At 42.2% G+C, this 59,687-nt stretch overlaps 2 protein-coding genes across 5 annotated transcripts; both read left to right on the top strand.

Moving 5' to 3' along the window:
- The first annotated feature begins 31,346 nt into the window (after window positions 1-31,346).
- LOC135516663 (probable flap endonuclease 1 homolog) lies at window positions 31,347-39,017 on the top strand. 2 transcript variants are annotated; one of them, XM_064940947.1, is made up of 11 exons: window positions 31,347-31,539; window positions 31,872-31,947; window positions 32,264-32,366; window positions 33,992-34,046; window positions 34,136-34,197; window positions 34,328-34,464; window positions 36,368-36,428; window positions 36,671-36,802; window positions 37,090-37,235; window positions 37,716-37,860; window positions 38,299-39,017. In XM_064940947.1, exons 1-11 carry the CDS (start codon window positions 31,458-31,460, stop codon window positions 38,353-38,355), a joined length of 1,056 nt encoding a protein of 351 aa, XP_064797019.1. In that variant the 5' UTR covers window positions 31,347-31,457; the 3' UTR covers window positions 38,356-39,017. The 2 variants fall into 2 exon arrangements, with proteins under 2 accessions (XP_064797019.1, XP_064797020.1); XM_064940948.1 differs by lacking the exons at window positions 31,347-31,539; window positions 31,872-31,947 and adding an exon at window positions 31,959-32,140.
- An 83-nt stretch (window positions 39,018-39,100) lies between these two features.
- Window positions 39,101-50,749, top strand: LOC135516632 (arf-GAP domain and FG repeat-containing protein 1-like). 3 transcript variants are annotated; one of them, XR_010451974.1, is made up of 12 exons: window positions 39,101-39,424; window positions 41,468-41,561; window positions 41,926-42,041; window positions 42,330-42,471; window positions 45,956-46,112; window positions 46,465-46,572; window positions 46,731-46,875; window positions 47,012-47,097; window positions 47,191-47,259; window positions 47,574-47,735; window positions 49,096-49,219; window positions 49,519-50,749. XR_010451974.1 is itself a non-coding variant. In XM_064940945.1 (12 exons), exons 1-12 carry the CDS (start codon window positions 39,258-39,260, stop codon window positions 49,576-49,578), a joined length of 1,404 nt encoding a protein of 467 aa, XP_064797017.1. In that variant the 5' UTR covers window positions 39,102-39,257; the 3' UTR covers window positions 49,579-50,749. The 3 variants fall into 3 exon arrangements, 2 of the variants coding, with proteins under 2 accessions (XP_064797018.1, XP_064797017.1); XM_064940945.1 differs by having other exon boundaries at window positions 39,102-39,424; window positions 49,122-49,219; XM_064940946.1 differs by lacking the exon at window positions 46,465-46,572 and having other exon boundaries at window positions 49,122-49,219.
- Window positions 50,750-59,687: the final 8,938 nt, after the last annotated feature.

The raw sequence follows: 59,687 nt of genomic DNA, 5'->3' as shown, positions 1-59,687 counted from the left end.
CCAGAATCTCTATGTTATCCAAGGGTTTTGCAAATGTAACCTCAGATGCACCACCGAAAGCATCCTCTCGGGCTATATCACAGCCTGGTACGGAAACTGCACTGCCCTCAGCAGCAAGATTCTCCAGAAGGTGGTGCGGTCTGCACAACGCATCACCGGTGGAAAACTACCTACCCTCCTTGACACCGACAGAACCCAATGTCACAGGAAGGCCAAAAAGATCATCAAGGACATAAACCACCTGAGCCACTGCCTGTTCACACCGTTACCATCCAGAAGGCGTGGTCAGTACAGGTGCATTAAAGCTGGAACCGAGAGACTGAAAAACAGCTTCCATCTCAAGGCCATCAGACTGCTAAACAGCAATCACTAACTCAGAAGGCTGCTGCCTACATTGAGACCCAATCACTGGCCACTTTAATAAATGGATCACTAGCCACTTTGTACATGCCACTCTAAATAATGCAACTTTAATAATGTTTACATATCTTACATTACTGTTGAAGGAATTTAATTCCTCTGTTTTAATTCCCAATTAAAATGAAACACTCTGTCAATTCATAAGAATTTGTAATTCCCTTATTTTATAGGAATTGACAGAGCCCGGTCTTAAAAGTCAAGTAACAGCCTTTAATCAAGAGAGTACTTCCACAATACAGGTTACCACAGGTTATCAACTGAAAATGACTTCCTTAGTTCCAGCCCCAATCCGTGCCATATCCATTCCAGTACAAAGGCTGTCTCTCCAGCCTTCCCACATCCGTCTCCCTACCAATTTAATATAATTTACGAGTCAAGGTTTTCTTGTGTAGATAAGCACTCGAGCCAGTCTGATTAATTTGTACCAAGGAACAGACAGTCATTGTTCTAACTTTTGCCCACGTTCACACACACATTATTTTCAGTACTGGGATCAAGAAAGAAAACTCATACATATACAGTGACAGTTAGTATTCTGATTACTACATGTACAGTAACATAATAGTATTCGGATTAGTCAGTCCTGATTGAAATGTATACATAATTAGTCATCATTGATAAAAATTCCCTTAACAATTGCTCATATCACATGTACATACTGTATTTTATACCATCTATTGCACCTTGCCTACACCGCTCAGCCATCGCTCATCCATATACTTACATGTACATATTCTCATTCACCCCTTTAGATTTGTGCGTATTAGGTAGTTGTTGGAGAATTGTTAGATTACTTGTTAGATATTACTGCACTGTCGGAACTAAAAGCATAAGCATTTCGCTACACTCACATTAACATCTGCTAATCATGTGTATGGGACAAATACAATTTGATTTGATTTGGCTATTTCAGCCACAGCCGTTGATGACAATTGTATAAAATCAAGCACCCAGCCATGCAATCTCCATAGACAAACATTAGCAGTAGAATGGCCTGAAGACTGAAGAGCTCAGTAACTTTCAACGTGGCACCGTGATGAATCACGCTTCAACAACTCATCTGGCAGTCCGACGGACAAATCTGGGTTTGGCGGCTGCCAGGAGAAGACTCGCTGCCCGTAAGCATTGTGCAAACTGTAAAGTTTGATGGAGGAGGAATAATGGTCTGGGTCTGTTTTTCATGGTTCGGGCTAGGGCCCTTAATTTCTGTGAAGGAAAATCTTAACGCTACAGCATACAATGACATTCTAGACGATTCTGTGATTCCAACTTTGTGGCAACAGTTTGAGGAAGGCCCTTTCGGTGTGGAAGAACTTGATGGGCCTGCACAGAGCTCTGACCCTATAACCATCAAACACCTTCGGGATGAATTTGTCATGTCTTGTTATGTCTGTTCCTGTCCTTTCTCTTCACTCTGTCTCTCTCTGCTGGTCTTTTTAGGTTACCTTCTCTGTCTCTCATTCTTCAGCTGTTCTACATCTCCCCTAACTAGCTCATTCACTCTTTCACACCTGTTCTCTCTTCCCCCTCTGATTAGGTCTCTATTTCTCTCTCTGTTCCTGCTACTTTCAGTGTCTGATTCTTGTTTGTGTTTTTGATGCCAGAAGCAAGCTGTCGTCTCGTTTTGCTTCCACCTTGTCCTATCCTGTCGGAGTCTGCCTGGCAGGTGCATCCTGCACTATACTACGTTCTTTTTGTTCCATTGTCAACGTTGGAAGAGGATTTATGCCATTCCTGTTTTTCATTAAAGAACTCTGTTTTCTGTTAAAACCGCTTTTGGGTCTTCACTCAAGTACATAACAGAAGAATCAGACCAAGAATGGACCCAGCGGCTCCGGACCCTTTTCACTCCGCCGTCGAGATCCAGGGAGCGATGCTAGGCAGACACGAGGAGGAATTGTCTGCTGCTCGACATGCCGTTGAGACCCTGGCCGTCCAAGTCTCTGACCTCACAAGACAGGTTCACCAACTCCACCTCGATCCACCGCCCACTTCCAGGGTTTCCGAGTCTCCGGAGCCCAGGATCAACAACCCGCCCTGTTACTCAGGGGAGCCCACTGAGTGCCGCTCATTCCTCACTCAGTGTGATGTGGTGTTCTCTCTCCAGCCCAACACTTACTCCAGGAGCGCAGCCCGCATCGCCTACGTCATTTCTCTCCTCACCGGACGGGCGCGTGAGTGGGGCACGGCAATCTGGGAGGCGAGGGCTGAGTGTATTAACCAGTTTCAGGACTTTAAGGAGGAGATGATACGGGTTTTTGACCGTTCTGTTTTTGGGGAGGAGGCTTCCAGGGCCCTGTCTTCCCTATGTCAGGGGAATCGATCCATAACGGATTATTCTATTGAGTTTCGCACTCTCGCTGCCTCTAGTGACTGGAACGAGCCGGCTTTGCTCGCTCGTTTTCTGGAGGGTCTCCTCGTCGAGGTTAAGGATGAGATCCTCTCCAGGGAGGTTCCTTCCAGTCTGGACTCCTTAATAGCTCTCGCTATTCGCATAGAGCGACGGTTTGATCTTCGTCGCCGAGCACGTGGAAAGGAGTTCGCGTTCTCCGTTGCTCCCCTCTCCACATCACTGCCACCTGCCGCATCACTGCCACCCTCCCCCGCCGGCTCGGATGCTGAGCCTATGCAGCTGGGGGTATCCGCATCTCGGCCAAGGAGAAGGAACGGAGAATCACCAATCGCCTCTGTCTCTACTGCGGCTCCGCTGGTCATTTTGTCACCTCATGTCCAGTAAAAGCCAGAGCTCATCAGTAAGAGGAGGGCTACTGGTGAGCGCAACTACTCAGGCCTCTCCTTCTGGATCACGCACTACCTTTCCGGTCCATCTCCGCTGGCCCGGTTCATCTGCTTCCTGCAGTGCCTTGATAGACTCTGGGGCGGAGGGCTGTTTTATGGACGAGACCTGGGCTCGGGAACATGACATTCCTCTCAGACAGTTAGGGGAGCCAACGGCCTTGTTCGCTTTAGATGGTAGTTCTCTCCCCAAGATTCAGCGTGAGACGCTGCCTTTAACCCTCACTGTCTCTGGTAATCATAGCGAAACCATTTCTTTTTTAATTTTTCGTTCACCTTTTACACCTGTTGTTTTGGGTCATCCCTGGCTAGTGCGCCATAACCCTTCTATTAATTGGTCTAGTAATACTATCCTATCCTGGAATGTTTCTTGTCATGTGACCTGTTTAATGTCTGCTATCCCTCCTGTTTCCTCTGTCTCTTCTTCACAGGAGGAGCCTGGCGATTTGACAGGGGTGCCGGAGGAGTATCACGATCTGCGCACGGTGTTCAGTCGTTCCAAGGCCACTTCTCTCCCTCCACACCGGTCGTATGACTGTAGTATTGATCTCCTTCCGGGAACTACTCCCCCCCGGGGTAGATTATACTCTCTGTCGGCTCCCGAACGTAAGGCTCTCGAGGATTATTTGTCGGTTTCGCTCGACGCCGGTACCATAGTCTCCTCCTCCTCTCCCGCCGGAGCGGGGGTTTTTTTTGTTCAGAAGAAGGACGGGTCCCTGCGCCCATGCGTGGATTATCGAGGGCTGAATGACATAACAGTTAAGAATCGTTATCCGCTTCCTCTTATGTCTTCAGCCTTCGAGATCCTGCAGGGAGCCAGGTTTTTCACCAAATTGGACCTTCGTAACGCCTACCATCTCGTGCGCATCAGGGAGGGGGACGAGTGGAAGACGGCGTTTAACACTCCGTTAGGGCACTTTGAATACCGGGTTCTTCCTTTCAGCCTCGTTAACGCTCCAGCTGTCTTTCAGGCACTAGTTAACGACGTCCTGAGAGACATGCTGAACATTTTTGTTTTCGTTTACATGGACGATATCCTGATTTTTTCACCGTCTCTCTCGATTCATGTTCAGCACGTGCGACGCGTCCTCCAGCGCCTTTTGGAGAACTGTCTTTATGTGAAGGCTGAGAAGTGCACTTTTCATGCCGCCTCTGTCCCTTTTCTCGGTTCCGTTATTTCCGCTGAGGGCATTAAGATGGATCCCGCTAAGGTCCAGGCTGTCATTGATTGGCCCGTTCCTAAGTCACGCGTCGAGCTGCAGCGCTTTCTGGGCTTCGCTAATTTCTATCGTCGTTTCATCCGTAATTTCGGTCAGGTGGCAGCTCCCCTCACAGCCCTTACTTCTGTTAAGACATGCTTTAAGTGGTCCGTTTCCGCCCAGGGAGCTTTTGATCTTCTTAAGAATCGTTTTACATCCGCACCTATTCTTGTTACACCTGACATCTCTAGTCAGTTTGTTGTTGAGGTTGACGCGTCAGAGGTGGGCGTGGGAGCCATTCTTTCTCAGCGCTCTCTCTCTGACGGCAAGGTCCATCCTTGCGCGTTTTTCTCTCATCGCTTATCGCCGTCAGAACGTAACTATGATGTTGGTAATCGCGAACTGCTCGCCATCCGCTTAGCCCTAGGCGAATGGCGACAGTGGTTGGAGGGGGCGACCGTTCCTTTTGTCGTTTGGACTGACCATAGGAACCTTGAGTACATCCGTTCAGCCAAACGACTTAATGCGCGTCAGGCTCGTTGGGCTCTGTTTTTCGCTCGTTTCGAGTTTGTTATTTCTTATCGTCCGGGCTCAAAGAACACCAAGCCTGATGCTTTATCTCGTCTCTTCAGTTCTTCTGAGGTCTCCACCGACCCCGGGGATTCTCCCTGAAGGGCGTGTTGTCGGGTTGACTGTCTGGGGAATTGAGAGGCAGGTAAAGCAAGCACTCGCTCACACTCCGTCGCCGCGAGCTTGTCCTAGGTACCTTCTGTTCGTTCCCGTTCCTACTCGTCCGGCCGTTCTTCAGTGGGCCCACTCTGCCAAGTTAGCCGGCCACCCCGGCGTTCGGGGTACGCTCGCTTCCATTCGCCAGCGTTTCTGGTGGCCCACTCGGGAACGTGACGCGTCGATTTGTCGCCGCTTGTTCGGTCTGCGCGCAGACTAAATCTGGGAACTCTCCTCCTGCCGGCCGTCTCAGACCGCTTCCCATTCCCTCTCGACCGTGGTCTCACATCGCTTTAGATTTCATCACCGGACTGCCTTCATCAGCGGGGAAGACAGTTATTCTTACGGTTGTCGATAGAGTCTCTAAGGCGGCTCATTTCATTCCTCTCGCTAAGCTCCCTTCTGCTAAGGAGACGGCTCAGATCATTATCGAGAATGTTTTCCGAATTCATGGCCTTCCGTCTGACGTCGTTTCCGACAGAGGCCCGCAGTTCACGTCTCAATTTTGGAGGGAGTTTTGCCGTTTGATTGGGGCTTCCGTCAGTCTCTCGTCCGGCTTTCATCCCCAGTCTAATGGTCAAGCCGAACGGGCCAATCAGACTGTTGGTCGCATTTTACGCAGTCTTTCTTTTCGTAACCCTGCGTCTTGGTCAGAACAGCTCCCCTGGGCAGAGTACGCCCACAACTCGCTTCCCTCGTCTGCTACCGGTCTATCTCCTTTTCAGAGTAGCCTCGGGTACCAGCCTCCGCTGTTCTCATCTCAGCTCGCCGAGTCCTGCGTCCCCTCCGCTCAGGCTTTTGTCCAGCGTTGCGAGCGCACCTGGAAGGGGGTCAGGTCGGCACTTTGCCGTAATAGGGCGCAGACTGTGAGGGCCGCTAATAAGCGTAGGACCAAGAGTCCTAGATATTGTTGCGGTCAGAGAGTATGGCTCTCCACTCAGAACCTTCCCCTTAAGACAGCTTCTCGCAAGTTGGCCCCGCGGTTCATTGGTCCGTTCCGTATTTCCCAGGTCATTAATCCTGTCGCAGTGCGACTTCTTCTCCCGCTATCTTCGTCGCGTTCACCCGGTCTTCCATGTCTCCTGTGTTAAGCCCGTTCTTCGCGCCCCCGCTCGTCCCTCCCCCCATCCTTGTCGAGGGCGCACCCATCTACAGGGTTCGTAAGATTTTGGACATGCGCCCTCGGGGCCGTGGTCATCAGTACCTAGTGGATTGGGAGGGGTACGGTCCTGAGGAGAGGAGTTGGGTTCCCTCTCGGGACGTGCTGGACCGTTCGCTGATCGATGATTTCCTCCGTTGCCGCCAGGTTTCCTCCTCGAGTGCGCCAGGAGGCGCTCGGTGAGTGGGGGGGGGTACTGTCATGTCTTGTTATGTCTGTTCCTGTCCTTTCTCTTCACTCTGTCTCTCTCTGCTGGTCTTTTTAGGTTACCTTCTCTGTCTCTCATTCTTCAGCTGTTCTACATCTCCCCTAACTAGCTCATTCACTCTTTCACACCTGTTCTCTCTTCCCCCTCTGATTAGGTCTCTATTTCTCTCTCTGTTCCTGCTACTTTCAGTGTCTGATTCTTGTTTGTGTTTTTGATGCCAGAAGCAAGCTGTCGTCTCGTTTGCTTCCACCTTGTCCTATCCTGTCGGAGTCTGCCTGGCAGGTGCATCTTGCACTATACTACGTTCTTTTTGTTCCATTGTCAACGTTGGAAGAGGATTTATGCCATTCCTGTTTTTCATTAAAGAACTCTGTTTTCTGTTAAAACCGCTTTTGGGTCTTCACTCAAGTACATAACAGAATTGGAACAACGACTGCGAGCCAGGCCTAATCGCCCAACATCAGTGCCCGACCTTACTAATGCTGAATGGAAGCAAGTCCCCGCAGCAATGTTCCAACATCAAGTGGAAAGCTTTCCCAGAAGAGTGGAGGCTGTTATAGCAGCAGTGGGGGACAAACTACATATTAATGCCAATGATTTTGGAATGAGTTGTTCAATGAGCAGGGGTCCACATACATTTGGCCGTGTAGTGTATAATATTGTAAAGAAGTATGGGCTGTAGCATTTACTTTCAAATTGTTTGAATAGACAATCAATCTTGCAGAATGCGTAGCCAGTGTTTTGCACTCGCAATAGGTGGCATGCATTTTTTGTTTGAAAAAGTCACTGCAAAAGATGAAAACATTCTACCCACACCGCTATAGAAATGTGATTAAAATTAGAGTTTGCGCTTTCTTTTGGAAACTGTCATGGACCCAGTTCTAACATTTCCAAATCATACAACAAATGAGGACATTTTTGCTACAATAATTGGTGAATGGAGGGCATTTTCCAGGTGGGGTTGTAGCACTCGTTCACATATAGTATGGCTCTTATTTATCAATGAAAACAATGTTGACTCAATGTTGAAAATCATGGAAAATCAATGCTGTTTGCGACAGTTTGACAAATGCCAAAAATTTGTTGCGCACGCAAATTCTAGAGTCCTATAATCCCCCCCCCCCTAGCAGAGGGGAGGAAAGAATCCTTGTAAATGTCAGTGCACAGTAGTGGGTAAGAGATTAGCTAGTATTAGGATTGTGAGTTAGTTACAAGTTATAAATATAATAAATCTATTAATAAGATAAATTGTATGTAAGTCAGCAGTTGAGAGTTAGGTTTGTTTATTGCAGAACTCTCCTCGAAAGTAAATAGGAAAACAGTGTGTAGGTATGGTTCAGTACCCAAAAGGAAAGTGCCTGTAAGTAGCCTACTAAGAAAGCAGTACAATTCAAGGGCCAAGTCCTTTTCATGTTTTTTTGCAGATGACATTGACAAATCCTGTGTTGAAAGAGTAACCAATCACAAACTATGGCTCCAGACTGTTATTACTACCAGTGAATATCATGTGCTTGTTATTTTAGATGGCTAATCCAGCACTGTAATTGTACTTCAATGGCACTTCCATCAGGAGAGCTAGTATTGAGTAACAGTATCAATCAAGAACTTTCAATTGAATCACAAGTGCTCTCTGTCACAAGGTACAGTATGCCGTAACCAGATATGAGTTAAATGACATTGACCTCAAAATAATTGACCACACGTCAAATCTCACGACTAAATATCCAGTTACTACCAGCTTGTTTGACTTTTTTTTTTTTACTGGTAAAATGCACTGTAAAGGAAGTGTCAACCATGTTAATAATAATAGTGCCTTCCGTGGGCAATGTGGTTAACTGGACAGACACAAAGTCAGCCGACAGCCGTCACTTCAGAGGACAAAAGAAGAGGCCCATCTGACCTCTGCCCCCCCAGCCTGTGTGTTCAGCACTTCAAAGGAACATATTACTCCCTGACAGAGGTCCGTACACACAGACTAAAGAGAACAGAGTCTGTTTGTGTAACTCATCAGGCTGTATTAGTGTAACTAAACTGACTCTGGGGGGGTTAAAAGAGAACTATTTCCAATGAAGGGTTTTGGTCAATGTAACTGCAACTGAGGTAGGCTATTCTAATTCTGTAGTACCCAACCCCAGGAATAGAGGTGGAATAGTTCTCCTTTAAGGATGTGCATGTACTTACTGTACTTACTGTAGTGTGGATTTAAGTGATGGGAGGTAAGCATACATTATTGATTTGGGTCATTGATTTACAGTAGACTAATCAGGGATTTCCCCATATTGAATTTACTGTACTCTAGTGTTTTTACAGTTCAGCCAAGCACGTAATAACGTAAACGAAATATTGATCTGCTACTGTAATTGGCAAATGATGTGGCTATAGGACAATTGGCCAATCAATCAAAAACAATTAAGAAGGCAAAATCGTTAGGAACAGTCATCAACTTGCATGTACATTTAACGTACTATACAAGACAATTAAATCACGAGAGGAAAGCTATTTTCCGTAGCTTCACAATAAAGTTCCACAAACAGTTTCAATAGTGTCTTTGTGTTTAGGAGACGGCAGTATGTCTGTCTCGTATTAAAGTAGGTTGTCTGTCTGGTTTTCACTCCACATATAGGGACTGTTGGATGAGGATGAGGGCAGTGAGACGGTCGTGTTGAAGATGTCAGACTCTCATTAAAGTTTCAGGGCAGCTTACTTCCACCCCTGTAGGCTCCCTTGTAAAGTGAAGCGCAAGCTTCCCACTCTGGCCAGAAGTGCACGGACACCTGGCATACCGGAACACACACACACACTGAAGTGAAGTGTAAGCTTCCCGCTCTGGCCAGCAGCACACAGACACCAGACATACCACACACATATATACATATATATACATATACATACATATATATACATATATATATACACATATATATACATACATATACATATATATATATATACAGTGCCTTGCGAAAGTATTCGGCCCCCTTGAACTTTGCGACCTTTTGCCACATTTCAGGCTTCAAACATAAAGATATAAAACTGTATTTTTTTGTGAAGAATCAACAACAAGTGGGACACAATCATGAAGTGGAACGACATTTATTGGATATTTCAAACTTTTTTAACAAATCAAAAACTGAAAAATTAGGCGTGCAAAATTATTCAGCCCCTTTACCCTCAGTGCAGCAAACTCTCTCCAGAAGTTCAGTGAGGATCTCTGAATGATCCAACGTTGACCTAAATGACTAATGATGATAAATACAATCCACCTGTGTGTAATCAAGTCTCCGTATAAATGCACCTGCACTGTGATAGTCTCAGAGGTCCGTTAAAAGCGCAGAGAGCATCATGAAGAACAAGGAGCACACCAGGCAGGTCCGAGATACTGTTGTGAAGAAGTTTAAAGCCAGATTTGGATACAAAAAGATTTCCCAAGCTTTAAACATCCCAAGGAGCACTGTGCAAGCGATAATATTGAAATGGAAGGAGTATCAGACCTCTGCAAATCTACCAAGTGTCACGCCCTGGTCTAAGTATTTTGTGTTTTTCTTCGTGTATTGGGTCAGACCAGGGTGTGGCATGGAGTTTTTGTATTGTGGTGTGTTTTGTTTTGGTGTGTATGTATTTGGGATTGTAGCTAGTGGGGTTATCTAGCAAAGTCTATGGCTGTCTGGAGTGGTTCTCAATCAGAGGCAGGTGCTTATCGTTGTCTCTGATTGGAAACCATATTTAGGCAGCCATATTCTTTGAGTTTGTCGTGGGTGATTGTCCTGAGTGTCTTGATGTCCTTAGTCTGTGTTAGTTTGCACCAGTTAAGGCTGTTTCGGTTTTCACTACGTTTATTGTTTTGTAGAGTTTGTGTTTTGGATTCGTGTTACGTTGTGTAAATAAACATGGATCACAATATACGCGCTGCAGTTTGGTCCGACTCCTTCACCATTAGAAAACTGTGATACCAAGACCTGGCCGTCCCTCTAAACTTTCAGCTCATACAAGGAGAAGACTGATCAGAGATGCAGCCAAGAGGCCCATGATCACTCTGGATGAACTGCAGAGATCTACAGCTGAGGTGGGAGACTCTGTCCATAGGACAACAATCAGTCGTATATTGCACAAATCTGGCCTTTATGGAAGTGGCAAGAAAGCCATTTCTTAAAGATATCCATAAAAAGTGTCGTTTAAAGTTTGCCACAAGCCACCTGGGAGACACACCAAACACGTGGAAGAAGGTGCTCTGGTCAGATGAAACCAAAATTGAACTTTTTGGCAACAATGCAAAACCTTATGTTTGGCGTAAAAGCAACACAGCTCATCACAATGAACACACCATCCCCACTGTCAAGCATGGTGGTGGCAGCATCATGGTTTGGGCCTGCTTTTCTTCAGCAGGGACAGGGAAGATGGTTAAAATTGATGGGAAGATGGATGGAGCCAAATACAGGACCATTCTGGAAGAAAACATGATGGAGTCTGCAAAAGACCTGAGACTGGGACGGAGATTTGTCTTCCAACAAGACAATGATCCAAAACATACAGCAAAATCTACAATAGAATGGTTCAAAATAAACATATCCAGGTGTTAGAATGGCCAAATCAAAGTCCAGACCTGAATCCAATCAAGAATCTGTGGAAAGAACTGAAAACTGCTGTTCACAAATGCTCTCCATCCAACCTCACTGAGCTCGAGCTGTTTTGCAAGGAGGAATGGGAAAAAATGTCAGTCTCTCGATGTGCAAAACTGATAGACATACCCCAAGCGACTTACAGCTGTAATCGCAGCAAAAGGTGGCGCTACAAAGTATTAACTTAAGGGGGCTGAATAATTTTGCACGCCCAATTTTAAGTTTTTGATTTGTTAAAAAAGTTTGAAATATCCAATAAATGTCGTTCCACTTCATGATTGTGTCCCACTTGTTGTTGATGCTTCACAAAACAAATACAGTTTTATGTCTTTATGTTTGAAGCCTGAAATGTGGCAAAAGGTCGCAAAGTTCAAGGGGACCGAATATTTTCGCAAGGCACTGTATATACATGCCGGAACACATGCACGGCACAAATACAGGAACATGAACACACACAAAACCACATACTGGTAAACACATACACGCACACAGGCATACACAAAAACACACCCACACATGCACACACACTTTTCCATTCATTCACATAGGCACAAAGTTGACCTCATTCTCACACACATGCAGCGCATGCACACACCCATATAGTCAAATCATTACCGTACTGCTAGCATAGGCAGTTATTGTAAACCATTAGAGCAGGGCAGTCCATTAGGCAGTCAATCTCATCGATACATTAATACTGTTGTAGGTCTACGTCGTATCTTTGTCTATTTATGCTGTTGCATCACACCCCCCTCAAAAAGATATGGTGCATTCCACTGGCTTCTATCACTCTAAAGGTCCTCAGCATTTAACATGCTTAACACCCCAGCCATCCTACAATCTAAACTTGATGCCCTCAATCTCACACAAATTATCAATGAACCTACCAGGTACCTCCCCAAAGCCTTAAACACGGGCACCCTCATAGATATCATCCTAACCAACTTGCCCTCTAAATACACCTCTGCTGTCTTCAACCAAGATCTCAGCGATCACTGCCTCATTGCCTGCATCCGTAATGGGTCAGCGGTCAAACGACCCCCACTCATCACTCTCCTTCCAGACCCATATCAAATATCTCCAATCCAAAGTTAAATCTAGAATCGGCTTCCTATTTCGTAACAAAGCATCCTTCACTCATGCTGCCAAACATACCCTTGTAAAACTGACCATCCTACCAATCCTCGACTTTGGCGATGTCATTTACAAAATAGCCTCCAATACCCTACTCAACAAATTGGATGCAGTCTATCACAGTGCAATCCGTTTTGTCACCAAAGCCCCATATACTACCCACCATTGCGACCTGTACGCTCTCGTTGGCTGGCCCTCGCTTCATACTCGTCGCCAAACCCACTGGCTCCATGTCATCTACAAGACCCTGCTAGGTAAAGTCCCCCCTTATCTCAGCTCGCTGGTCACCATAGCATCTCCCACCTGTAGCACACGCTCCAGCAGGTATATCTCTCGAGTCACCCCCAAAACCAATTCTTTCTTTGGCCGCCTCTCCTTCCAGTTCTCTGCTGCCAATGACTGGAACGAACTACAAAAAGCACTGAAACTGGAAACATTTATCTCCCTCACTAGCTTTAAGCACCTACTGTCAGAGCAGCTCAACGATTACTGCACCTGTACATAGCCCACCTATATTTTAGCCCAAACAACTACCTCTTTCCCTACTGTATTTAATTTATTTTGCTCCTTTGCACCCCATTATTTTTATTTCTACTTTGCACATTCTTCCAGTGCAAATCTACCATTCCAGTGTTTTACTTGCTATATTGTATTTACATTGCCACCATGGCCTTTTTCTCCCTTATCTCACCGCATTTGCTCACATCGTATATAGACTTGTTTATACTGTATTATTGACTGTATGTTTGTTTTGCTCCATGTGTAACTCTGTGTCGTTGTATGTGTCGAACTGCTTTGCTTTATCTTGGCCAGGTCGCAATTGTAAATGAGAACTTGTTCTCAACTTGCCTACCTGGTTAAATAAAGGTGAAATAAATAAAAAATGTGTCTTTATGTTACAATACAGCATGTACCATTTACACAACCTTTTGAACAATATGGCAAAATGTATCAGGGATCAAGGTTAGACCCAACGACAGGTCAAGGCAGTCAGAGGTCAATAATCCAGAGGTGAGACAAAGGTACAGGACGGCAGGCAGGCTCAGGGTAGTCAGAGGTCAATAATCCAGAGGTGAGACAAAGGTACAGGACGGCAGGCAGGCTCAGGGTAGTCAGAGGTCAATAATCCAGAGGTGAGACAAAGGTACAGGACGGCAGGCAGGCTCAGGGTAGTCAGAGGTCAATAATCCAGAGGTGAGACAAAGGTACAAGACAGCAGGCAGGCTCAGGACGGGCAGAGTGGTCTGGCAGGCAGGTACAAGGCCCAGGACTGACAAGGGTCAAAAACCAGGAGGATGAGGAAAAAGAGCGGAAGTGAAAAAGACAGGCGCTGACAGGACGAACACTGGTAAGCTTGACAAACAAGATGAACTGGCAACAGACAAACAGAAAACACAGGTATAAGTACACAGAGGATAATGGGGAAGATGGGCGACACCTGGAAGGGGGTGGGGTCAAGCACAAAGACAGGTGAAACAGATCAGGGTGTGACAAAAATGTACATTTCCACTCAAATAGACATGCCTAAAACTAATAAATCTTCATGAAATGGCCATAAACAATCATTAGAAACTCATCTTTCTGATAAAAATAGATAAGTTGCTGAGGTGTACAAATATTATGAAAATAATAAGAAAAAAACCATCCTATTCAACAAAAGTTGGGAAAAAAAAGGGAATAGGGTTTGAAATTAATTAAATGCTTTCTAAATGTAGTAACAATCAATCAACAAACAATCCCCATTTCATACAACTGATGACATAGTGGTGACCAAAAGAAAGTGGTCGTGTTTCAATTCTACTAAGTTATTTCGTATTTTTTCATGTTGAGAGCTGAAAATCCGCCTGAGAATATCATAGCGAGATGAAACTGCAACTGCTGGATTCGACAAAAAGTCATTCAAAACCGGCCCAGAACTGCTTAAAGTAGGGGACTTAATTAAAGACATGCTCGGGTACTTTGGAGACTAGTAAGTCTTTTTTTAACCTCCAGCTTTGGGCTGGATTTGTCAATGTGTAGTTCATTCATGCATAATCTGTGAGCAGAATTACTGTCTTACCTCAATTAGCCACTAAATCCATAGTCTGAAAGTGACTGTTTTTTGGAAGCTGTGTGGTGCCATTTTCCCAACATTATGAGTTTCAGCCCCCTAGCAATTTGAGTTTCAGCCAATAAGCTTCAGCACCTTGCCGTTTGAGTGACAGCTAGCAAACGCACACACGGCAGAGAGAGAGAGAGAGAGCAATGACGTAGTGCACATATCTGCACATTTGAGACGTAGAGATATAGAATCTTCATTTGATCACTATTTTGTTGATGATAATTTTCCTGCACGGCAGTGTTGTATTCAAGGTTTAAAAAGCCTACCAAAGCTTATAATTTCCATTTGATACATTTTATGTTAGGGCAAATCATGTCTGAAATTCTAAAACCCTACAATAAATTGTCATTAGTTATAATACACACAATAATTCAATTTTTTTTCTGCTGTATCAAACTGGCTCAAATTAAGATCCCACAACTGTAGTATGCAATTTTTGGGGACCACTTTTAGCTCATGGGCGCTACTTTCAAAACTACTGGCAAAAAATATATACAAACGTACCGGAGAATCTCTTTAACGTCTAAGAGCAGTTAGCCCACTCATTTAGAGATCCCTCGCCCCCAGAGATGTCAGGCAGAGACACGAACACAAAGACAACCCCCACTTCTCGTTAGCCAAGATGAAGAGGTGAAAATGGGGGTCTGAGGAGTGTAATCCCTCAAACAGGCGGCTGGGGGCTTGAATCCGGGGGTTTAACCTCCCATAAGTCCTTAAATCCCCAGTTTAGACGTCCAAAACTGATGGGATGAAGCCCCATGCATGGCTGCAGACAGGCTGGACCCAGACAGAAGACCCTCCTCATCCCTGAGTGTTCAACGGATGGACACGCCGGAGGGGAACAGTGGTTACGGAGCTGACCAGGAGATACAATGTGGTTACGGTGATGACTGTACAGGTTAACTAGCTATTCATAGACCACAACCTTGTGGTTATCATGCATTTTTTTTCTCAGTCGTTTTTCAATGTGCTTACGGTGTCATAAAAAGCCCATTAGAAGAAAAATCCTGTTTCTTAAAAAGCAAACACAAAACATTTGTGACCCTATAGGTCCACTAAAACGAAGATTGCTAACTGACTTACCAACAAAGTATTCTGTGTCAGTCAAACTACAGTTGTTAAGCTTGTGTTCTGGCTTTCTGTCCCCAAAGCTCTCTCTCCATGCCAACCCCTTCCTGATGTCATGCCTGTAGCACCTGGAACTGGGACATCCTACTGTAGCCAGACAACTGGCTACAGAGGGAGCAAATAGGAATCAAAGGCAGCCATTGATATCTTTAATAAAGTGCACACCACCTAGTACTGTCACCTCTGTAACCTCAGTGCATTTACACAAATATCCAATGACTCCTATGCTTAACATACTGTCTCACAACTGCCCATATAGGGCAGTTGTGAGACAGTGATTAGGCTTATATATACATACCAAGGTGACCCATCATTCATTTTAAGCACCACACTTTTGGGTTAAAAAATAATCTCAATGAGTTAATAAAGCTGCATCCAAACATGGTCTCTTTTTTTGCTTTCTTGAGTAAGGCAGGTGTTTCAACCTAGCTCAGTGCTTTCTGGGGTGTTGGGGCGAGCCAGCAGAAAATATAGAGCGTTGAGCCTGATTGGCTCAGTTTTCTGCCACTCATGGGACAGTACGTAATCCCCATTTCTAAGGTTAGAGCTCGAAAATGTTAGCCCCTTGGGTTTTTTATTTTTTATTTTATTTATTTAACCTTTATTTAACCAGGTAGGCTAGTTGAGAACAAGTTCTCATTTACAACTGCAACCTGGCCAAGATAAAGCATAGCAGTGTGAACAGACAACAACACAGTGTTACACATGGAGTAAACAATAAACAAGTCAATAACACAGTAGAAAAAAAGGGAAAAAAATACTATATACATTGTGTGCAAAAGGCATGAGGAGGTAGGCGAATAATTACAATTTAGCAGATTCACACTGGAGTGATAAATGATCAGATGGTCATGTGCAGGTAGAGATACTGGTGTGCAAAAGAGCAGAAATGTAAATAAATAAAAACAGTATGGGGATGAGGTAGGTAAATTGGGTGGGCTATTTACCAATGGACTATGTACAGCTGCAGCAATCGGTTAGCTGCTCAGATAGCAGATGTTTAAAGTTGGTGAGGGAGATAAAAGTCTCCAACTTCAACGATTTTTGCAATTCGTTCCAGTCACAGGCAGCAGAGAACTGGAAGGAAAGGCGGCCAAATGAGGTGTTGGCTTTAGGGATGATCAGTGAGATACACCTGCTGGAGCGCGTGCTACGGGTGGGTGTTGCCATCGTGACCAGTGAACTGAGATTTGGCGGAGCTTTACCTAGCATGGACTTGTAGATGACCTGGAGCCAGTTGGCCTGGCAACGAATATGTAGCGAGGGCCAGCCGACTAGAGCATACAGGTCGCAGTTGTGGGTGGTATAAGATGCTTTAGTAACAAAACGGATGGCACTGTGATAAACTGCATCCAGTTTGCTGAATAGAGTATTGGAAGTATTGGTATTTTGTAGATGACATCGCCAAAGTCGATGTCAGTTTTACTAGGGTAAGTTTGGCGGCGTGAGTGAAGGAGGCTTTGTTGCGAAATAGAAATCCGATTCTAGATTTGATTTTGGATTGGAGATGTTTTATATGAGTCTGGAAGGAGAGTTTACAGTCTAGCCAGACACCTAGGTACTTATAGATGTCCACGTATTCTAGGTTGGAACCATCCAGGGTGGTGATGCTAGTTGTGGGTGCAGGCAGGGAACGGTTGAAAAGCATGCATTTGGTTTTACTAGCGTTTAAGAGCAGTTGGAGGCCACGGAAGGAGTGTTGTATGGCATTGAAGCTCGTTTGGAGGTTAGATAGCACAGTGTCCAAGGAAGGGCCAGAGGTATACAGAATGGTGTCGTCTGCGTAGAGGTGGATCAGGGAATCGCCCGCAGCAAGAGCAACATCATTGATATATACAGACAAAAGAGTCGGCCCGAGAATTTAACCCTGTGGCACCCCCATAGAGACTGCCAGAGGCCCGGACAACATGCCCTCCGATTTGACACACTGAACTTTGTCTGCAAAGTAGTTGGTGAACCAGGCAAGGCAGTCATTAGAAAAACAGAGGCTACTGAGTCTGCCGATAAGAATATGGTGATTGACAGAGTCGAAAGCCTTGGCCAGGTTGATGAAGACGGCTGCACAGTACTGTCTTTTATCGATGGCGGTTATGATATAGTTTAGGTTGGAGTAGCCAGGAGGAAGGCATGGCCAGCCGTTGAGAAATGCTTGTTGAAGTTTTCGATTATCATGGATTTATCGGTGGTGACCGTGTTACCTAGCCTCAGTGCAGTGGGCAGCTGGAAGGAGGTGCTCTTGTTCTCCATGGACTTTACAGTGTCCCAGAATATTTGGGAGTTAGAGCTATAGGATTCAAATTGAGTGAATTGATACAAATGGTGTCCAGGGCACAGCTGGGAGCTGAGGGGGGTCGGTAGCAGTGAGAGACTTATTTCTGGAGAGATTCATTTTTAAAAAGAGAAGTTTGAACTGTTTGGGTATGGACCTGGAAAGTATGACATTACTTTGTAGGCTATCTCTGCAGTAGACTGCAACTCCTCCCCCTTTGGCAGTTCTATCTTGACGGAAAATGTTATAGTTGGGTATTGGGTTTTGGGTATTGGGTATTGTAGTTGGGTAATCTCAGAATTTTTGGTGGCCTTCCTAAGCTAGGATTCAGACACAGCAAGGACATCAGGGTGGCAGAGTGTGCTAAAGCAGTGAGTAAAACAAACTTAGGGAGGAGGCTTTATTTATTTACTTTTCTGCTCTTTTGCACACCAATATCTCTACCTGTACATGACCATCTGATCATTTATCACTCCAGTGCTAATCTGCAAAATTGTAATTATATGCCTACCTCCTCATGCCTTTTGCACACAATGTATATAGACTCCCTTTTTTTCTACTGTGTTATTGACTTGTTAATTGTTTACTCCATGTGTAACTCTGTGTTGTCTGTTTACACTGCTATGCTTTATCTTGGCCAGGTCGCAGTTGCAAATGAGAACTTGTTCTCAACTAGCCTACCTGGTTAAATAAAGGTGAAATAAAATAAAAAATAAAAAAAATATTAGAAGTTCCCATCCAAGAATGCTCAAGGTCATTGGCCACAGATAGAATGCCATCAAATCATGTTATAGCTACAGTAGCTTTTATTGGACTGATCAAGTCAACGTCTTACTTTCAAAGTCTAAGCTAGCAGTCATCATCAGTTATCATCAAGTCAACAATCTACTGGCAAATCCTTTTAAATCCTTGTCATATGAAGAGAAATAATTAAGAGAAATTATAGATAAAACATATCGGTGTTCATCGGCCATTGTACATTAGGATTACACAATAATCAGTTGGAAATTGCAAATTCAACAATGAGTCATTTGGAAGGAATCAGTGGCTAAATGCAAGCGTTGCAAAGAAACCCCTACGTTAGCCTGCTATTCAATGGAGTGGCTGTGTTTTTTCCCCCAGAGTTCCCACCATAAATCCAGAGAATGCCAGACTTTGATGATAAAGTTCGATGACAAAATTTCACAAGGTGAGTCCAAAGATGTCTTGTATGCTGCTGCATAAATTATGTAATATGCTGGGGAGAAATGTATAAGAAAGTAATACGAAGTAATGTTGTGTGGTAAGCTGTTAGTAGCCCATGTGTATCACCCCAATAATTTGGTCTATTTTCACCAAAGCGGTATTGTAAACACATAACGTTAGTAGTTGTGGTGCTTGGCTTGCAAGTGCAAATTCAGCACACACAACATTCACAACATTCTAATAGAATTGTGTTATTTGACGAGTCAAATTTAAAAAAAAAAAATTAAACGCAAAGACCCGAATGTTATGTGACGTGTATTTGTTTTTAAACAAAAAGAACCAAAGGCGTTCCCTGTCACGCCCTGACCTTAGTATTCTTTGTTTTCTTTATTATTTTGGTTAGGTCAGGGTGTGACATGGGTGATGTGTTTTTGTACTGTCTAGGGGTTTTGTATGTCTATGGTTGTCTAGATTGGTTCTCAATTAGAGGCAGCTGTTTATCGTTGTCTCTGATTAGGAACCATATTTAGGCAGCCATCTTCTTTGGGTATTTCGTGGGTTATTGTCTATGTGTTAGTTGCCTGTGTCAGCACTATATTTAGCTTCACGTTTGTTTTTGTTGTTTTTGTATAGTTTGTTAAGTGTTCTTCGCCTTTATTAACCTCTCGATAGTACCCATCCCGGATCCGGGATCGTGAATACAGCCTCAAGCTCATTACCATAACGCAACGTTAACTATTCATGAAAATTGAAAATGAAATGAAATAAATATGCTAGCTCTCAAGCTTAGCCTTTTCTTAACAACACTGTCATCTCAGATTTTCAAAATATGCTTTTCAACCATAGCAAAACAAGCATTTGTGTAAGAGTATTGATAGCTAGCGTAGCATTTAGCAGGCATTTAGCGGGCAAAATGGGAGGCAGAACCAATGGAAGAAATTAGTTCTGAATCTCTACAATTATATAATGAAATCACAAGGTAAATTATCAAATCCTACTGCGATTTTACTACATATTAAAAACTACACGTTTTACACTTCACTAGAATTGTCTACTTGGAGGGCTGTTAGATTGTCGCTCCGTTTTGTACATCACATTTGGCTTCCAAAAAAAAACGAAATTCAGTCATCAAAACGCCAAACTTTTTTCCAAATTAACTTCATAATATTGACTGAAACATGGCAAACGTTGTTTAGAATCAATCCTCAAGGTGTTTTTCACATATCTCTTCGTTGATATATCGTTCGTGGAAGTCTGCTTTCTCCTCTGAAATCACATGGAAGAATACTTGCAGCTGAAGATTACGCACCAATTTCAACGCAGGACACCGGGCGGACACCTGGTAAATGTGGTCTCTTATGGTCAATCTTCCAATGATATGCCTACAAATACGTCACAATGCTGCAGACACCTTGGGGAAACAGCAGAAAGTGTAGGCTCGTTCAGGGCGCATTCACAGCCATATAAGGAGACATTGGAAAACAGCGCCTCAAAAAATTTGCTCATTTCCTGTTTGAAGTTTCATCTTGTTTTCGCCTGTAGCATCAGTTCTGTGGCACTCACAGATAATATCTTTGCACTTTTGGAAACGTCAGAGTGTTTTCTTTCCAAAGCTGTCAATTATATGCATAGTCGAGCATCTTTTCGTGACAAAATATCTTGTTTAAAATGGGAACGTTTTTTCATCCAAAAATGAAATACTGCCCCTAGAGTTCCAAGAGGTTTTAAAAACATGTATACATATCACGCTGCCCCTTGGTCTCCTCCATTCAACGAACGTGACACAGCCTAATAATTTGGTATACTTTCACCTCTTAATTACGCCTACTGTTTAACTTGGTGGTGCACAAATAGCCTATAACCTATTTTAGAAAAATGTAATCAGCGAATATTGTATGAGCTTTCATTGTCTGTTTATGTTCCCCATTTATTTATCCCATGGTTCTGACTGGTACAGGGAGTACACTGTAAAAATGGACAATGTTCTGAGTTCTGTCGCCGTACATTTCAAAAGTGCAGAACAAACAGTTATGTTGACTCTATCCGTCGTCGCTTGCTCATTAATGTCTGAATCGAAATTACGGTTTGCCTCTTATCCGCTTGCTGTCCCCTTATGCCATAATTTGTACATATCAGTTGTCAGTCTTGAAGGAGTTCCCACATATGCTGAGCACTTGTTGGCTGCTTTTCATTCACTCTGCAGTCCAACTCAACCAAAACCATCTCAATTGGGTTGAGGTTGTGTGATTGTGAAGGCCAGGTCATCTGATGCAGCACTCCATCACTCTCCTTGGTTCAATAGCCCTTACACAGCCTGGAGGTGTGTATTGCTGCAGAATGCTGTGGTAACCATGCTGGTTAAGTGTGCCTTGAATTCTAAATCAATCACAGACATTGTCACCAGCAAAGCACCACCACACCATCACACCTCCTCCTCCATGCTTCAGGGTGAGAACCACACATGCAGAGATCATCCGTTCACCTACTCTGTGTCTCACAAAGACATGGCGGTTGGAACCAAAAATCTCACATTTTGACTCATCAGACCAATGGACAGATTTCCACCATTGCTTGTTTTCCTTGGCACAAGCAAGTCTCTTCTTATTGGTGTCCATTAGTAGTAGTTTATTTTCAGCAATTCTACCACGCAGTCTATTCTGAACAGTTGATGTTGAGATGTGTCTGTTACTTGAACTCTGTGAAGCGTTTATTTGGGCTGCAATCTGAGGTGCAGTTAACTCTAATGAGCTCTAATGAACTTACATTCCTGTGGCGGTACTCGTGCCAGTTTCATCATAGCGCTTGATGGCTTTTGCGACTGCACTTGAAGAAATGTTCAAAGTTCTTGAAATTTTCCATATTGTCTTAAAATAATGCCAGACTCTCGTTTCTCTTTACTTATTTGAGCCGTTTTGCCATATGGACTTGGTATTTTACCAAATAGGGCTGTCTTCTGTATACCACCACTGCATTGTTACAACACAACTGATTGGCTCAAGAAGGAAAGAAATTCCACAAATTAACTTCCAGGTGACTGCCTCATGAAGCTGACAGAGAATGCCAAGAGTGTGCAAAGCTGTCATCATGGCAAAGGGTTGGCTACTTGGAAGAATCTCAAAACACTTTGATTTCTACATGATTCCATATGTGTTATTTCATAGTTTTGATGTCTTCACTATTATTCTACAATGTAGAAAATAGTAAAATGAAAGAAAAACCTTGAATGAGTAGGTGTGTCCAAACTTTTGACTGGTACACACACACACACACACACACACACACACACACACACACACACACACACACACACACACACACACACACACACACACACACACACACACACACACACACACACACACACACACACACACACACACACAAGACCCAAATGCAGACTGTAAGTAACAATGTTAATTAGAGCAACAGGGGCAGGCAAACGACAGGTCAAGGCAGGCCGAGGTCAATAATCCAGAGTAATGGTCAACGGGACAGGACAGCAGACAGGCTCAGAACAGGCAAGGGTCAAAACCAGGAGGGTGAAAAAAGCAAGACTGCGGAAAGCAGGAGCTGAGACAAACCACTGGTTGACTTGACAAACGAGACGAACTGTCAACAGACAAACAGAGAACACGTGTATAAGTACACAGGAGCTAATGGGGAAGATGAGCAACACCTGGAGGGGGGTTGAGACAATCACAAGGACAGGTGAAACAGATCAGGGTGTGACACGTGCCTTACTTTAAAAACGTCTTTCACTCCATCAGAACAGTGTTTGTAAATAATGTAATTGTTACCAAGTACTGTAAAGCCTAAAAAATAAAAATATAATATTGATATCAGAGATGGTCATGGATGGACATTTCTTTAGCCTCATCCCTTAGCTCTTTACCAAAACAGTAGCGAGGAGACCACTTTGTCATTGTTTGAACTACAGATTGCTCATTTAAATCGCTAATATTTCTAACAGAAAATACAGAAAACAATGAATGAGACTGATATAATGTCAGTGTTTTCATTGATTTAAAATGGATTTGACATCCTGCTTATAACCAGCGTATCCCATTTGTCCTAAGGGGTAGTTACAACCAAGGTTGGAGACTATTGGTAACTATTGGTGATATAACACTGACGCTCGACATTTTAAGATGACTTCACAGTTGTCACAGAGAGAGAACCCAACAAACAAGATCATGGATAAAATGCAATCAGCAGTTGCAGCAACTCACTGGAAGCTTTAAAGCAAGTCTTTACATTTAAATACATTAATTGTGTTTAATAGAGACAGTTGTGGTTGAACAACGAAGCAGTGTAGCCTGATCCTCGAACATTCAGATGGTTCTTCTTCATTCAGAACAATTTAATATAAAGAGTTGCCTGTTTATTCACTCTGTTTATTCACTCACGCTTGTGGTGAGTTTATGTTATATCTGCCTATAAAACCAATACTACATGGGATACTAATTGAATGCCACACAGTGATTCATGTTGGGGCGGCAGGGTAGCCTAGTGGTTAGGGCGTTGTACTAGTAACCGGGAGGTTGCGAGTTCAAACCCCCGACCTGACAAGGTACAAATCTGTCGTTCTGCCCCTGAACAGGCAGTTAACCCATTGTTCCCAGGCCGTCATTGAAAATAAGAATGTGTTCTTAACTGACTTGCCTGGTTAAATAAAGGTTAAAATTAAATGTTTATTAAAGACGTAACAATAAGGGTCATGGTAACGAAGCATGAGGTTTTACAAAGCGAGCTGTGTGCTCTTTCCCCATAGGAGCCAGTTTTCCCACAGTTAATATGAGCTGGTTTCCAGTGTTGAACTAGTTTAACAGAATCAGTGTTTTGTAAATGAAAAGAAAGTCTGGTAATATTATTCCTGAACATGTTGGGTGTGTTTTGTTTTCTCACAGATATTCTGATCAAAGGAGTTTGCAAGTGGCGGTGGTGAGACGGCAAGGAGAAAAGAGAAGAAGAGAAGAGGAAGAGCGGCAAAGGCACAAGTCAATAAGGAGATGAGATGGCGGGTTGAACAAGACTGCTTGTATAACAGGTGATCAATGAAGGGAGAGAGTGGTAGGAGGGTGGAGAAGGAGAGGGGAGAAGCGGTGGTCTGTTGGAGTGGTGAGGAGCATGAAGATCTGCTCCGCGAGCAAAAAGGGTGGAGGAGGTGGTGGGAAGAGAAAGAAGAAGAAAATAGAAAGAAATTAAAGATCAAATGAGATTGAGCACAATGAAGGAAGAGACACCAACTATCCAGGAGGCTATGGAGAGAGAGAGAGAGAGAGATTAGTGATTCTATCAATGTGATACAGAAAGAGAACGAGGGGAGGATAAAGGGGGAGAGAAAGATGGAAAGAATGACGGAGGAAGAGGGACAGAAAAAGAAAGAACAGCAGAGGAGGAAGCAACAAAGGAGCATAAAAGAGAGTGGGAAATCCACTGGAACAACAGAGAAAAATAGATGGAGTTTGAGGCCCAATGGGGAAAGTTGAATAGATTGACAGAGAAACAACAGAATAATAAAGAGACTTAAGTGTGAAAAGCCAGAGAGACAATTGATTGAACTCAGGCCTGCAATGACTGACAGAGAGAGCGAGAGGGCGACAGAGACCAGGTAAGGAAGACATTTTTGTTGTGTTGTTTTAAAAATATATATTATAAGTAATCGTAGAAATGAATTGTATTCCTTTTGATTATTATTTACAAACATAATTTTACTTTCAGTTCGAGGGTGGTTGGATATCGGAGAACAGCTTGAAAAAAACTGAAAAAGCAAAGGAAGTTGGGGGGAAATGGAGAGACAAAGAAAGAGGGTAAGTCAAACTAGATAATTGTATAAATAATATTGAGGATGTCTTATGGTGATTACAAAGTATAATGTTCAAATTCCCAAGCCCACACTGTAGTTCCATACACTGTAAACCCCAAGACATTTTTAACTCAAATACTTCTGGTAAAGTTGAACTGAAAGTAAATAAAAAGTCATTATTGCTCAAAATGTTTGTGGTCCTGACTCAAAACTACACTGACCAAAAATATAAATGCAACATGTAAAGTGTTGGTCCCATGTTTCCATGATCGCATACTTATTCCAGATGCACAAAAAGCTTATTTTTTCTCAAATGTTGTACACAAATTTGTTTGCATCCCTGTTAGTGAGAAATTTCTCCTTTCCCAAGATAATCCACCCAGCTGACAGGTGTGGCATATCAAGGAGCTGATTAAACAGCATGATCATTACACAAGTGCACCTTGTGCTGGGGACAATAAAAGGCCACTCTAGGGAATATGCAACTGTCCACCAGAGCTATTGCCAGAGAATTCCATGTTAATTTCTCTTGGAAGTACCATAAGCCACATCCAACTTCGTTTTAGAGAATTTGGAAGTACATCCAACCGGCCTCAACCGCAGACCACGTGTAACCTTGCCAGCCCAGGACCTCCACATCCCGCTTCTTCATCTGAGAGACCAGCCACCCGGATAGCTGATGACACTCTGGGTTTGCACAAGCAAAGAATTTCTGCATAAACTGTTTTGAACTCAAGGAAGCTCCTCTGCATGCTCGTGGTTCTCACCAGGGTCTTGACTAGACTGAAGTTTGGCATCGTGACCGACTTCAATAGAAAAATACTCCCCTTCGAAGGCCACTGACACGCTGGAGAAGTGTACCCTTCATGGATGAATCCTGGTTTCAACTGTACCGGGCAGAATGGCATTGTGTGGGCGAGCAGATTGCTGATGTTAACGTTGTGAACAGAGTGCCCCATGGTGGCGGAGGGGTGATGGTATGGGCAGGCATAAACTACGGACAACGGACACAATTGCATTTTATCGATGGCACAGAGATGGGAGGGCTTGGCACAGAGATAACGTGACGAGATCCTGAGGCCCATTGTTGTGCCATTCATCCGTGACCATCAGGTCATATTTCAGCATGAGAAATGCACATCTGTACACAATTCCTGGCAGCTGAAAATGTCCCAGTTCTTCCATAGCCTGCATACTTACCAGACATATCACCCATTGAGCATGTTTGGAATGCTCTGGATTGATATCCAGCAACTTTGCACAGCCATTGAAGAGGACAACATTCTACAGGCCACAATTAACAACTGATCATCTCTATGCAAAGGAGATGTTTCGAGCTGAACGAGAGAAATTGTGATCCCAACAGATACTGACTGGATGTCTGATCCACCCTACTACCTTTTCTTACCTTTTTATTTGTGACCAACAGATACATATCTGTATTCCAAGTCATGTGAAATTCATAGATAATTTAATTTTTGTATTTTTATTTAACCATTATTTAACTAGGCAAGTCAGTTGAGAATAAATTCTTATTTTACAATGAAGGCCTACTCTGGCCAAACCCTCCCCTCTAACCCAGACGACGCTGGGCCAATTGTGCACCGCCCTATGGGATTAGAGCCTAATTCATTTATTACTTGACTGATTTTCTTAAATGAACTGTAACTCAGTAAAATCTTTGAAATTGTTGCGTTTATATTTTTGTTCAGTGTAAATGAGAAGTCACACCAACTCTATTTTTGTAAGTTATGATAACAAATGAACTGGTTTTAATATCTGTGTTTTTGCATGTACGTTGAGTGACTGATTGATTAATCTTGTGGTACAAAAAGCTAAATAACATACATTTCTCTAACCTAATCCAATCTTTTTTTCTTTCTCCCCATTTCCGTGGTATCCAATTGTTAGTAGTTACTATCTTGTCTCATGGCTACACCTCCCGTACGGGCTCGCGAGAGACGAAGGTCGAAAGCCATGCGTCCTCCGAAACACAACCCAACCAAGCTTCTTAACACAGCGCGCATCCAAACCGGAAGCCAGCCGCACCGATGTGTCGGAGGAAACACTGTGCACCTGGCGACCTGGTTAGCGTGCACTTGTGCCCGGCCTGCCACAGGAGTCGCTAGTGCATGATGAGACAAGGATATCCCTACCGGGCCAAGCCCTCCCTAGCCCGGACGACGCTAGGCCAATTGTGCGTCGCCCCACTGACTCCCGGTCGCGGCCGCTGGGCGCGAACCCAGAGTCTCTGGTGGCACAGCTAGCACTGCGCCCCTAATCCAATCTTTTAGTTAGAATTTTTGCACCCAAGAAACAAAGAGATCTTCTGTTGGATCTGACAATTAATCTTGATGGTTGTACAGTCATCTCAAATAAAACTGTGAAGGACCTCGTTGTTACTCTGGACACTGAGCTCTCTTTTGACGAACATATCAAGAATCTTTTAAGGACAGCTTTTTTCGATTTTGGTAACATTGCAAAAATCAGAAACTTTCTGTCCAAAAATGATGCAGAAAAATGTATCCATGCTTTTGTCACTTATTGATTAGACTACTTCAATGCTCTACTTTCCAGCAACTGGATAAAGCACAAAATAAACTGCTAGAATCTTGACTAGAACCCCAAAATGTACCACATTACTCCAGTGCTAGCCTCTCTACATTGGCTTCCTGTTAAGGCTAGTGCTGATTTCAAGGTTTTACTGCTAACCTACAAAGCATTACATGGGCTTGCTCCTTCCAATCTTTGCATGGTAGCCATGCTGGTTAAGTGTGCCTTGAATTCTTAATCAATCACAGACAGTGTCACCAGCAAAGCACCCCCACACCATCACACCTCCTCCTCCATACTTCACGGTGGGAACCACACATGCAGAGATCATCCGTTCACCTACTCTGCATCTCACAAAGACAAGGCGGTTGGAACTGAAAACCTCAAATGTGGAATAATCAGACAAAGGACAGATTTCCATCGGTCTAATGTCCATTGCTTGTGTTTCTTGAACCAAGCAAGTCTCTTCTTTTTATTGGTGTCCTAAAGTAGTGGTTTCTTTGCAGCAATTCGACCATGAAGGCCTGATTCATGCAGTCTCCTCTGAACAGTTCATGTTGAGATTTATCTGTAACATGAACTCTGTGAAGCATTTATTTGGGCTTCAATCTGATGTGCAGTTAACTCTAATGAACTTATCCTCTGCAGCAGAGGTCACCGGGTCTCTCTTTCCTGTGGCGGTCCTCATGAGAGACAGTTTCATCCTAGCGCTTGATGGTTTGTGCAACTGCAGTTGAAGAAACTTTCAAAGTTCTTGAAATGTTCCTGATTGACTGACCTTCATGTCTTAAAACCTCTTAAGGCTTGGTGGGACTCTAGCTCCCCATCTCGACAACATCTGGGGAAATTGCAGAGCACAAAATTCAAAAAACAAAAATCGTAATATTAAACATTCATGAAAATACAAGTGTCATACATCATTTAAAAGCTTACCTTCTTGTTAATCCAGCTGCTTTGTCAGATTTCAAAAAGGCTTTACGGCGAAAGCATACCATGCGATTATCTGAGGACAGCGCCCCACATACAAGAGCATTAAAAACATTTTCCAAACCAGCAGAGGTATCACAAAAGTCAGAAATAGCAATAACATAAATCACTTACATTTGAAAATCTTCCTCTGTTTGCAATGGTCTCAGCTACACAACAAATGGTTGTTTTGTTCGATAAAGTCCTTCTTTATATCCCAAAAAAGTCAGTTTAGTTGGCACGTTTGATTCAGCAATCCACCCGTTCCACTAATTCAACATGCATACAAAGGAATCCCAAAAGATACCAATAAACTTTGTTCAAACAAGTCAAACAACATTTCTAATCAATCCTCAGGTACCCTAATATGTAAATAAACGATAAATAACAGAGATAAAATACCGGAGATAAATAACGATGTGTGTGCCCTCATACACGCACGCCACAAGACTCCAGTCAAAATGAGAGCCACCTTGAAAAACTACTAATTCATTTTTCAAAAATCAAGCCTGAAACACTTTCTAAAGACTGTTGACATCTAGTGGAAGCCATACGAACTGCAATATGGGAGGATTTCCTTTGAATTTCCCATAGACAAGCATTTCAATGGGTGACCTCAAAAACAAAATTCTGGATGCATTCTCCTCGGGTTTTCGCCTGCCATATCAGTTCTGTTAAACTCACAGACATTATTTCAACAGTTTCAGAAACTTCACATTGTTTCCTATCCAATACTACCAATTATATGCATGACCTAGCTGGGCCTGAGTAACAGGCAGTTTACTTTGGGCACGTCAGTCATCCGAACTTCCGAATACTGCCTCTTAGCCTTTTTAAAGTAATGATGGACTGTCGTTTCTCTTTGCTTATTTGAGGTATTCTTGCCATAATATGGAATTTGTCTTTAACCAAATAGGGATTTCTTCTGTATACCACCCCTACCTTGTCACAACACAACTGATTGGCTCAAACGCAATAATAAGGAAATAAATTCCACATATTAACTTTTAACAAGGCACACCTGTTAATTGAAATACATTCCAGGTGACTACCTCTTGAAGCTGGATGAGAGAAAGCCAAGAGTGTGCAAAGTTGTCATAAAGGCAAAGAGTGGCTACTTTGAAGAATCTCAAATATAAAATATATTTTGATTTGTTTAACACTTTTTTGGTTACAACATGATTCCATATTTGTTATTTCATAGTTTTTATGTCTTCACTACTATTCTACAATGTAGAAAATAGTAAAAATAAAGAAAAACCCCTGAATGAGTAGGTGCTTCCAAACTTTTGTCTGGTACTGTTTATCAAATCAAATCAAAGTGTATGTCTCATGCGCCGAATACAACAGGTGTAGAACTTACAGTGAAATGCTTATTTACAAGCCCTAACCAACTATGTAATTTAAAAAATTTAAATTAAATTTAAAAAATACTTGAAAAAAAATAAGAATAAGAAATGAACGTAACAAATAATTAAAGGGAAGCAGTAAAATAACAATAGTGAGGCTATATACATAGGGTACCTGTTCAGAGTCAATGTGCTGGGGCACAGGTTAGTCGAGGTAATTGAGGTAATATGTACATGTAAGTAGAGTTATTAAAATTACTATGCATAGATAATAACAGAGTAAAAAAAAAATGGCCATTAAAAGAACATAAAATTGATCAGAAATACAGGGTAGACATTGTTAATGTTGTAAATGACAGATTTTTAACAGAATATCTATATAGGCGTAAGGAGACCCATTATCAGTTCCAATGGCACGTTGTTTTAGCTAATCCAAGTTTATCATTTTAAAAGGCTAACTGATCATTTGAAAACCCTTTTGCAATTATGATAGCACAGCTGAAAACTGTTGTGCTAATTAAAGAAGCAATACACCTGGCCTTCTTTAGACAAGTTGAGTATCTGGAGCATCAGCATTTGTGGGTTTGATTACAGGCTCAAAATGGCCAGAACTTTCTTCTGAAACTATTCAGTCTATTCTTGTTCTGAAAAATGAAGTCTATTCCTTCCAAGCAATTGCCAAGAAACTGAAGAACTCATTCAACGCTGTGTGACATTGGAACATAGGAGTGATGGTTGCTGATAATGGGTCTCTGTACGCCTATGTAGATATTCCATTAAAAAAATCTGCCGTTTTTACAATAGTAATTTACAACATTAACAATGTCTACACTGTATTTCTGATCAATTTGATGTTATTTTAATTGACAAAAAAAAAAGCTTTTCTTTCAAAAAGGACATTTCTAAGTGACCCTAAACTTTTCAAGTTCATGAGGAAATCAGGAAATTGAAATAAATTTATTAGGCCCTACTATGAATTTCACATGACTGGGAACACAGATAAGCATCCCTTGGTCACAGATTCCTTCAAAAAAAAAGAGTCTCATAATGGGCCTCAGGTTCTCGTCACATTATTTCTGTCCATTCAAATTGCCATCGATAAAATGCAATTGTGTTCGTTGTCCCGACTGCCACCATAGGGCACTTTGTTCACAACATTGACATCAGCAAACCGCTCACCCACACGACACCATACACGTGGTCTGCGGTTGTGAGGCCGGTTGGACGTACTGCTAAATTCTCCACATTGGGGGTGGCTTGTGTCTGGTGGACATTTATGCAGTCAGCATGCCAATTGCATGCTCCCTCAAAACTTGAGACATTTGTGGCATTGTGATGTGTGACAAAACAGCACATTTTAGAGTGGCCTTTTGTTGTCCCCAGGACAAGGTGCACCTGCGTAATATCATGCTGTTTTATCAGCTTCTTAATATGCCAGAACTGTCAGGTGGATGGATTCGTGTGGCAAAGGAGAAATGCTCACTAGCAGGGATGTAAACATATTTGGGCACAACATTTGAGAGAAATAAGCTTTTTGTGCATATGGAACATTTCTGGGATCATATATTTCGTATCAGGAAAGATGGGACCATACTTTACATGTTGCGTTTATATTTTTGTTCACTGTATATCAATGGATTGTTTGTAAATTGTTTACTGTAAGAAATTATGGGTGGCCTTATAAGGTATCGTCTCTTACTGTGCTCTCTCCATTTGTTTGATCCCTCCTGCCCCTATTGGTCGATTCGTGTAGCAACAACAAAGCAGGTTTCCGGGTGCACAGCATCACCAAAACTGTGTATCTAATTTGTTTGCTTTATAACTAACTGTCAGACAAGCACAATGGGTATTACAAAACTGGCAGATTTGATTCGTAGCGATGCACCTGGTGCCATTTCTTACAAAGAGATCTGCGACTACACAGGTAAGTGTGCATGCTTGGAACTACGTAAGGCTAACGTTAGCTAGCTAGCATGCAGTTTGCTACTAGTATCAACATTGACCTCCTTCATATGCTCTTTATCTCATCCTAGCATGTATAATGTTATGGAGCATCAGTGTGCCCCACCCAATAATTGACATGACGTCTCCCCAACATTGACTCTACCAGACAGGGCAGGCATTATTCACGTTATCAAAATAGCTTGGTCAAGTTTAATCCAGTACTAGATATGGGCACAGTTGGATGTTTCCTACTCATTGAGTTCACTCAAAGATTTTACAAATGCAGTCATTTGTTTTGTCTCAAAATTTTAGGAAAGGTCATTGCGTTGGACACCTCCATTGTTCTGAACCAGTTCCGCACTGCAGTACCAAATCTTCGGTTACTGGGGTGAGCTGTCATTTCTAACTTCTAAATTGAGAAGAATACCCAAACGTTGGCATTGTTGACAGCACCTCAAATGTGGCTTCTTCCTCCTTCATCGGCAGTGATCTAAAATCACAGGATAGGGGAAAGCATATGGTGAATGTCTACCAGTTATTTACTGTCATCTGTCCAATTATTTCCAGCCAGTGCAGATGAAGTAAGTAGCTGGAGGAAGAGAGGGAGTCACTTTAGACTATTGGGATGTGTAGACCTGTGTAAACTATCTGAATTCTGGGCCATGTTTCTGTTTCTAACCCATGTTCCCATCCTTTCACTCTAGTCCCTTGACAGGTTTGTTCTTTCGAACGTTAACCTTCCTGGAGCATGACATCAAACCATTGTTTGTGTTCGATGGGAAGCCTCCTGGAGAGAAAAGGGCTGTGGTTAGTGGTGCTCTTAGAATTACAGCTGAGACCATGGCTACCTATGGTGCCTTCAGAAAGTATTCACACCCCTTGACTTTTTCCCCATTTTGTTGTTAGAGCCTGAATTCAAAATTGATTAAATTGAGAGTTGTTTGTCACTGGCCTACACACAATACCCCACAATGTCAAGGTGGAATTATGTTTTAAAAAAATCGTTTTTTTCCAAATTAATAAAAAATGAAAGCTGAAATGTCTTGAGTCAAGTATTAAACCCCTTTGTTATGACAAGCCTAAATAAGTTTAGGAGTAAAAATGTGTTTTACAAGTCACATAATAAGTTACATGGACTCACTGTGTACAATAATAGTCATTAAACAATCTGGTTAAACACTATCTCATCTCTGTACCCCACACGTACAATTATCTGTAAGGTCCCTCAGTCGAGCAGTGAATTTAAAACACAGATTCGACCACAAAGACCAGAGAGGTTTTCCAATGCCTGGCAAAGAAGGGCAGCTGTTGGTAGAGGGGGGGGGGGGGAAGACATTGGATATCAAGACATTGGATATCAATTACAGCATGGCAAAGTTAATAATTACACTTTGGATGGTGTATTAATACACCCAGTCACTGCAAAGATACAGGTATCCTTCCTAGCTCAGTTGCCAGAAACAATGAGATCAATGGTGACTTTTAAACAGTTACAGAGTTTAATGGCTGTGTTTGAAGAAAACTTAGGATGGATCAACAACATTGTAGTTACTCTAAAATACTAGCATAATTGTCCGAGTGGGAAGCTCTGAATAAAAATATTCCAAAATATGCATCCTGTTTACGACAAGGCACTAAAGTAATGCTGCAAAAACCTTGGTGAAAGCAATTCACATTTTGTCCTGAATACAAAGTGTTGTGTTTGGGGCAAATCCAATACAGCACATTACTGAGTACCACTCTCCAAATTTTCAAGCATAATGGTGGCTGCATCATGTTATGGGTATGTTTGTAATCGTTAAGGACTGGGGAGTTTTTCAGGATAAAAAAACAAACAGAATGGAGCTAAGCACAGGCAACATCCTGGAGGAAAACCTGGTTCAGTCTGCTTTCCACCAGACACTAGGAGATGAATTCGCCTTTCAGCAGGAAAATAACCTACAACACCAGGCCAAATCTACACTGGAACTGCTTACCAAGAAGACCGTTAATGTTACTGAGTGACCGAGTTACAGTTTTGACTTAAATCTACTTAAATCTATGGCACGACCTGAAAAAGGTTGTCTAACAATAATTAACAACCCATTTGATAGAGCTTGAAGAATTTTGAAAATAATAATGGCAAATGTTGTACAATTCAGGTTTGGAAAGTTCTGAGACTTAACCAGAAAGACTCACAGTTGTAATCACTGGTAAAGGTGCTTCTACAGAGTATTGTGTCGAGATGGGCGAGGAAAAAATCGAATCAATTTCAGTCTGTGACAACAAAATGTGGAATAAGTCAAGGGCTATGAATACTTTCTGAATGCACTGTACCTCACAAAATGATACCCTCACAGGTAGTGCACTACACTAAATAGGGAATAGGGTACAATTTGCTACAGTCCATGTCAATATGATTTAATTTAATTGTATTCTCTGTTTTCTTTCAGTTGGAGAAGAGGGCACAGGCTGCAGGCTGGAGCTCCCCCAGTCATTCAGGAGCAGGTAAGAGAAACATTGGAATTCAATCAGAGCGCATACTAGTTTTCCATCTTCCTGTATTTTACTTTTGACCTCTCTGTGGGCACCTGTAGTGTCCCCTCAGACACAGGACTGTCTCCACCTTCTGAAGCTTATGGGTGTGCCCATCATCCAGGTCAGTGAGCGAGTGCTCTATGTAGCATGCTAACCCTGAACACATACCCTAATTATACCAAGTTGTCTTGAACAAAAACCAACCACCATAACATATGAACCCTCTCCTTCCACTCTCTCGCTCTCTCCAGGCTCCAGGAGATGGCGAGGCACTATGTGCCCACCTGGTGAAACAGGGCACAGTAGACGCGGTAGCATCAGAAGACATGGACACTTTGCCCTTTGGTGGAAACATCCTGATCCGCCAGCTCAATGCCAAGAAAAACAGGTGAGAGTGCACCTTTGAGTCCATAACCATGTCTATACAGCCTGGTTTCATAGACTAGACATAATATAGTAAAAGTACTTCAGGGACACTCAAATTAGTATGATATGTTTTGTATTTATTTTACCTTTTTTTTAACTAAGCAAGTAAGTTAATAACAAATTATTATTTTCAATTATGGTCTTTCTGTTACTAGTCAAACACTCTAACCACTAAGCTACCTGCCACCCCAATGGTTACATAAGACAATGATTTGGTATGGGTGAGTGTATAAGATGAATGTCTAGCAACCCAAATAACGCAAATGTCAAGAAACTACAAGGTTGCATATTCGAATCTCATCACATTTTAGCTAATTATCAACGTTGTAACTACTTACTACTTTTTAGCTACTTTGCAACTACTTAGCATGCTAGCTAACAATTCCCCTAAACCTAACTTTAACCCTTTAACATTACTCATAACCTTAACCCTAAGCTCAACCATAAAAGCTCAAGACACCAGCAGGATACTGAAACGTTTGCCTGCCGACAGTACTTAGCACCTCTGACCAGGGGGTCTGCAGTCAATGTCTTTTTTATTCACACAGCAAAGACCTTGGAAGTCGTCAGGCACAAAAGCCTTGTTAAAATACTCCAAACCAGAATGTGGCAGTTGCGTTGTTTGGCTTTGCATATCTGTGCGTATTACTTATGGTCTACATTCCAAGCTATCAAATCGAATTGGTCGCATACACATATTTAGAAGTTGTTATACGGGTGTAGCGAATTGGATGGAGACATGTACACTCTGGCAAATGTTGCGCTAATGTTGCTATTTTATAGAAAGCCCTTGTTGATACTAATCAGATGACCACAGCTAGATAACTACCTAGCAAGATGACGAAGAAACAATTTAATTCACTCTCCATAATCCCATACTGTCATTGCCAGCCCATAGCCAAATGTTTAGCTAGCTAGCTAAAGTTAGCATATTTGCTAGCTAGAGCAACATAGCCAGCTAAGGACACTGCACTAACTCAGCAGCTAACACAGGCAGCTGTTTAATGGAAACTAGCAAATCCATTGTGATTTAATTATAATGCCAATACTAGCTACAGTGGTTAGATAGTTTGGAGGAAGTGTTTAGTGTTGTGTGTATTGCATCTGTGCACTTAGCTAGCTACTATTCAATAGCCAACATTGCATATGAAGTGTTGGCTCCCCCATGTGGGGGTTCGTGCTCTCTGATTGGCTCAAAGTGAAGTAGTTGGCCACTGACACGAGCATTGCGATTCTACAAGTAGAATCGGTAGGTTCGGCGCTACCGGGTCTGCATGCAGCAGGTACTACTTTTGTTCTAGCAAGAGAAGGAACACTCCCACTGTGATAAATACCTATTGGCAGACTATCGGCACAGAGATTGTTGGTGTGTTTCATGCATAACACTGACCCTAACCTTAACCCCTAACACCTAGGTTAGCTAACGTTAGCCACCTAGCTAGTGTTAGCCACAATAAATTGGAATTCGTAACATATATCATACGTTTTTGAAAATTTGTAGCATGATGTACTAATTGTGATTCACAACATATTGTACAAATTGCAATTCATAACATATCATATGAATTGTAATTTGTTACAAATCATACAAAATAGATAATGGACATCTACAAAGTAATACATATCATATGAAACATATCATACTAATTGGAGTGTACAGGATTTATCTTTAATATATTTACAGTTTGTTCATACTGCTGTGGTTTCCCCCAATAGAAAAGGATTTAGGCCATGGTTACTTCTAAGCACTTTGGCAAAGTATTAGTAAAAAAAACAAAAAAAAACCATGATGACTGATGTTATAACTGTAATGACTGATGGCCAGTTCTCTGGGTCTCTAAATCTAATTATTCTTCTCCTCGCAGCGAAGTCATTGAGTACTCTCTGCCCAAGCTGCTAGACATTTTGAAGATAACACATGAAGAGGTAAGATACCTCCTCCACCCAAAGCATTTGTATTGAATGAGGCAAAGGCCTTCATTACATGTTCATAGGCATCATGTGTACAAGTATATTACATTCTTGTAAGGCATAAACATCATGTACCTTTCTCTCAAGTGTAATCTCTCAACTGTCTCTCAACCCTCAAAATGCTCCCATACTATCTATTCAGTGATATTTAATCTCTTTGGCTAACACCCCTTGTCTTTCCTCCTAATGTATGTCAGTTTGTGGACCTGTGTATCTTGTTGGGCTGTGACTACTGTGACAAAGTCACAGGCCTTGGACCTAAGAGAGCTCTGACTCTGATCCAGCAGCACCGGAACATAGAGAACGTGGTGCTGAACATCGACAGAAAGGTACATGTTCCCTCCCTGACAACTGTTCATATTACTGCAATGCAATTGTCTTGGAGATTTTGGTGCAAATGTGTTTTCTGAAGTCTTATCTTTTAAGTCTGGATAAAATATACTAGTAAACCAAGAAAATATTAAATGATCTATGTCATTTGTTACCACTCCACATATGAATAACATATATGAACTAATGATTATTTCATTTTTCATCTCAGACCTCACCTTCTATGCTATGTTCCTGTCCATGTAATTAGACTAACACCCAACCCCTTTTCTCCCTCCTCCTTCAGACCCACCCTGTCCCACTGTTCTGGCAGTATCAGGATGCCCGCAAGCTGTTTTTGGATGCCCCCCTGACCGAGCTCCCGAACCTGGTCTGGACTGAGCCAGATGAGGAGGCCCTGGTCCACTTTCTGTGCCACGAGAAACACGTCAAGTACTGTTCTGGTCCTGTATGACCGACCACCTTTGGAATTAGACCAGGGGCCATATGTATCAAGCATCTCAGTGTAGGATCAGGTTCCCCTTGACCATGTAATCTTATTAATTGTGTTCGAAAAAGTCAAACTGAGGCGCTTGATATATGCGACCCCTGGTGTGCACAAATTGAGTCCTCTATATCTGCAGTGCATGGTTGTTTTATGTCCTTGCCCAGTAATCTAAAACGGAATTATTCCATATACAGTGCCTTGCGAAAGTATTCGGCCCCCTTGAACTTTGCGACCTTTTGCCACATTTCAGGCTTCAAACATAAAGATATAAAACTGTATTTTTTTGTGAAGAATCAACAACAAGTGGGACACAATCAATAGAGTTTTATATCTTTATGTTTGAAGCCTGAAATGTGGCAATAGGTCGCAAAGTTCAAGGGAGCCGAATACTTTCGCAAGGCACTGTATGTGTATGTGTTATGTAGGGAGCAAAGAGTACGAGGTCGAATGCAGAAGTTTAGTGAGAAGCGTGAACGCCTGAGGAAGGAGAGGGAGGAGGACGAGGCAGCAGGACAGAGCCGACAAACTCGCATGGGGGACTTCTTCCGTGTTACACGGAAAAGGCAACAGGTAATATAACCCCACTATGACACTTTTATGACACCTCACCATTTTATGGTGGGAGTACCTGCTAAACTCTATATCTCAAGGCCCAGAGCCTGGTATAGAGATGGCTATATATCAGACTTTATTAGCCTGTTCATTGATACCCAATGTTTCATATCTACGGTATTAATGGCTTTGGAGATCCCCATACTGTATCAACCCTTTACATTGGTCCACTATATCCAATACAGCTAAGGTTAACTTGTCACATTGTTGTAACAATGTCACATTGTTGCCTTGCCTTGTTTGGCAATATAACATTTCATGATTACAGGTTGGCTAAAGCAGAAACAGACTAAATCTACACTAAAGGGATATGACACCTAAATTTGCCTTTGTATTTCTGGTATGTATTCAGTTATTGTGTTGTGTCTGAAATACCAGCCTTATCTCCACTTGTAGCCATCTGAAAGTGGGGATTCCATTGGCACCAAAGAAAAGAGAGCAAGGCCAAAGTGACACTGCCCTCCGACGGAGTCTGGTGGTACTGCAAATGCATCCTTACCAACCAACTGTCTGACAGTTAAAAGGATGTGCTTGTTCATGAGGGTCTACCTGAGAAAGGAGCTGTGCAGATCAACTGATCTATACATTTCATTAACTTCCTAACGATTGAGCATAAACCAATTCTTATTATGTAAAGATTTGTGACAGCGAGTACCTTGGGGTCGTGTTCATTAGGCACCGCCTTGAAACAGGGGGCAGACTACCTGGGCATATCCAATAAGTAACGCTCATATTCGTTTTCCGTTGTAAAAACGTGCCCTAATGAACATGACCAGGGCAACTCCTAGGGAGCAAGTAAACAGGATGAGCAGAGGCGGAGACTCATTGGCGAGAACAGTGCAACCACTGTCTGTGGGGCCTCGGCTTGCTTGTTCCCTCATCCAAAACAGGAGCCGATTGATTTCTATGGAGGAAGGTCAGATGGGCTCATGGCTTATTTGGTGGACACCTGCTACCCTCAACAGTGCCAAATCTGAGGCAAAGGACTTTCTTATCTTGATAAACATGATCATGTCAAAGTAGAGACCAAAATATGATAATGTCTTGTATCTGTGTTTTTACACAAGATGTCAGTATGATGGTATTTACTATTAAACGTTTATTCATCAATGTAATTTGTTGTCGAATGGTCATTGCTGCCCACCAGATCTTCCCACCGGTAGGTGTCAGTCACTTTCCGGTTAGCTGTCTGGTACACCTCCTGTATGCCAACGAAGAAGGAACGTGTCCGTCCCACTAGACCTCTCAGCAAGGTGTCTGAACCACCACCGTTGTCGAGGCAAGCCTCCCCGAATACATCCCCTCCCTAGGCCTCGATAAACTTCTCCCATCGTTAGTAGCTCCATTTCTCAACCATGGCGACGAGTGCAAAGCGAAAACAAGAGGAGACGCATCTCAAGATGCTTCGGGAAATGACTAGCCAACCCCCGAATAGGAAGTGCTTTGATTGCGACCAGCGCGGCCCGACTTATGCCAACATGACAGTGGGTTCCTTCGTCTGTACCACCTGTTCTGGCATCTTGTAAGTACTGTGTTGATTATATGGTTGTGTTTTTATGTGGGCTTGTTTTTAAAGCAAAAGGACGCTCTTTATTACATGTTTTGGTGGTTTAGCCTAACGTTGGCAAGCTCCCCAACACAGCAGGTAATGCTATCCGACGTTAGCTCTCGAGGCCATAGGTTGGGCTGGGTCGCAAGCCCATGCTTTGTTGTAAGGAGGGGTCTCAATTCCCAATCTTTAGAAGGTCAATATTCAGATCCATACCTAGCTTGGTAACTAACTATAGGATTGTTTGTGCCGAAAGTACTTGTCTGATAAAATGCAAATATTTGACCAGTGTGTCAAAACGGCACGTCACCGCACCGGCGAACCTATTTCCCAATCATCTCGTCTATACCGTAGGCGTAGTTTGGGACATCCGTTGCTCACGCCTATATGTGTATAGATCGAGCAGGGATGGGCAGTCTTCGGGGGGCCTGATTGTTGACACACTTTTTGCTCCAGCTCCTGCTAAAAAACCCTACTCCAAATAATCAACTAATCAAGGTATTCAGTTTAGAATGCAATTCCGTTTAATCAGGTGTGTTAGTTATAGGGCTGGGGGAAAAGTGACACAAATCAGGCCCCCAGGGATTGGAGTTTTCCCATCCCTGAGATAGAGGAAGTGTATAAGTGCCAGACAGACACTGTCTTGTAGAATACATGAAATGGGACAGTAGGTCAAGTAATGCAAATTATATGGTTCAGAGACCACAATAGGAAAGGACTTCTGACAAGACCACAACTGATGCCACAAGTGATAATCTCACGTCATATGTGAAGGCTAGGCACAATGAATGCATAGCCTTATGAGTCATATAATGACTTTCACTGGTGGTTTTCACTTTTGGGATGTGCCATCTGATTTCAATTACTTTTTGACCTCTTTTGGACATGAATGCCAAAACATATAGGAGATGGAGTTTCCCAACATGAGCCCTTTTTGCATACACCACCCTTCCATGAAATATCCATGTCTTCTTCACTGGACAATATACATTTTTGAGTTTGATATAATTCAAAAGCTCACAAACAGGGTTGTCAAACTTTTATATATATATATATATATATATATTTTTTTTTTTTTTAAATTTTAACATAAATTATCTAAATGCATAAACTCATTTTTTCCCCACATGTAGCTTAGACCTTATTTGACATCATCTAATGTGTTTGTTAGGCCTGCTAAAGGTTGAAACAGCATGCTATTGGGTGTCATGGTTTGCCAGATAAATGTACTAAAATGTGAATAAAATATAAATGTCATCTTTGAAATGGTAGCACAAAGATGGTTTGGAGGTCCACACCTCAGAGAATGTTGATTTGAATGGGAATACCAGTTTTAAATTATACTGTTAATCTTCCATAGGAAACCTATTGAAATCATAGAAATGTAGATAAAAGAATAGACATTCCAATTTAAGTTGACATTCTACGCTGGGGGGACTGGTGGCCATCTTTGTGGTAGTAATTGGAAGTAAACATTAGAATTTAAATTATGTACCAGCTAATTTGCAGTGGTCTGAAGAGAGAAATCCATTCTATGAATGTCTATGATTGAAATTACACCCGCCCTGTATTCAACAGTATGCTGTGTCTCAACAGATAGCGGGCACAATACAAACACCTCAGCTTATGTAAAATATGGTTAAAGCATATGCAAAAATAAGTTGTTTTTGATAATTGCTGCTAAAGGACAAATAGTTTGACATCCCTGTTTATATTTTCCAGTGTTAAAGACATTGATGCAAAATGGGGCAACTTTGAGCACCTCTATCTCCTAAATGTTTTGGCATTCAGGTTCAAAAAGTCACTCTGGCCACTTCTACCATGGGCAAACATATATGACAAGTTTTGTTCAAATATAAAGGGGTGCGGTCAAAAAGTGATTGAAATCAAATGGAACAACCCTTTTGACAGTGAAAGTCAGTAAATGCACAGTTTAGCTGTGAGTGTGCAGTCATGTTGTGCCTGGTCTTTGTAAACTGAATGACACCGAATACATACCCCTCCACTCCCAACTAGACGAGGGCTGAATCCCCCCCACAGAGTGAAGTCCATCTCTATGACCACCTTCACGCAACAGGAAATCGAATTCCTACAGAAACACACCAACGAGGTAATGACATGAGGTCAAGTAATGTACTAAGAAATGTGCACTTCAACCCTAGTGTTCTGCAGAGAGTGCAGGCTTTTATTCCAGTTTAGCACTAACAAATCCAATTCATTCAAAGGTAGTATTGATGATTAGTTGAGTCAGATGTGTTTGTATTGGGCTAGAACAAAATCCTGCTTACCCTGTGGGTCCCTAGGACCAGCATTGGAAAAACACTGGATTAGTGTCTTTATGCATGTCTGTCTCCTCATGTCTGCTTTCTTTATTTGAGGTTCTTTTGTTTCTCTCTAGGGAGTTTATTGGCATTCCTTTTTCTCTCTCGCGCTCTCTCGCCACACCCTCTCCCCAAACATTTTCTCTACTCTAGGTTTGTAAACACATCTGGTTGGGGCTGTACAATGACCGGACATTGGTTGTTCCAGACTTCCACGAACCACAGAAAGTAAAAGAATTCCTCCAGGAAAAGTACGAGAAAAAAAGATGGTAAGATGCTTCTTTTTGGTTCATTCATCTGTTCACTGAACTTCACTCATTTGCTTTCTATTGTGTTGTGTGAACTGAGCATCTTCAAAAGCAGAATAATTTGATTTACAGATCCGACACTTTCTATTGTGCTGTATTAATGTAAAATCACACTCAGAGCTCTCAATGTAAAATCTTATGAATTCACTTTAAAAAAAACAAGTAACAACCCATTTTTACATGTGAAAATGATTTCACCTTGGGAACTCCCCATCGATTCTATTTTTATTCATGGTTGTGTGCACACAGGTACGTCTCTCCAGACCAGGCTAGAACGGTAGCCTCAGCCCAGGCTTCCAAGTCGGGCACCTCAGCCAGCAGCACAGGCAGCACCCCGGAGGTCCAGCCCCTGAGAACCCTGCAGCTTAACAAGACCCCCCCAACGCGTCAGGTATTTCCACATCTTCCTTCCTAACATATGACGTAATACATTTCAGGCTAATGTGCTTTTGAGTCATTTCCTAACATATGGGGAAATCCATTTTAGGCTGATGCAACAAAAAAAGAAAAAAATCATAACTTTGTCTAGGGTAAATTCAATTCCTTTTTAAACTCAATCCCTTTTTCACTTCCATATTTGTATTGCATTTGTAGAAGTGCACAGAAAGTGGCTTTTTAGACCTGAAATGCCAAAACATTCAAAAGATAATGGTGCTCAAAGTTGACCCATTTTGCATACTCCACCATACATCCATGTCCTCATCACTGGAAAATATATATGGTTGAGATTGATAATATTTAAGAGATTACAAACACCGTTGTCAAACAATTTTGTTGTCTTCCAAAAAAACAAAAATGTTCTGTGTTTTTTTTACGTCAAATTTTCAACATGATGAATTGGTTTCACATATGTTGTAGCTTCGACTCTATTTTACATCATCTAGGTTTTGTTTTGTGTCCGCCATCGGTTGAGATACAACATGCTCTTGAATACAGGGTGGATGTCATGTTTTGGCTGATAAATGTACGAAAATAGGAATCATTTGGAAATGTCAACTTTCAAATGGTACCACAAAGATGGTTGGAGGTCCACACATCAGAGAATGTTGACTTGAATGGGAATATCTGTTTTAAATTATACTGTCAATACTTTATAGGAAACCTATGAAATCATAGAAATATAGATAATAGAATAGACCTGACAATTTAACGCTAGAATCGCTGGGCCTTAGTTATAGTAAATGATACAGTCCAGTAACAGCTTATCTTTAGAAAGTATAATGTAAAAGAAGGATAGGAACCCTCAGGGTGCCGCGGTCAAATTATTTAGTATAAACATAAGTGCCAATGCTGATAAATAGACATAAGACAAATGTATATATACCTTGACAAAAATATATTCATGACAAGATATGAAAAAAAGGAGGCATTTATTGATTGTATCGGGCCCTGTATTGTGGGCCCTTAACCGTGCCTTTACGCGTGAATCAATCTCGTCTTCTCATATCTATGCTCCCAATTTTACACTATTCTAAATGAATTCAACCTCTTGTCTTCACCCTCCTTATCATTCAGTTAGGCCTAATTTGAATTCAGTTGAAGTAATGTGCACAATTATCAGTTTCTGTCATCCACGCATTCCATTTGAGAGAGAGAGAGAGTGAGAGAGAGAGAACAACTGGTAGGACAGCGGAGTCAATCACCACCTTCCGGAGACACCTGAAACCCCACCTCTTCAAGGAATACCTAGGATAGGATAAGTAATCCTTCTCACCCCCCCCTCCCCCTTAATGATTTAGATGCACTATTGTAAAGTGGCTGTTCCACTGGATGTCAGAAGGTGAATTCACCAATTTGTAAGTCGCTCTGGATAAGAGCGTCTGCTAAATGACTTAAATGTAAATGTAAATGTAAATAAAGCTCTAAGTACTGTCCTTCTGTTTGTTTTAATCACATTCTGACAACTGAGCAATGTAAAATACAGACATTTAGGAAAAGTCAGGGAAGGAGCAGTACGTTGCTTTTTTCTACCCCAATTTGTTTTATTTATTTACAAAATCAATCATCTGTGGCCGTTGGCGTTAGCGGTTCTAGTGTTGACATTCGATGGTGGTCGGATCTTTTGTTTGTAGTGATTCAAATTATACTTGTACCAGCTAATTTGCAGTGGTCTGAAGGGGTGGGTCCATTCTATTATTTCTGTGATTGAAATGAAACCCACCCCGTATTTAAGAGCATGTTTCAACTGATGGTGGGTACAACACAAAGTCAGATGATGTGAGATAGGGTCTAAGCTACAGTACAACATTAGCAATTTTAGATACTTTATTAAAGGTCTAAAATGTTGTTTATTTTCAAACCCTCTGGTCATTATAAAATAAAAAAATAGAAACGTCACTTTTTCAGGGCCCTGTCTTTCAAAGATCATTCGTAAAAATCCAAATAACTTCCCAGATCTTGATTGTAAAGGGTTTACACACTGTTTCCCATGCTTGTTCAATGAACCATAAACTATTAATGAACATGCACCTGTGGAACGGTCGTTAAGACACTAACAGTTCACAGACGGTAGGCAATTAATGTCACAGTTATGAAAACTTAGGACACTAAAGAGGCCTTTCTACTGACTCTGAAAAACACCAAAAGAAAGATGCACAGGGTCCTTGAAAATGCCTTACGCATCCTGCAAGGAGGCATGAGGAGTGCAGATGTGGCCAGGGCAATGCATTTCAATGTCCGTACTGTGAGACGTCTAAGACAGAGCTTCAGGTAGACAGGACGGACATCTGATCGTCCTCGCAGTGGCAGACCACGTGTAACAACACCTGCACAGGATCGGTACATCCAAACATCACACCAGCGGGTAAGGGACAGGATGGCAACAACAACTGCCCGAGTTACACCAGGAACGCACAATCCCTCCATCAGTGCTCAGACTGTCCGCAATAGGCTGAGAGAGGCTGGATTGATGGGCTTGTAGGCCTATTGTAAGGCAAGTCCTCACCAGACATCACTGGCAACAACGTTGCATATGGGCACAAACCCACAGTCTCTGGACCAGACAGGACTGGCCACTGACGAGTCACGGTTTTGACTCACTGTGGGTGATGGTCAGATTTGCGTTTATCATTGAAGGAATGAGCCTTACACTGAGGCCTGTACTCTAGAGCGGGATCGATTTGGAGGTGGAGGGTCCATCATGGTCTTGGGGGGGGGGTCACAGCATCATCGGACTGAGCTTGTTGTCATTGCAGGCAATCTCAACACTGTGCGTTACAGGGAAGACATCCTCCTCCCTCATGTGGTACCCTTCCCGCAGGCTCATCCTGACATGAACCTCCAGCATGGCAATGCCACCAGCCATACTGCTAGTTCTGTGCGTGATTTCCTACAAGACAGGAATGTCAGTGTTCTGCCATGGCCAGTGAAGACCCTGGATCTTAATCCCATTGAGCACGTCTGGGACCTGTTGGATCGGAGCCTGAGGGCTAGGGCCATTCCCCCAGAAATGTCCAGGAACTTGCAGGTGCCTTGGTGGAAGAGTGGGGTAACATCTCACAGCAAGTACTGGCAAACCTGGTGTAGTCCATGAGGAGGAGATGCACTGCAGTACTTAATGCAGCTGGTGGCCACACCAGATACTGACTGTTGATTTTGACCCCCCCCCCTTTGTTCAGGGACACACTATTCAATTTCTTTTAGTCACATGTCTGTGGAACTTGTTCAGTTTGTCTTAGTTGTTAAATATTATGTTCATACAAATATTTACACATGTTACGTTTGCTGAAAATAAACGCAGTTGACAGTGAGAGGATGTTTCTTTTTTTGCTGAGTTTAAAAGTCAATGGGTGCAACCCCATGTCCCCAGTTATTTTTCTTTAAAGCATGCTGTCATTCTTCATGCCCTTCCATCTCTCTCTCCCTCCCTCTACAAGTCTCCAGTGGTGGTTCGCTCCCAGGCCTATCCTATAGTTCAGGAGAAGAAGTTTGACCTCCTATCTGACCTGGGTGGAGACATCTTTGCCACTCCGCCCTCTCAGGCTGCCAGCAACTCCAACTTTGCCAACTTTGCACATTTCCCGAGCCAGTCAGGTAATGAGTGGGAATGGCCTTCACTCAAACTAACTTCAGTTTCAGCCAAATTTCCACTTAGTCGTGCAATAATGTCAATGGGTGACTAAGTGAAAATTTTACTCAAATGGCAGTTCAGGAGTTTCCCAGTTGAGTTGATTCGAAGTGTTTGTCTTCAACGAGACGACATCATATCTTGAGGGCTTGGAAATGATCAGTTATAAAGAGTAGTGTAAGAAGACTTAACACGTTATTATAATGTGTTTGTGTTAAATCATTGTCATCTGCCCCTCCTCCCATGTACCATAATGCCATTATGATTTCCTCAATCCTCACATTGTCAGTGTTTTGTTTCCTCCTCTGTGGTTTGCAGCGACTCAGGTTAGCTCAAACGCCGACTTTGCCAACTTTGAGGCGTTTGGCAACTCTGGAGTACCTTCACATTTCAGCACCTCACCCCCCTCACAGTCCTTTGCATCAGGTACCCCTGGGTCCCATTCTCATACATTCCCTCTTATTTACATTATATCTGTTCCAAGCCCAATAGGGGCACAGCATGTTATTTTTGTGTGTTAGTGTCCATGTCCATTGCCATGTGTGTATATTGACCCCTGTGTATGTCTCTCTCGCTCTCTGTAGGGCGAGGTGTCCCAGTGCCGTCGGTGGCCGGTGCTGTACCGGCTCCGTCCCAGCTGGGCACTTCAGCAGAGGACCGCTACGCTGCTCTTGCTGAGCTGGACAACGAGCTGAGCTCTTCGGCCCCCACAGGGAGCAGTGTCCAGGGGTGAGAGACAGACGCCACTTCAAAACTTGGCACTAAAAATAGGCAAACTAACACTGCCTCTGGATCTTGCTAAAAAGTGTTTTTTTTTTATGATTCAATGAGATTTGATTCATGTTATGTATTTATGTGAATCTAGGAATATGTTTGGAGCTGCGTTGGGTACCTCGCCTGCCCAGACTCAGTCAGTATTACCCAGCATGCATGTGCAGCAAGGCTTTGGAGGTGAGTGGATTGTGTTACATATTCCTGAACATTGAGTTCTGAAATGGGTGACCCTCAAATGTAATGAAAACATGATGTAATGTCCTGTTTCAGCCATCCCGTCCAATAATCCATTTGTTGCCGCCGCCCCGGATATGGCCACCAACCCCTTCCAGACTAATGGTATAGCACCGGCCGTGTGTGTGTGTGTGTGTGTGTGTGTGTGTGTGTGTGTGTGTGTGTGTGTGTGTGTGTGTGTGAGTGAGAGAGAGAGAGAGAGCACGTGAAAGTACATAAATACATGCATAACGTGTGTGTGGTTGAAGTCAGAAGTATGAACACAAGCATGCTTAAAGGACATGTTTGGGCCTCTGCCAGTGAATGTGTGTCAATTTGTCTGAAATAGCATTGTTTGATATCAGTAGATACTGTACATTGAAAGGTACGGTTGTGTTTGTGGTACTCACTCCGCCCTCCCCTCTCTCTCTGTTTCGTAGCCTCGTTTGGCACAGGCTCTATGAGTATGCCTGCTGGCTTTGGGAACCCCTCCTCTTACTGCCTCCCGACCAGTTTCAGTGGGACATTCCAGCAGCCCTTCCCTGGCCAGGCCCCTTGCCCTTACACCCAGCCAGGGGCCTACCACCCCCAGCAACCCAACGGTAAGTAGTGTGCCCTCTTCTCCTTAGTAGTCTCACCCATACCAAAATATAGTTTGGACTTTACTTCAAAGCTGTGATTTTCCCCCTCCCTCCCACCACCAAATATTGTGTTTTGACTCACCAAATGTTTCAAATTTTCTTGTGGCCCTCCACTATAAACAAAGGTCGTTTTTCTGGCAGGTATCCCTGTAACAACGGTAAATGTAATAACTTTTCTGTTTGAAATAACTTGTAGATTTTTTTCTTATGTAATAAAACCAGTAAATGTTAAAGCTTGCTGGTAATCGTAATAAATTGTGGAATGATAGAGAACTTTTGCTGCTAAATCTAAACTTGTCATCTACAATAGTTCCCTGCTAATAATTAGTCGCTAAAGAAGTCCCCAGGACGTCACAAAATGGTCGCCAGGACGTTGTCATAGTCCCCTGGCGGTCTTGTCTAGTTCCTGGTTGGTCCCGGGGACGACACTGGGGATATTACTTAGGGCGTTCTTTGGTTCTTTATGTCATAGTCCCCTGGAGGTTTTTTTTGTCTAGTTCCTGGTTTGTCCGGGGAACGTCACCTGATTCTCAAATAAACGTATATTTTATTTTGTTCAGTATAGTTTGTATTGAGCTGGATGGTTGCTGGTGTTACTGACTGTGTTATTTCTGTGCAGCACATGACTTTGATAGCCTCTACTGAACTGAAGCCAAGGTTGTTAGCTTGTGTTACCTTGTAATGGCAGTCTTCAGGTTTCATGCAAGGTTACTCAACATGTTCATTTGACACCAATTGCCCTGGTGCCATCCAGATCGGCCAAACCGATTTGAAATCGTTCGAATACTTTGGGTGTTTGCTTGAGCCTTCCTGGAGTGCCGGATTAATGGTTTTAGCACTAGTCCATGTCCATAATAACAAGGGAAATAACACAGACATTATTATTACATGATCAGTTGAAGTTATGGTTCATGAAATAAAGTTGCTACTGAACTGATGACCTGACATAATAACCACCGGATAACATAATAAGCTTGATTTAATAAGGATAAAATAAAGTGGTGTGTGAATGAGTGTGACTATGCATGTGTGCACATTTCAATGTGTGCTTGTGAGTGTCTATGTATTCCTGTATGAGTTGTTTGTGTTGTGATTGGCACTAGGTATGTGGTGGTATGTGCATCAAATTGAGGGTAGTAGTACAAAACATTGATTTTGGTATGTTATTACATGTTTGGTTGAAGTTATTACATTATTCATGAAGTTGTTACTCACCGGTTAATGTAAAAAACGTTACAATTTAGCAGAAAAAGTCAATTTTACCATTCAACATTTTATTACGTTTACCAGCAAGTTGTTACATTTACCAGGTTTATTTCAGCCAGATTCTTTTCTCTGCATGGACAGGCCCTGGTGGATACCCAGTCTACGGGCAGACCAAGCCCTCCATGACCCCCTTTGGGCAGCCCATGGCTGGGCCGGGGATGACCAATAACCCATTCATGGTGAGCAGTTCGTAGCTTTTGTGTGCGTTTCCAGATCATGTTGTGGGACCGAAGGATGCATTGTGGTCTTTAATACTTGTAATACCAGTGTGAAACACTTTGTGACATAACACATACAGGTCTGAACAAATACAATTTACATACACATGCAACTTCTGCATGGGTCCAATGTAAAAACACCTATGTGGGCGGTCACCCATGCAGCTGCGCTCTCTCTGCTAACTTCATGGATGAGTTTGGAAGTCATGCTGATAGTGGTGTTATTTTACGATATTGATGAACCATTTGTTTTGAACCAGGCGGGAGCCCCGGCTGGATCCTACCCCGCTGGAGGCTCTTCCACCAACCCCTTCCTGTAGCGCGTCTATCTCCTCGTCAACACCACCAGAGGGCAGCATGCAGCACCTATTCAATGCACCGGCTCCGTCACACCCTGTGATGTGAACGTACAGTTCTGAAACTCTGAATTCAAGTTTTTATTAAAAGCTTAGTTTATGACACTATAAAGGACTATGGGATTTGGGACTGCCATGGAATGATGCCCTTGGACTAAATACATTCTCTATACATTTATTTTTTTTGCTCATTTGACAGCTCTTTATTGTGCATTTGTAATCACATTAAAATACAAGGTATAATAAGGACTTGACATGGTTGGGCAACATTATGGATGTGCCGCTATGTTTTTACCAGTGTGTTTATAGGATAACAATCAGGGTTGTATACAAGTCTAGGAGGAAACTGAGGTGACGTGAAGAGTTTTTGCCTCGAATTATGTGAATTATCAGGCTGGCAGAGGAGATATGCACCTAATTCTATTTGAGGGGCTACTGGCGGTCAAATTCAGTATAATTTAATTCTGTGTAAAATAAACTATGTAATGTGTAACGGTTTCAATGGGCATGGTGCCTCTGCCTGTAGATGTGGCATCCGGGAAAGGGACTTTTATTTGGTCCGTAATTAATACCACTATTACTGCACGTGGCCCTGTTCTTATTAGGCTCAAAACACCATAGTGCTATCCCAAGGCGTTGCAACAGCATTTTGCCTAGCGGTTTACAAAACCGTTGAATAACCTTGAATACAACCCAGGTCTTTTACCCTTACTCTTTTTTTATTTGTTACTAGGATAAGTCCAAGTGTAACAACAGCCCAAACACACTAACGTTAGCGAGTTTTGAGTCCGTTTGGAAAGGAACAAATGCCTGGTAACAAAAAAACATGAGACCCCAGACTCCAGCACTAGCCGTTTTGATGACAGGCAGGTGTCTACTGCAGCACAAAATGAGAGGGAAGGAGAGTAGGGAATAGAGAGGAAAGGTTCTTGTGCTCTAAGCGAGCCCTCCATGTAACCTGACACGCATGTGTGTATAAAACACCTGAGAAGTTTGTTTTTATTTGGAGAGATGGTTACTTGTGGCACCCAATCACTTTTAATGAATTTAATCGTTACTTGCCATTACAGGAATATGTAAGTCAATGTGTACATATATAAATATATGTATAAATATTAAAGATTTTTAACTACAATATGCTTTTGATTCAAATGTTTTCATTTAGAATTCCCTATCCCCATTACGTAACGATGCGGGGGTAAAATCACAGGGGAAGCCAAAAAAAAGCCACATTACAAGTTATGTGTTGTGATAATTGCGTTGTTTGCTTTATAACCTTTTAGTTCATATGCCTTGCGACAGTGATAGGCCTATATGCAGGGCATTCAGACCCATTGACTTTTTCCACATTTTATTACCTTTATTGCCTTATTCTGAAATGAATTACATTTTTCCCTCAATCTACGCGCAATACAAAGCAAAAACAGGTTTTTAGACGTTTGTGAAAATGTATAAGTATTCAGACCCCTATGTTGAAGCACCTTTTGGCAGGGATTACAGCCTGTTGTCTTCTTGTGTATGATGCTACAAGCTTGGCACACCTGTATTTGGTGAGTTCCTTCCATTCTCTGCAGATCCTCTCAAGCTCTGTCAGGTTGGATGGGGAGTGTCGCTGTGCAGCTATTTTCAGGTCTCCAGAGATATTCGATTGGGTTGAAGTCCGGGCTCTGGCTGGGCAACTCAAGGATGTTCAGAGATTGTCCCTAAGCCACTCCTGCGTTGTCTTGGCGTGTGCTTGTGGACGTTGTTCTGTTGGAAGGTGAACCTTCGCCCCAATCTGAGGCCCTGAGTGCTCTGGTGCACAAGGATCTCTCTTTACTTTGCTCCGTTCATCTTTCCCTCAATCCTGACTAGTCTCCCAATCCCTGCCACTGAAAAACATCCCCACAGCATGATGCTGCCACCACCATGCTTCACCATAGGGATGGTACCAGGTTTCCTCCAGATGTGACACTTGCCATTCAGGCCAAAGCGTGTAATCTATGTTTCATCAGACCAAAGAATCTTGTTTCTCATGGTCTGAGAGTCCTTTTACTGAGGAGTGGCTTCCGTCTGGCCACTCTACCATAAATGCCTGATTTAGTTGTCCTTCTGGAAGGTTCTCACATCTCCACAGAGGAACTCTGGAGCTCTAACTTGTGGTCACCTCCCTGACCCATCTCCCATGAATGTTAAGTTTAGGACAACAGCTCTTGGAAGATGTCTTGGTGGTTCCAAACTTCTTCCATTTAAGAATGATGGAGGCCACTGTGTTCTTGGGGACCTTCAATGCTGCAGAAATGTTTTGGTACCCTTCTCCAGATCTGTGCCTTGACACAATCCTGTCTCGGAGCTCTCCGGACAATTCCTTCGATCTCATGGCTTGGTTTTTGCTCTGACGTGCACTTTGGGACTTTATATAGACAGGTGTTGCCTTTCCAAATCCTTTCTAATCAATTGAATTTACCACAGGTGAACTCCAAGTTGTAGAAACATATCAAGGATGATCAATGGAAACAGGATGTTCCTGTGCTCAATTTCGAATCTCATTGCAAAGGGTCTGAATACATACAGTGCCTTGCGAAAGTATTTGGCCCCCTTGAACTTTGCAGCCTTTTGCCACATTTCAGGCTTCAAACATAAAGATATAAAACTATTTTTTGTGAAGAATCAACAACAAGTGGGACACAATCATGAAGTGGAACGACATTTATTGGATATTTCAAACTTTTTTAACAAATCAAAAACTGAAAAATTGGGCGTGCAAAATTATTCAGCCCCTTTACTTTCAGTGCAGCAAACTCTCTCCAGAAGTTCAGTGAGGATCTCTGAATGATCCAATGTTGACCTAAATGACTAATGATGATAAATACAATCCACCTGTGTGTAATCAAGTCTCCGTATAAATGCACCTGCACTGTGATAGTCTCAGAGGTCCGTTAAAAGCGCAGAGAGCATCATGAAGAACAAGGAACACACCAGGCAGGTCCGAGATACTGTTGTGAAGAAGTTTAAAGCCGGATTTGGATACAAAAAGATTTCCCAAGCTTTAAACATCCCAAGGAGCACTGTGCAAGCGATAATATTGAAATGGAAGGAGTATCAGACCACTGCAAATCTACCAAGACCTGGCCGTCCCTCTAAACTTTCAGCTCATACAAGGAGAAGACTGATCAGAGATGCAGCCAAGAGGCCCATGATCACTCTGGATGAACTGCAGAGATCTACAGCTGAGGTGAGAGACTCTGTCCAAAGGACAACAATCAGTCGCATATTGCACAAATCTGGCCTTTGGAAGAGTGGCAAGAAGAAAGCCATTTCTTAAAGATATCCATAAAAAGTGTTGTTTAAAGTTTGCCACAAGCCACCTGGGAGACACACCAAACATGTGGAAGAAGGTGCTCTGGTCAGATGAAGCCAAAATTGAACTTTTTGGCAACAATGCAAAATGTTATGTTTGGCGTAAAAGCAACACAGCTCATCACCCTGACCACACCCATCCCCACTGTCAAACATGGTGGTGGCATCATCATGGTTTGGCCCTGCTTTTCTTCAGCAGGGACAGGGAAGATGGTTAAAATTGATGGGAAGATGAATGGAGCCAAATACAGGACCATTCTGGAAGAAAACCTGATGGAGTCTGCAAAAGACCTGAGACTGGGACGGAGATTTGTCTTCCAACAAGACAATGATCCAAAACATAAAGCAAAATCTACAATGGAATGGTTCAAAAATAAACATATCCAGGTGTTAGAATGGCCAAGTCAAAGTCCAGACCTGAATCCAATTGAGAATCTGTGGAAAGAACTGAAAACTGCTGTTCACAAATGCTCTCCATCCAACCTCACTGAGCTCGAGCTGTTTTGCAAGGAGGAGTGGGAAAGAATGTCAGTCTCTCGATGTGCAAAACTGATAGAGACATACCCCAAGCAACTTACAGCTGTAATCGCAGCAAAAGGTGGCGCTACAAAGTATTTAACTTAAGGGGGCTGAATAATTTTGCACGCCCAATTTTTCAGTTTTTGATTTGTTAAAAAAGTTTGAAATATCCAATAAATGTCGTTCCACTTCATGATTGTGTCCCACTTGTTGTTGATTCTTCACAAAAAATACAGTTTTATATCTTTGTTTGAAGCCTGAAATGTGGCAAAAGGTCGCAAAGTTCAAGGGGGCCAAATACTTTTGCAAGGCACTATATGTAAATAAGGTATTTCTGGTTTTTTTATATATACATTTCTAAAAACCTGTTCACTTTGTCATTATATTGTGTGTGAGTTGATAGACTTTTTTATTTAGTCAATTTTAGAATAAGGCTGTAACGTAACAAAATGTGAAAAAGTCAAGGGGTCTAAACTTTCCGAATGCTGTGTGTGTGTATACATACAGTATCTACTCTTTCAAGTTATTATATTATTTTTTAACCATTTTCTACATTGTAGAGTAATAGTGAAGACATCAAAATAAGACATTAAATAACACATGGCATCATGTAGTAACCAAAAAAGTGTTAAATAAATATATTTTAGGTTTTAGATTCTTCAAAATAGTCACCCTTTGCCTTGAGGACAGCTTTGCACTCTCTTGGAACAGTCCTCTACTCTCCAAATTCATCAAAGGAATGTGCTTTGTCTCAAAATACCTTTTTTCCCACTGGAACTCTAACACGTTCAAAAGTGAATACTGGAACACTATCATGTAGAATGTGGGGAATGGTCAGAGGCAATCTATAGAACACTTGTTTTGTGATGTCATTAACAATGTTATAAAGGAAATACTGTAACTTGGAAAGTATACCCACTACATAGATGAAGTTTCCATAATATGGGTTGTGCATGTAATATGAAAATTATGAAATTAAGTGTTTAACTTTTTATGGCTGCAGGGGCAGTATTGAGTAGCTTGGATGAATGGTGCCCATATCAAATGGCCTGCTCCTCAGTCATAGTTGCTAATATTTGCATATTATTATTAGTATTGGATAGAAAACACTGACGTTTCTAAAACTGTGTGAATAATGTCTGAGTATAACAGAACTCGTATTGGCAGGCAAAATCCTGAGTTGAAATCAAAACAGGAAGTCAGAAATCTGAGCTTGTATGTTTTAACCATAGTCTCCAATGAAATCCCCTTCAGATATGAATGATGTTGCACTGCCTAGGGGTTCCACTAGATGTCAACCATCAATAGAAATTATAATGAGTTTTCTATGTTGTTGTGGGAGTGAATGAGTGCAGAATATTTCAGATGTCCATCAAGCAGCCATTTTGTGATTGCGCTTTTTCCTCATGGTAGTCACTTGTGTTCCATTGCTCACGAAGACAAGAAGGAATACTGCGGTTGAAACTTTATTAAAGCTATATGTTAAAAACATCCTAATGATTGATTCTGTACTTAGTTTGAAATGTTTCTTCGACCTGTAATATCACTTTTTGAAGTTTTTGTCCAATATAACGCTGACCATAATTAGCGTTTGGATATGTATACCAAACGTGCTAACAAAAGAAGGTATTTGGACATGAATAACGGACATTTTCGAACAAAACAAACATTTATTGTGGACCTGGGATTCCTGGAGTGCTTTCTGATGTAGATCATCAAAGGTAAGGGAATATTTATCATGTAATTTCTTGTTTATGTTGATGCCCTCTTTGCGGCTGTGGTGTTTTTACTTTTGAGCGCCGTCTCAGATTATTGCATGCGTTTCTTTTTCCTTAAAGCTTTTTTGAAATCTGACACAGCGGTTGCATTAAGGAGAGGTATATCTATAATTCCATGTGTATAACTTGTATTATCATCTACATTTATGATGAGTATTTCTGTTGAATGATGTGGCTATGCAAAATCACTTGATGTTTTTGGAAGTAGTGAATCTAACGCACCAATGTAAACTCAGATTTGTTGATATAAATATGAACTTTATCAAACAAAATATGCATGTATTGTGCATCATGAAGTCCTATGAGTGTCATCTGATGAAGATAATTCAAGGTTAGTGATTCATTTTATCTTTATTTCTGTTTTTTGTGAATGCTATATTTTGCTGCAAAATGTCTGTGCTTTGTGGTTGTGGTTTGGTGGAGACCTAACATAATCGTTTGTAGTGCTTTCGCTGAAAAGCCTATTTGAAATTGGACACTTTGGTGGGATTAACAATGAGAATAGCTTTAAAATGATATAAGGCACATGTATGTTTTAGGAATTGTAATTCTGAGATTTCTGTGGTTTGAATTTGGCGCCCTCTATTTTCACTGGTAGTTGTCCTATCGATCCCGGTATCGGGATTACAGCCATAACAGTTTTTCTATTTTATTTTTTTGAATTTTTACCCCTTTTTCTCCCCAATTTCGTGGTATCCTATTGTTGTAGTAGCTACTATCTTGTCTCATCGCTACAACTCCCGTACGGGCTCGGGAGAGACGAAGGTTGAAAGTCATGCGTCCTCCGATACACAACCCAACCAACCGCACATCCAACCCAGAAGCCAGCCGCACCAATGTGCCGGAGGAAACGCCGTGGTCCTGGCAACCTTGTTTAGCGCGCACTGCGCACGTCCCGCCACAGGAGTCGCTAGTGCGCGATAAGACAAGGACATCCCTACCGACCAAGCCCTCCCTAACCCGGACGACGCTAGGCCAATTGTGCGTCGCCCCACGGACCTCCCGGTTTCCACGGACAAGTTTCAGAAGAAAGTTATTTGTTTTTGGCCATTTTGAGCCTGTAATCGAACCCGCAAATGGTGATGCTCCAGATACACAACTAGTCTGAAGTAGGCCAATTTTACTGCTTGTTTAATTAGAACAACAGTTTTCAGCTGTGCTAACATAATTTCAAAAAGTTTTTTTTTAATGATAAATTAGCCTTTTAAAATGATAACCTTGGATTAGCTAAAACAACATGCCATTGGAACACAGGAGTGATGGTTGCTGATAATGGGCCTCTGTACGCCTCTGTAGATATTCCGTAAAAGACCAGCCATTTCCAGCTACAATAGTCATTTACAACATTAACACTGTCTACACTGTATTTCTGATCAATTTGATGTTCTTTTAATGGACCAAAAATATGCTTTTCTTTCAATAACAAGGACATTTCTAAGTGGCCCCAAACTTTAACGGTAGTGTACATAATGATTACTGGACACAGGAATGTTCTTGCAATATTCCAATGAAACGTGTCTAGAACACTAATATTGAATATTCTGAAAATATGGAAACCACTTCTGTGTGACATTAAAGGAATGTGTTTGTTCTTAACTGACTTGCCTAGTTAAATAAAGGTAAAAGAAAAGTGACTCTTCCCTGTAACCAAAATAATCATTTTTAAAAGTGCATAGCAGAGAACATGTCTACTTCTGATTCAGGAGGGTTGGGTTAAATGCAGAAAACACATTTCAGATGAATGCATTCATTCATGAATGCATTCAGTACAACTGACTGGGTTATCCCCGTTTCCCATTTACCCTCACTTCTTGGCCTTAGATATGCAGTTTACAATGCAACGCAGGAATTTTGCTTGCACACGGATGCAGTGGACAAGAGTAGGGATGGAAAGGGATCTCCTTTATAGTAAAAAAATTGCATGAATATATCATCGCATTTGCAGGTTTGAGAAAAACTAGACTTTTTATAAAAATGTCATGCAATTCTTTGTAATTTTACATATTAACAAAATATTTTTTAATACCACACAAATGACTGAAATGACAAGTTACTGTTCCTCTTATATATCTGCCATGCCAAATCAGTGTCTTGTCGCAACAAAACTTTCCCAGTTTGCAAATAATTAAATCTAAGATATCATAAGGAATCGGAGTATGGCGTCAGGCCCACCTTTCCACCCCAGACAGGGTAGGCCCACCAATGCAAAAAAATGTATGCTTTAATTGCTGGCTACTCTTCCTCCATGTCTTAACCCAAAGAGAGAAGATCACAAGTTGTTCACTTAAAGCTGTCTGGGTTTTAAAATATTCTATTGTACAGAAAGTGAATAGCTTAATCAATTGATTGTGACAGAATTCAATTACTTCCCAAGCAAATTGAGTGTTTTCTCTCCTTGGCTAAACAAGGTTGTAGCTCAGCCTCAATGTCAAAGAAACAAAATAATGATATCCCCATATGCATCGAAGTCACGTCTTTCCTGCCTATTTTACAACTTCTGTCTAGCATAAAGCATCACGGACCAAAGCGTTGTTATAGATACGTTTATATAATGGAATCTGTTGAATTTTCTTAAATCTTATGTTAACGTGGGGTAGACCTGTGCTTTGAACACTGTCATGTTTTATAAAAGGTAGGCTTATGGCGTACCCTCTCATACTCCCTCAAATAACTTAACAGCCTGTCACTGACATGGAGGTAGGCTGTTTCAATAGCCGAATTTCATCTCTCATACAGGTAGGCCTACCTCTTCTTAAATAGGAAGAAATTGGCTCCAACACAAGTGTAATTAAAATGAAGATGGTTGAAATGTTGATTTTCCTACTCAAATTTAGTAGGTGCGTTTTTCTTTGACTCTCCTCCTGAACTGTCACTGTAGACATACACACCACAGCCATTGGTACAGCAGCAAGTTTTTGATCAGCAAGAGCAGAGCCGGCTGTGGCTCAAGGTTGGAATATCCATTGCAGTGTGTAATGCAGCCTAGTTGTCGTTACACCATCCCAGCAGCTATCTTAGAAATATAACTTTGCTCTGTGATTATCCAAGCATGCACTTCATAGTCTAGATGCTATAGATTATTTCATTGAGATCACACTAAATAGCCTATAGGTTCCCAGCGGAGAATCAGAGATGAGGGGCGGCACACATCGATATACAGTGCCTTCGGGAAGTATTCAGACCTCTTTTAACCACATTTTGTTACGTTACAGTGATATTACAAAACAGATTAAATATTTTTTCCCCTTATCAATCTACACACAATACCCCATAATGAAAAAGCAAAAACATTTTTTTTTTTTTAAATAAAATATGAACAAAAACCAACTGAAATATAACATTTACGTAAGTATTCAGACACTTTACTCAGTACTTTCTTGAAGCACCTTTAGCAGTGATTACAGCCTCGTGTCTTCTTGGGTATGACGCTACAAGCTTGGCACACCTGTATTTGGGGAGTTTCTGCCATTCTTCTGTTTATCCTCTCAAGCTCTGTATTGTTGGATGCCGAGCATTGCTGCACAGCAATTTTCAGGTCTCTCCAGAGATGTTTGTTTGTGTTCAAGTCCGGGATCTGTCTGGGCCACCCAAGGACATTCAGAGACTTGTCCCGAAGCCACTCCTGCGTTGTCTTGGTTGTGTGCTTAGGGTCATTGTCCTGTTGGAAGGTGAACCTTCACAACATTCTGAGGTCCTGAGTATTCTCGAGCAAGTTTTTATGAAGGATCTCTCTGTACATTGTTCCGTTCATCTTTCCCTCGATCCTGACTAGTCTCCCAGTCCCTGCCACTGAAAAACATCCCCAAAACATGATGCTGCTATCGCCATGCTTCCTCCAAAGAGTTCAGTCTTGGTTTAATCAGACCACAGAATCTTGTTTCTCATGGTCTGAGAATATTTTAGGTGCCTTTTGGCAAATCCTAAGTGGGCTGTCATGTGCCTTTTACTGAGTGGCTTCCATCTGGCCACTCTACCATAAAGGCCTGATTGGTTGAGGGCTGCAGAGATGGTTGTCCTTCTGAAAGGTTTCCCCATCTCCACAGAGGAACTCTGGAGTTCTGTCAGAGTGACAATCGGATTCTTGGTCACCTCCCTGACCAAGGCCCTTCTCCCCTGATGCTTAGGTTGGCCGGGCGACCAGCTTGGTTGTTCCAAACTAATTCATTTAAGAATGATGGAGGCCAATGTGTTCTTGGGGACCTTCAATGCTGCAAACATTTTTTTGTACCTTTCCCCAGATCTGTGCCTCAACACAATCTTGTCATGGAGCTCTACGGACAATTCCTCCGACCTCGTGGCTTGGTTTTTGCTCTGACATGCACTGTCAACTGTGGGACCTTATATAGACAGGACTGTGCCTTTCCAAATCATGTCCAATCAATTGGATAAACAAGTTGGATAAACATCTAAGGATGTTCAAAGGAAACAGGATGTACC

This window comes from Oncorhynchus masou, chromosome 3 (assembly GCF_036934945.1).
Source record: "Oncorhynchus masou masou isolate Uvic2021 chromosome 3, UVic_Omas_1.1, whole genome shotgun sequence".
In the NCBI taxonomy this organism is placed as follows: Eukaryota; Metazoa; Chordata; class Actinopteri; order Salmoniformes; family Salmonidae; genus Oncorhynchus; species Oncorhynchus masou.
Note: the sequence above shows the minus strand (reverse complement) of the source record. Positions and strands in the feature narration are given on the sequence as shown.

Coding starts and splice junctions, on each gene's coding strand:
- LOC135516663 (XM_064940947.1), top strand. CDS start 31,458: ATGGGTATTACAAAACTGGCAGATTTGATTCGTAGCGATGCACCTGGT. Junction 34,198..34,327: donor TGGGTGTGCCCATCATCCAG/GTCAGTGAGCGA, acceptor CGCTCTCTCCAG/GCTCCAGGAGATGGCGAGGC. Junction 34,465..36,367: donor CTCAATGCCAAGAAAAACAG/GTGAGAGTGCAC, acceptor TTCTCCTCGCAG/CGAAGTCATTGAGTACTCTC.
- LOC135516632 (XM_064940945.1), top strand. CDS start 39,258: ATGGCGACGAGTGCAAAGCGAAAACAAGAGGAGACGCATCTCAAGATG. Junction 42,472..45,955: donor AGACCCCCCCAACGCGTCAG/GTATTTCCACAT, acceptor TCCCTCTACAAG/TCTCCAGTGGTGGTTCGCTC. Junction 47,736..49,121: donor CCACCCCCAGCAACCCAACG/GTAAGTAGTGTG, acceptor CTGCATGGACAG/GCCCTGGTGGATACCCAGTC.